The 72,089-nt window shown below is 33.9% G+C and overlaps 4 protein-coding genes across 6 annotated transcripts in view; 1 reads left to right on the forward strand and 3 right to left on the reverse strand.

Moving 5' to 3' along the window:
• Nucleotides 1–21,737: 21,737 nt before the first annotated feature.
• On the reverse strand, nt 21,738–43,625 carry LOC108214858 (uncharacterized). 3 transcript variants are annotated; one of them, XM_017387078.2, is made up of 12 exons: nt 43,311–43,452; nt 40,851–40,905; nt 32,829–32,993; nt 32,620–32,738; nt 26,333–26,407; nt 25,340–25,433; nt 25,150–25,209; nt 24,869–24,934; nt 24,682–24,780; nt 22,424–22,468; nt 22,202–22,304; nt 21,738–22,074 (listed from the first exon to the last, which is right to left on the reverse strand). In XM_017387078.2, the coding sequence occupies exons 3-12, from the start codon at nt 32,958–32,960 to the stop codon at nt 21,986–21,988; spliced, it is 882 nt and encodes a 293-aa protein (XP_017242567.1). In that variant the 5' UTR covers nt 32,961–32,993; nt 40,851–40,905; nt 43,311–43,452; the 3' UTR covers nt 21,738–21,985. The 3 variants fall into 3 exon arrangements, with proteins under 3 accessions (XP_017242567.1, XP_017242565.1, XP_063945356.1); XM_017387076.2 differs by lacking the exon at nt 40,851–40,905 and having other exon boundaries at nt 43,311–43,625; XM_064089286.1 differs by lacking the exons at nt 22,202–22,304; nt 40,851–40,905 and having other exon boundaries at nt 21,822–22,074; nt 43,311–43,575.
• A 5,158-nt stretch (nt 43,626–48,783) lies between these two features.
• Nucleotides 48,784–50,652, forward strand: LOC108210729 (cell wall / vacuolar inhibitor of fructosidase 2-like). Its single transcript, XM_017382119.2, has one exon. The coding sequence runs from the start codon at nt 49,850–49,852 to the stop codon at nt 50,417–50,419; it is 570 nt and encodes a 189-aa protein (XP_017237608.1). The 5' UTR covers nt 48,784–49,849; the 3' UTR covers nt 50,420–50,652.
• Nucleotides 50,653–52,332: 1,680 nt separating this feature from the next.
• Nucleotides 52,333–56,273, reverse strand: LOC108210728 (protein trichome berefringence-like 7). Its single transcript, XM_017382118.2, has 4 exons — nt 55,192–56,273; nt 53,956–54,114; nt 53,319–53,630; nt 52,333–52,663 (listed from the first exon to the last, which is right to left on the reverse strand). Exons 1-3 carry the CDS (start codon nt 56,007–56,009, stop codon nt 53,333–53,335), a joined length of 1,275 nt encoding a protein of 424 aa, XP_017237607.1. The 5' UTR covers nt 56,010–56,273; the 3' UTR covers nt 52,333–52,663; nt 53,319–53,332.
• A 13,874-nt stretch (nt 56,274–70,147) lies between these two features.
• Nucleotides 70,148–72,089, reverse strand: part of LOC108212637 (UDP-glucuronate:xylan alpha-glucuronosyltransferase 1-like) — a 2,135-nt gene continuing 193 nt past the window's right edge. Inside the window, exons 1-3 of the mRNA XM_017384358.1 lie at nt 72,044–72,089; nt 71,298–71,926; nt 70,148–71,178 (exon numbers count right to left, since the gene is read on the reverse strand). The exon at nt 72,044–72,089 is cut by the window's right edge and continues 193 nt beyond it. Of these exons, the coding sequence (XP_017239847.1) occupies nt 70,148–71,178; nt 71,298–71,926; nt 72,044–72,089 (1,706 nt within the window). The remainder of the gene's footprint in view (nt 71,179–71,297; nt 71,927–72,043) is intronic.

A 72,089-nucleotide genomic window follows, 5' to 3' on the forward strand; every position in this document is an offset into this window, starting at 1 on the left:
ATGTCCATCTTAAATTGTGAGAATATTGGGGGTGGCAGGGGCTCGAACCCGAGACCTCCTGCCAAACCTGAGCTCTGATACCATGTAGAGAACCATTCCCTCTAAAACCTTAAGGTGTTAGAGGAGGCCCCTTTATAGATATTATAGTTATATTCAACAATATGTATGTATGTATATAATTAGGATCTTCGTGGTAATAAATTATATTCCAATATAATTGCACAGAAAACCAAATAAGAACAAAATTCGACAAAGTACAGCCTTATATGGAATTGAAGAAGAAAGAATTCTGCTTTTTTTTAGGTAGGTCATCATCCACTAGTTCAGTTTCATCATAAAAATGTCCGTAAAGCTCAGTATTGCTCAAATGTGTGGTTTTTAAGGTATCCATGATCATATTTCCCTCTACACAAAAGAATAGTATCATTTATATTCGAGATGTGTTCCTCAAATTTTATTACAAATTAATTACAAAAAAAAATACCTTTACATGTTGTTCTCATTTCTCAGCCATGAAGTTAAATATATTAGTTGTGTGATTATTTGAATTTGTAGTATTTTATTGAATTTCTCCGGTCCCAAAATTAGAATTCTCGATATCATCATTTAGATTAATAATCCCGCTTCTTTTTAGCTAGGTCCGCAGTTCCATCAAAAAGATGGATGCATGCAAAGCTCACTATAGCTCAAATGTGTGATTTTTAAAGTCTCAGTGATCTTATTTCCTTTTTGACAAAAGAATAGTGTCAATTCTATTGGAGATCATGAGTTTTTTAAATTTTATTATGAACTAGTTATAAAAAAATATATCTTTACACATTGTTCCCATTCTTTATCCGTGAAGTTGAATGAACTAGTTATAAGATCATAATCATAATGATATTAGGTCTTTTATATTTGATGACACCAAGGGACATACCAGAATTTAAGTATTTGTAGTATGTTTTGCATCAACAAAGTTATGGGTTTTCTAAGTATTTCTCCCACTTTTAATCAAGAATGTAGTTTTAGGTTACTACCTAATCTCCCACTAGCAGTAATTTTTTGAATGCATACTTCAAAAAATATTTTGGTTAGTATTTCACAGCTCCAAATTTCGGTTTTCTTTTTGGAATTTACCTTAATTTGGATTTTTACTAGATTTGTCGGTGTCTATTAATAAGAAACATAAATTAGCACGAATACACTGTGTCATACAAAATAATGGTAGCTAACATGTCATGTGTATGTTCATTTTTTAGAATATTACTCTAACTATTTTCTTATACATTATTATTCTCTTTTGTGATACTAAACTCCACCGTATTTTATTTATTACGATTTCCAATATTTAAAAATATGTTACATATTACAAATTATAATTTTATAAATTATTATATGAAAATTGTAAATTATAATAACCTTGTTAATTCACTTGTAATTTTTTTAATATTTTCCAGACTTCTAATGAATTTTATTTAATTATACTGTATTTTATTGATTTTATTGTTAGATTTACATGCAAATAGCTTATGGAGGGTGGTAAGATGCGGAAAGTGAAGCCGCGACAGCGTTTATATTTTGATTAATTTAAATATTCAACAAATCTAGGTAGAACTAGTTGGTTGCTTGATTATTAATCGACAAATTAAAAAAATCTTCTCCTTGGATAATTTCATAGACTAAAGGGATGGATGTAAGCATTCAATATATATGTAATCGTTAATTTTATGCTTTCTACTCAATTATGCTTCTTCATCTACCACATCTTCCTCCTCCCAACAAGAACTATATATACCTCTCTAGTCTGTCAAAATCTTTACCTATGCTGCAAAATTCGCATAACTCCTTCAAGATCTCGGATGGTTACTCGTTGGTCTCCCATAGTCCCATCATTACACCAAATCTGGCCCATTACGACGGATATCTTACGATGGAAAAAGCGGAGCGCTAAACTTAAGACGGAACACAACCATTCGTCGTATGTTCTCGTCAATACTTACGACGTACCAACCGTCCGTCGTATGATTCGCTAGAATACAGGCGCGATCTAATAAATTATAATAAATTTCCAATATATAGTCTAAAGGTGGCCCGGTGATCAAGGGTTAATTTCCAATATATAGTTGGTTGAACCTTGGAAAACAGTCAAACAAAACTTTTGCTTAATTATGTAGTACTAAGTTTATGGCAGACTTTTGCTTAATTATGTAGTACTAAGTTTATGGCAGAATGTTTGGTACCGATAGATGGCCTTAAGATACTTTTGGCGCTAATGATTGGTCTTTTTGATATAAAAACTTTAGTATTTTATCTTATATATATTTTTTGCTGCAATTGATTTTGGATGGAGTTTTGGTTGTATGGTATTGGCAGGTTTATTTTGTATATAATTTTGTATGCCAGAATAATGGCTGGGAATTGGAAAAACAAAATATTTTATATTAAAATTGCAGTTATTTACGACGGAAAAATCTGTCACATCTTATGGTTGAGAATATGGTCATTGGGGTCCACATGATAAACATTCGACAAAATATTTCGTCGAAGATTACAGTCCTGTGGCTGAACTAACGACGGAATATTTCGTCATAAATTGTCGATGCTGATTAAGCAGTGGGTTCCACACTTAAAATACGACGAATTTGTCCGTCATATGTTGTGGTCTAATAAAATTAAGCAGTGCATTTACGACGTTTTCTCCATCGTAAATATGTAGGCCCCACGATGTAAATACGACGGATTTGTCCGTCATATATTATGGTCTAATAAAATTGAGCAGTGGGGTCCACATGGCTGACTTTACGACGGAAGTGATAACTTGTGACACAATTTAAACTACCGACCATTTTTTTAACTTCAGACGCCAGCAAAAACGATGGAAACTTTCCGTCGTAAATGGTACTAATTACGACGGAATAGGCGGAAAAAATCCGTCGTAAATGGCCAAAATTGGTGTAGTGCATGATCAAAGTAAAAGAAATATATAGAAATCCTCCTGTGATGCAACTTAACTCGGTTGGAGGTTTAGGGAAAATAAACTTTAATCATCACGTTACACGTACACCAGTTGAATCTGCAAGTAGGCATGAAAAATTTATAATGAACTAAATTTCTTGAATTCACAAGAAAATCTAAGAGAAAACTCTAATATTGTATTTGGTTGGCGTGAATGAATAGGTAAGGAATAGAATAAAAATTTGAACTATGTTATTAGCAAATTTGGGAAAGAATGCTTCATTCCCACGTCTATACTCAATTTCTTCAAAAATCTTATCATAACAATTTTACACTTCCTCAATGTTTTTCAAAACTCTCTTCCTACCTCTACTAACTTCATTTATTTTTTATCTTTCATTTTCATTCTCCCATCATATACAACAAAAGGGTTTCATAAACTATTATCCTTTAACCCATGCTAAGATGTTTCTACATGGTTTCAAAATCCTAATTTGAAAATAAATCAAAACCAAATAAAAATTATAGTTTGCCCAAAGTACCTTACAACTAAAAATCAGGTAGCCAAGCACCTTTAGTAAGAAGTTAAGCTCTTGAAACTTTTTGCTCCTGAAATTTTTGTCAAGGCCATCGATTTAGTAAAGACCCTTAACTCATACTCTATGCAATGCGAATCTTGTGTGGAACTCGACCAGCCTTCAATTCATTATCAGTCTCATTGTTGATATGCATCGGAAACCCTATCATTTAGTTAGTAGATTTATTTCCTATGATACACATAGTTGAGTGTTTTATCAGAAGCAATCACATTAGTTTTACTGCACCAAAATATATGCAAGGAACAAAATTAAAGTTGGTTATATTAACTGTCAAACAAAAAATAAGTTGGTATTAACTTTTACTTTATATGGATTTCAAACTGTTTCATGTGCGACTTGGATATTGACAAGGTGACTGTAGACAAAATTTTACCTCTGCTCCTAGATGCATAGAAGGAGGTAGAGAGATTGTTCCCCTAAAGTTCAATAGGCATTAAGAAAAGAACTAACCAGATTGATACATTGTGTAGTCTGTTGATGAAACCACGATCAAGAAAACAAGTGTACAATGATTGTAGCCAATTAAAAACCTTTTTAACCCCAATATTAAAAAGTTATATGTCGACCACTGTTTGATTGGATGTTCTACAAGTAAAATTTTGCAAAATTTTTTATTTTTAAAGTAGATTTTATAAAACTACTATTTTATTTGAAATTCTTCTAAATCACCTATGTTGAGCCAAACAAGTTTTGTAGAATTTTGCAATGTACTTGTTGGAAAACGTGTATGATTTAATAATTCAATGAAATTGTGGTTTTCATAATACATGCTCAGTAAAGTAATATATTTTATAACGGTTTTTCTATGGTGTGCCCATGGGCACATGCTAAGCGCGGAGATTTTTTTGCTTAAAACATTTTGATTGACTCCTACTTAATGATGGTGGACCCCCTGCAAATGCACCAACCACACCAATCAAAATGCTCCAAATGCAAAAAATTTCACGCTTAGCATGTGTCCATGGGCACACACTAGACAAACCCATTTTATAATATGTCTTGGGTAAAACAATATTCGGAGTAGTAATAATACTATTGTTAATAGGATTTGATGTTTTCTTTGAAATTTTTGAGTAGTAGCAAATACTTCAATATATATCAACAACATATTTATAAATTTTTGAGCTCTACATGGACATCTCTGGTGACTACATAGGTCAGTCACTCTGTAAGGATAGATGTATAACAATAGATAAATAAAGATACGTACACCTTATAATGAATAGTTCCCAAAATATCAAAATTTTAACAAATATGGTCTAAAAGGTTGGAAAATGGCCAAACTCTTACTTGGATTTGCATTTTCAAGGTGTGCAACAGGTGATAATAAGAGAACTTATTTTTAAATGTGCACATAAAAGATTCACATCGTGCACTCTGAAAATTACAGATATATATCTTAAATATTTGTCCTACCAAAAGAAGATGATAATTATACATGCATTATTAAAATGCATGTCCTCGCATTTTGGGTAATTATTTCTCAGAATACAATAACAAAGAGCAAACACCAACTACAAATATGTCGAGCTTAATGCATTATGTAACTAGAAGGAAAAAACTTGACCAGAAAACTGAATTCTACTATACTGCTTCGAAAAATGGATAAAATAGTTCAATAATCAGAAGAAGCGAACATAATTGTTAAGAAATATTGGGTGATGATTATGTAAATTGTTTGTTGCACACAATCAATACCAATATATAATGAGAAATAGAGTTTTAAGTTTAAACTGAAGAGATAACCATACTCAAAGAGAGTTCTAAGTTTTAAACTAAGGAGATAACCACACTCAAAGAAAAACTAAGAAGATAACCATAACATCTTTTCCCCAAAGTAATTCAATGTCGATAACAATAAGCTTCCTTCAAAACCTGAAATCAAAAGTCAAGCCTTCTGCATAGTCCAGCAGTTCCAAAAATCAGCTTCTTTTTGCTTGTCTTCTTCGAATTTCCTCCATTCCTCTCAGGAGCATCTGGACAGGTTTCAGCAACATCACTTAGCGGGTTCACAGAAGTAGGCGTCACACGTCCATCATCTGAAACTGAAATCCCCTTGACCTGATTTGACATCATTGCACCCAAAGAATCTTCATCTACCGCATCCACCATCCCGTTTTCTGATTTTCTTGTAGCATCACCTTCAGACAGTTCAGTTTCCATGCATTTCAGAGATGAACTTAAAATGCAAGCACTAGACCTGCATCTCTTCCAAAATGGAGCCGCCAAGAGTTTGTCTGGACCAGATGCAAGTGGGTCAAACAGCGCATCCTTTGGGGTGCAAGGACCACCTTCACTCAATATTTTCAGACCAGAATCATGCTCCCCAGTGTCAGAGCCAGAAACTTTCTGTGGTTCAGTAGGCAAAGAAGAGAGAACAAGAGGTGAATCTGTACTTTCAACCCTGGAGGGAGCACTGACAGGTAACAATGTTGCAGAATTCACAACATTCTCAGTCTCCATGTCACAGGGCTCCTCCAGTTGTTCATTGACAATTTTCTCATCATTCAGTTTCATGGTCGGTTCAGGTTCCATTTTCCTCAAGCCTGTTACACAAATCAAGAAATATATTGACAAAAATTTCAATCTTAAACCATGATATCTGATAAACAGCAATGTAATAAAAAGGAGTCCTGTCTCTTGAGATTAAACAAACTGGACATAAAAAATGCCCGACAAAAAGCTTTAGTAAATATGCATAAAATCAAGTGCAATAATAATATAAAAAAGGAATAGCCGCTAACTTTCACCCTCAGAACAGCAACTCAGTTAATAATAAATCTAACAAAGAGCAAAGCAATCAATCAAAACTATTACATAAAATCAAACAGGTGGACATAGATTTTTGAGAAAATGAGACCTAGGCTATGCATACACAAGCTAAAAATACCATAAAATCAAACAAGTGGACATAAATTTTTAGGAGAATGAAACCTAGTATAAGATATATGAAATGCATCCACAAGCTAAAAATAACGGTGAAATCGAAGATTAATATGAATACCAAGTACTTCTGCACTAAATTATAAGATAGTCGATCACCAACAAATATAAGTTGGGTAAGAAATTCACGAGGACATATACCGTTTCTCCAACAAACATAAAAAATTACTAAATCACCTTGTTGAAACCCCTATCACACAAAAAAAATTTTAAAATTAAAATCATATATTTGGTTAAGAGAAGAGAACAAATAATTAATTAAATACAAAAAGTTTTTAGATAAAAGAAAGAACAAATCATACATATAAACATATACCCTGTGGTTTCTCCAACAAAGAGAAAAATTACTAAATCACCTTGTTGAACCCCCAATCACACACACAAAAAAAAATCTTTAAAATTTAAATCATATATTTGGTTAACAGAAGAGAACAAATAATTGATTAAATACATAAAATTTCTAGATAAAAGAAAGAACAAATCATACATATAAACATATACCATGTGGTTTCTCCAACAAAGAGAAAAATTACTATATCACCTTGTTGAAACCCCAGTTCTACAAAAACAAAATCTTAAAAATTAAAATCATATATTTGGTTTACAGAAGAGAACAAATAATTGATTAAATACATAAAATTCTTAGATAAAAGAAAGAACAAGAAGAAGATTAACAAAATTCACCGATCTAATTAGACTGGCCCATTTCCATAAAAGATCAAAGATATCACACACATTGAAACAAGAAAAAAAAGGCGATGAATGCATACATATAGATATATAAAAACACAACCAAGATGGGAAATTCATACCAATGGTTGATAGATTCTTCGCTGAATTCTGGAGTATTAGCAGTGAAGTTTTGAGTTTTGAGCCTTATTTTTTTCTTAATTTTTTTTTTCGATTTTGGTGGTAAAATAGATGGATATGTCTTTAGAGTGGTGCGGTGTTTTAGTTTTTAGATTTATATTAATTGCATAACAATATTAATACTTCATACTGTTTTACTTAAAATTCAATTTTTTTTTATCATAAGAAACTCCGCCACATGATAAAAATCCAAAATACGTTAGATGATACAAGCTGGCATATCTCACTAGGCAATGATGCCTTAATAAATGCATTAGTATTTCTAATATTGTTATGTGGGACCTTCTAACGGATTAACATTTACACGTTTTAGTTTTTAGATTTATCTTAATTGCATAACAATATTAATACTTCATACTGTTTTACTTAAAATTCAAAATTTTTTTATCATAAGAAACTCCGCCACATGATAAAAATCCAAAATACATTAGATGGAATAGATGATACAAGCTGGCATATCTCACTAGGCAATGATGTCTTAATAAATGCATTAGTATTTCTAATATTGTTATGTGGGACCTTCTAAAGGATTTATTGATATCAAATAATCTAAATACATTCACACTTAAACCAAATAAATAATTCAAAATTTAGGTGTAGATTTGAAGGAATTATTAATAAGATCATGTCAATGAAAAAAGTTTGTGACAATAAGAGTAGTGCTATCTACCCCAAATTCGATCTATTTCCAATTTTTTTTTCCAAATAACTTGACAATTATATGATTAATTTTAATCGGCTGGTTGATGTGCAGCTCTCATTATTATTAGTGTGAGTTAAACAATTATACGTTGCTATTTGAGACAGTGACAATTTCTTCTTAAAAGACGGTTTGACTATGGGAACAATTTTTGGGGTACCTAGCACTTTATATATAATAATATAAGTTTGTTCTTTTTTTTTTTCTAAATATATAAGTTTAGTATCTAACATGTTTAACAATAATAAATATTTATTAAAACAACATGATTCTATGTAATATTAATCATGCAAAATATATATACATGATTCTATTCCAGATTCTGTTTTGGATTCTATATATTCTGGATTCTATAATATTTCATATTAATTATTTGGATGAGTTTGGATATTAGATTTCATATATTATGTTTAATTGGTGTTTAATTATGAAATTATCATTTTAACAAATTATTTTTTATGAAAAATAAAGTGGTGTGACAGTGTTCTTTGTTGTTATTTTAAAGTATCATGTGTGCAGTGCAACCTCTCTCCCTCTATATATACATCAATACATGAATTAAAATTAAATACAAACCAATATAATTAAATTAAGTAGAATGTGAAAATATTTTGGGTCGAAGATAGACCTCTAGATGGGCCTATATGGGGCATGGGTGGTGCCTGGTAGATTGGGGGTGGTGATTTCGTTTAGCAATGATTTTTCTTGATTTTTATGTTAGTTTGTATTTTAGTTGTTTGTATTTGATTAATTCCACACATATATAAAGTTTAATATATATATGTATATATATATATATATGTATGTATATATATATATATATATAAACCTCACATGCATATATATATTTCAACCTCACATGCATCCAAAAAGGAGTGATCGCAAAAATAAATCAGTATTATATTATATCCGACTGGATCATCTATTAAATAATAATAAGAATAATTTATGGTCTAAATATCTAGAAGGATATTGATACTTCTTATCTTTATAAGAAAATTAAATGTTTATGTGTGTGTGTGTGTATATATATATATATATATATATATATATATATATATATATATATATATATATTTGCTCACTACAATTGTTTCTTAAGACTAAACCCATCTTAAATTATTATTTTTGGATCAATTAAAAAGTTCTTCCTCTATAAATTGAATTTGAATCATAATTTTAATAATGAACAAAATATAAATCTATTTATGATGAAAATTTTGTCTTTATCGTCCAATTTTGACCAAATTCAAGCCAATAACGACGGGTAATTCGATAGTAGAAAGCTATGTTTCTTATGGTGATCTCTAAAATAAGTGATCAGAAAAGACATAATTTAAAAACTTGTGAAGTTGAGGTAAACCCCATAGCTTCATTTCTATATTTTGATGACATGTGAAAATTAATGGAGCTATCGTGAATTATGTAGAAACATACACCCCCAAACCACTAAAAATAATTTCCATATGAACAGCCTAAACACTCATAATTAAGGTCATTATCAATTTCTTACCCACAATGTCTAGTTGCACCAAATAATGGTCCAAGTTAAGTAATACAAGAAAAATCACCCATAAAGACAATGCACTAACTAGAAATCAAGTCATTCTTGTAAAAAGGCCAAATGTAGGTGATGCTTGTAGAAAAATGAGTTCAAAATAAAGATTCCCATATCACCTAACATGGGAACTATATCAGCATCAAAACATTTCTCACATCGGGGCTAGTAACAATTTCAGTGGATGTTTAGATAGTTTAGATAAGGAGTCTCTAAATTCTGAAGTTTAGAAAGTTTTAATATCAATTAGGTATGTTGTATTCAAAAATACTTCTCTCGAGTGCAACTGCTAATCAATTGATAGAATTCTCAATTAATGGAGATACTCATGATGTTGGCATTTTCCTGCAAGGAGTAGCAGAGACATTGTGAAAAATGTTACTATTAAACTTAACGTGCCACATTTTTAGTAACGGATCAATGGTATATATGACATTCATATTAAACTTCTTCTAGCAAGAAGAGATATTAAGCTTCACTAAGACTATGTTTAGGGTAACAGTTGAAAGTACTACAATTGAAGCGGTTGCCATTGCTGATCGGGTAATTAGATCTGATTGAAGAGGATTAGCGCTCATTACAGTTGAGTAAGAGCATATAGACATTTAATTATGAAGAACAAACCCTAGAGAGTCTTAGGCTCTAATACCATCTCAACCACGATGATGTATAGTAGGGAAAATAGATAAAAATTCTATTGATCATGAGCTTAGCTTCTACACTATGTAACTCATATTTATAGTAAATCCAAAGATATACATACGTCACATTTAGGAGAGCTCCCGTCCCCTATACCCAAAACGGCCCCAAAGTAGGAAAGTGGCTTAAATGGTGTGATAATATACATATATAGTTACTATAGATGAACCTAGCTATGATATCAAACACTTCAATAGTTAAATAATTGTCTCTCCAACTCAGCTCAGCTACACAAAGAGCCCTTTAAAATTGTTAAACAATTCATATATAAGATAAAATATACAATTTAAATAATAGGCATCTAATTACAATTTACAGTTTTGTCCATTTTGTATTTTCTCAATAATTAGAAAATCTGCATTTTCCTTTCAAATAAAAATGTTATGTTTTCTTGTCAAAAAAAGATGAAGTGTTTTTTCCCACGAACACCTAACTTCCACTAAAAAAAAGTCGACAAAACCGATCGGCGCCGATTATAGAAGCGGTCGATTTTAGATGAAACGACGTCGTTTTATGTAGCTGGCAAGACTTTGACAAAGTTAAAACCGACCATCTTTGGTGGTCGATTTTAGCCTCGAAATCGACCGTTTCACATCTTAACTTGGTTTTATCGCTCTTTTTGTAGTGTTCTTAGTGTGCTTTAATGAAAGAAATGGGGAGGAATTTTTACACTATTATTCACATTATTTTTAAATTATTTTAAACAAGCTAATCTAATAATAAATTTATACTTCTTACTCCTTAATTTACATGGCTAAGATTTATTTCTTAAAAAAAATATTTGGGAATCTCATCTCATGTGCCCTCCATGTTGACTATAAAGTTCGTTTGTGACTCCAAATTATATGGAAGTGTAACGTCATTTTCAACTGATAATAGTTTTGAGTAACAATTATTTATTAGTACATTTTCTGTCAATCTTATATTTTCTACTAATTATAAGATTGAAAAAAATCCATTTTTCTAGTTGGGAGTTATTGGATTTTATAAAATATTTTGTCGTCTCTCATTTGGTTGCGTATAAGCTGAAGAATTATAATTTTATTTGTATGTCAAGCGAAAATTTATGTTTAGTTACACAAGCATGATCAATGTTTGCCAACATGGACTCCCGGATAATATGTACCTAGAAACATGAGATGAGATGCGTGATAAAGTTTTTAAAAAACATTAATATTGAAAAATAAGATGTAGCCATAATTTATATAAAACAGTTTTGTAATAAATCTTAGCTATGAAAATTAAAGAGTAAGATGTGTAAACTTATTATTAGATTAATCTGTTTGAAACGATTTAGAAATAATGTGAACAATCATGTATAAATTCCCCATATTTCATTCGTTAAACAACACTAATTAAGAAGTTTAGGTCCTCCAAAATAAGAAAAACAACCCATTTTTTGATGAAAAAACACAACCTTCTTATTTGAAAGGAAAATGTAGGATTTCTGACCATAATTCTTGGGAAAATTATGATTACATGCCTCTTATTTAAATTATATATATGTTATATGTGTTAGTGTAGGTGCCCTAGAGGCAATACATTATTCTTTTAAACCTTTATGTCAGTATTTCATTCAATAAATGTATTTATTATGATCTAAATTACTGCGATATTTTGTTAGCATAATAAATGTCCTTAGAATCATGATACACATTATATAGTTTAAGTACATGACTTGAACTTGAGATTAAATAATATATCATATTCTTAAAGGTCTCTAGTTGAGTATTATTATATAGGACAATAATAATACACAGGTAGACTAGTATGTTGTTGACAAGATAACCACACCTCATTGGTTATAAGTATGGGGATATTAAAATCAATACATAGGTACATGTAAGAGTACATGGTACTGGACAGACCCACAGTGAGATTCTTCATGTTTGATAAAGTCATAAGAAAGACTCACATTGATAATGCTGTAAAGATCCTTTGACTTGAAATCATTATAATTCTATACGAGGATTAATATACTTTGACTACATTAAAAGTTACCTTTGACCGGGTGATGATAAGAGTGGACATCGGGTATATCATGAGTCGTATGAGAAATATGAATCATAGATAAAGGATTTAACCCTCCTATAAAGAGGAGAGATATTATTGGCCTCTTGATTGAGTAAGACTATAAAAGCATGGCCATGCTCAAATAATGATTTGTCTTGATAGTCTACTCATGGATCAAGTAAACCCGGATTAAAGAGGATGACTAAATACATGCCTCGAGTTTAATCTATAATATGTATGGTTAAAGGGATTATATTACATGAAAAACATTAGTCACGAAAGGTTTTATCTAATCACGATTTAATTATTATTTAATTGGGTAACAATGATGTATTACTAGATACCGCTCATTGTTTATAATTTTATTAGAGAATAAAATTATTGCCGATTAAATGATAGCCTATATGGTCACACAAATAGAGCACTTAATGGAATAGTTAATTTAAATTATTGATTTAAATTAACTGATGATTATTTGAATTTTATTATAATTAAGTGAGACTTAATTGAGATAATATAAATTCGAATTAAAGGGAATGTTTTTGCCCATAATAATTAAGTATGACTTAGTTATTAATTAAATAATAGAAATTCGTTTTTATTATTTAATCCTATACCTACTAGGGTTGGATTTTGCTGTTACGGGCCTTTCAATCCGTCATTATAAATAGATAATGATGGTGAAGGAGGTCATTACGTTTTAAGAAAAACCCTAGCAGCAAAGAGAGGCAGAGGCCGTTCCGATCGTCGAGAAGGAGGCTAGTATGTCCATTCCGTCGGTGCTCGTGTGGATACCATAGAGGTGTTTTCCAAGAGATAGACACAAAGCGTGATAGCTAGGATCTCCGTTGAGTTCGTGAAAGTCAAGCTTTTGAAAGATATGATTCGTTATCTCCATAATCTGCCCATAATTATACATGGATCCTGTTCTTGGGTTTCGAAAATTTTCATTTTATTTACGTATATCCGCTGCGTTTTATGCCTCGGAACCCAACAATATGTGAATTGGTTACCATTATTATAAGGTTATCAGGAGTTGGAGAGAGGAATATTAAGGGATTGAAGGGCTTGATACAAGGGGCTGAGGAGTTGGAGTGAGGGGTATCAAAGAATTAAAGGACTTGTTACGAGGACTGCATGCCGATATTATCACACTATCTTGACCACATTTCTTGGGGTTAAATTATTATCATGTAATGAGAATTTCGATAAAAAAAATACTTTATCTTAAAAAATTTCTATTCAAACACATTCACCTTAAATTATTTTACTTCACTAATACTAGATTTTTTTTTAATTTTAATACATTTAAAATAATTTTTATGAGATAACTAAACAGGGCAATCTCGTTCTCATAAATGTTGTGGACACAAACTTGCCTATAAACTATAATTCCACCTGTTCAAATAAACACGTAAGGTCGACTAATTGTAAGCATAGACAAAATACATGAAAAATAAACCCTGATTTATAGACAGGGCGTACATTAAAAGAAAAAAAAATAAGCATACACTGCATGTTTCTATCTAAAATATAGAAATGAGTTTCTATTCAATTTTTACTGAATTATTTTGTATGTATATTGTAGGGCAACGCTATTGACACGGGGGATGAAGATGACGTTGATAAAGCCGGAAGTGGTAATGAGAGCACGGACTCCGAAGACCGTGACATGAGTCATCCCTATGTTGTTTTCTCCAGTGGAGGTTCGGTTATTAAGGGTTGATATTAAGTTGTGTGAATTTAATTGAATTTGTGGGGATGTTTTTGGATGTTTTAGTCCTTGGGATGTTTTAGTCTTTTTTTTGTGTATGAAAATGAAAACTATGTTATTGTGAATTGATTATTTGCTTGGATTGGTATAAAAATTAAAATGTTTGTTAGGTATTGAATATTTTCATGCATGGACAGGTTTTTTGACCATTCTCGAATGGTATAAAATAACAGAAATATTGAAAACATCAGGTGCTTTAAAATATAAATATAAACTTACGACGAATATATATGTAGTAAGTTCCCGATTTCTCTATAATTTACGACGTATATTTTTAAATAGATTCAGCTGTAAGATAACTACCAACGAAAATTTCTGTCGCAAGAATGGAATCAAAAATATGAACATGTGGGTCCACGATTAACTTACGACATAAACTCCCGTCGTAAAATGGCCGGCTTACGATTGACATTCCGTCGTAAGTTTAACTTGTTAAGCCCCTATGAATCGATTAAAAATATGCTAATATCGTGGGCCCCGCCAGATTAACTTACGACGCTTGTTAATACTTGCTACGCTAGATCAAACTTACGACGCTCGAGGAAAATTGTGATGACTTTTCGAACTTACTACTTCAGCAATTACGACGGATATTATGCTTAATTTCCGTCGTAAATAGCCCAGTTTGTTGTAGTGGAGGGTGGCTTGAATGATATTTGAGGGTAAAAAAAACTTTAGCCTTTCAGTTTTTATTATTTTTTGTAAATTTGATTGAACATGCAATCTCTTGAAAAGAAAATTCAGTTGTATGTAAGTTTTGTCGGACCAATTCAAAAAAATTAAAGAAAATTTAACAATAACACATATTCTTAACGGCTAGCTAGAGGTGCTAAGTTTAATTGGACCCAACTAACACTGGCTAATGTGAGATTTTATCTTGGGCTCAGTTTATTTTTTTTTTCCATTTACATTGATGCCTGTTTATGTTGGAAAATAGTAAAACGTACAGTTGCCTACTAATATATTTACCAACAAATCAGGTCGGCAAGACCTGATGGGTTCCAAATGTCCAACAAAGAAGTGGTGACTACAGCAAAGCCTCCACAACTTAATCACATCACTAATCATTGTTCAAGTGTACTAGTGATTCAGTTTGCCTTCCAAAATTAACTAATTATGATTCAAAAAAGTCTCATTAAGCAACTGATGTCAAATTAACAGCAGTTCACGAGATCATGATACAATGCATTGGTGTTCGCTTCTTGTCAATAGTAACTACACCATAAAAGGCTTATAGCAACGCGGAGAAACTATTGCCCAAAGTGCTATATATGTTGCAATAGGTTCTATAGCAACAAAAGTGCCACATTTTGGCGTTGCATCTGACCGCGTTGCAATTGGTGGATTTAGCAACAAATATATCCCCATACAACAATAAAATTATTTTATTTAATGAGTGACATACTCCAGATCATCCTCATACTTTTGGAAGAGAAAGTGGCTGTCATGAGTGACATACTCCAGATCATCCTCATTGGAAGAGAAAGTGGCTGTCATGAGTGACATATTAGACAACCTTTCTCAGTCTGTTGAAGGTTTCTCCAAGATTCATGTTGCACTTGAATCTTTCTCCATACTTCTTCATGCTGCCAACTTACTTAAGGGTGAGAAAATTGATGGATCAGATAAGGGAAATGAAGTCCAAACTCCAAAGGAACCACAAGATGGAGCAAGTGAGAAAGAGTTAGGGGGAGCTAGTGCTAGTGCATCTGGTAAAGGAGAACTAGGAGCATCTGCTCAGGGGGAGAAAGATGAAGCAACTAAATGAGAGCTAAGGAAGGATGTCTCCGGTAGTCTAAAGGAACAAGAAGCATCTGTTCATGGGGACCCTAATACAGTTGAGATGATAATTGATGGAGAAAAGGTGATCGCTTCAGTAGCTCTTGCTGAATAGATGAAAAAGAGTGAAGCTGTAAGCGGAACAGTTTTACCTCCACTCACAATTAGGGAGCTTGCATCTGGAAGCTCTGCTTTGGACAGGAGATTCAGGCAGAGAGAAGAAGAAATTACTAAAGGCAAAGGAAAGAAAAATCTTGTTGAATATGCAGATATATTTCATGCCTATGAAGATGGTGAAGAATTCGATTTGGAGAAAGCTACTCATTATGGTGAATGATAGTTAGAGTGTTCTGCATCATCTGGATGAACAGTTTCAGAAGCTCATTCATGATGCTAAGGTTGGAATTGGCAACAGATCGTTAAACTGGTATGACAAAATCAGGGAACAAGTTGCAGACTTTTGTCTCAAAGTCAATGAAAAACACAGAAGGTTTGTATATGTCTACTTAAAGACTCAACATACATTGTATGTTACAATGGAATGTCTTCAATCTCAGCCAGCCATTGTTTTGTTTGATCTACTTTCTACTATGAAGAAGAAGGAGACTCCGTTCAATCAAATCTTGAGAATTAATCTCATGCATGTCATCAATGAGAAAGCTCCTGAAATTCACATGAATCCTTTCATTGTCTACTACAGGATGAAGTCTGAAAACTCAGACAATTTTGGTACTATGAACTTGAATGAGACAAGAATGGACTTTCCTGGCCTTAAGTACGTTCTGAAGCAAATTTTTTTTTCTCCCATCAATGCAGAAAGAATTGAAGCTGTGCAAAAACTTCATTCCATCATTATTCAAAGAGATAGCTCTCAGGACAGACATGTGAAAGGATGGATAAGAGAAGCCAATGCTGCTAGAGGTGAAACATGTGGAAGCCTAATCTACTTAGCTTTTGATGAAGTTATTCAGGAAGCTGTAGTAGTGGGTCAAGAAGCTGGTGAGGCAGTTATAAAAAATATAAGTGAATCAGAAGCTACTATCAATGCTTCTGTCGCTAAAACTACTCAATGAACCATAAGTTACTGTTAGTGAAACCGTTGTAAGCACAACAGAAGATGCTATCATAGAGCTTACTGTCAATGTCACCAATGATGAAAGAGTATGAAAGAGTATCTATGGAAACTGAAGGTGTTGTCATAGAAGCTATTATCAACGCATCTGTCAATGAAGCCGCTGTCATCGTTGGTGATACTACTGTCAATGAAGCTGCTTTAACAACTGGTGAAACTGAAAACAATGAACATGTTCTTATGGAGACTGACATTGCTGTCAATCAAGAAGCTCCTACGGATACAGAAGATAATGTTGAACATGTTGTCTCTACTGAAGCTATTCTAAAGGAAATTAAACACATTTTATTAGCTACTGTGTCAGGAATGCTGAAATAAACAGAAAGAAAGGATTAGTGAAATTCCTTGAGATAAGGGCAGCAAGGTGGATATCCCGGATGTGGTTAAGAACCAAAAATCCTGCTAAAGTCCGTATAAGGAATCTTCTCTCCAAACATAATATAACTCCGTTTCAAATGGCTGAGGAGAACAGCTTTGTTGGGATGAAGACACTTTTAATGGAAAGTGTTATTGAAGCTGGGATAAACTATGATGACGATGGAAATGCTGAATCATACAGGTTATTTCATCCTTCGGTTAGTGGTCGTGTGTGTCAAACTATCTTTTATAAGGATTTCAAGAATCACAGAGATGCTGATACTCGATCAATTTACTTCTTCGAGCTCGAAAGATTAATTGATATTCTGCAGGACGATCATACTGTCTCCAGTATGACAATGAAACCAATTCTTTATTATTGTGATATTAGAAGAAAACAGTATGAGGAGGTATATGGAGATTGGAGATTTCATGATGACTCAAATTATCTCAAGTCCTAAAGAAGAAAATAAAGTTGTTGAAGCACCAGAAAAAGTCATTGATTTGACTACTGATGATGAAGATGAGCAACCTCGTCATCCCCCATAGAAAAATCCACCTGAAACTCAAAGGTATCAACATAGAGGAAGGAAATATTAAATCTCTACAGAGAAGTGAATAGAGATCACTAAAGGAGACCATATTACATTTCTCGAGTTCTGGATAATCTTGTAAGATACAAGGACATTGATCAAGAAATTCATATCAAAAGTCTATCGAAATTGAAGACTATTATTTTGAAATAAATGTATATTAGAGTGATTAGGTCTTTAAACATCTTGGAAGCTCGGTTTGTTGAAGAATGTGAAGCTGTTCTGGCAAGCAGAGAAAATGAAGATCCAAAGCTGTATGAGAAAAGAAGAGAAACCTTGTATGATGTTCCTAGAAAGAAATTCCGAAAGAGCAGAAATGAAAAGGAATTCAGATGCTGTAATAGTGGACAAATACTATGGTTTAATATTGATGGAGCAAGACAATTCAGTTCTCTTGCTCTTATGCTAAGAATTGAAGAAATTGAAGACTTTGTAGAAACTCCAGAAGAAGATGCTTTGGTTGCTGATCTCAATCTCTTGGTGGATGAACTAAAGGAAAGAGAACAGAAAGCTAAAGAAGAAATGAGAGCTCGAAAATGAGCTAAGTACAAATTTTTTCTATCTGCTTATTCTAAAGAAGCATATTTCAATATCTACTATGTCATTTGTTCGATCAATTGCAATATCTCATGATCAAATGATTCAGTACCCCATTACATTTTTCAGAAGAAAAGTTTGAACTGTTCTTATCTATGTGAGTTAAGTTGACAACATGAAGACTATTAACATTTCTTTCACAATAATAGTCTATTGAAATTGAAGACTATTATTGTGAAAGAAATGTGTATTAGATTGATTGGGTCTTTTAACATCTCGGAAGCTCGGTTTTTTGAAGAATGTGAAGCTGTTCTAGCAAGCAGAGAAAATGGAGATCCAAAGCTGGATGAGAAGAGATGAGAAACCTTGTATGGTGTTCCCAGAAAGAAATTCTGAAAGGATAGAAATGAAATGGAATTCATATGTTGTAACAGTGGACACATACTATGGTTTAATATTGATGGAGCAAGACAATTCGGTTCTCATGCTCTTATGCTAAGAATTGAAGAAATTGAAGACTTTTTGGAAACTCCAGAAGAAGATGCTTTGGTTGCTGATCTCAATCTCTTGGTGGATGAACTGAAGGAAAGAGAACAGAAAGCTAAGGAAGAAAGGAGAGCTCTAAAATGAGCTAAGTACAAATTTTTCCTATCGCTTATTCTAAAGAAGCATATTTCAATATCTATTGTGTTATTTGTTCGATCAATTGCAATATCTCATGATCAAATGATTCAATACCCCTTAACATTTTTCAGAAGAAAAGTTTTAACTATTCTGATCTATGTGAGTTAAGTTGGCAACATGATTAGATTGTAAATTTGTTGTTATTATCCATTAAAACAAAGTAGGGGAGATTGTTGGGATTTATGGGTGATAGACTGCAGTCAACTTAACATTTATGTACTTAGATTTATCTAAGTAGAACATACTGTCACAGCCAGAGTATGTCTTTGTAGTGTCTTTTTCATTAATGTCAAATGTAATACAAGTACGCTCGGAAGAAGATCAATTCATATTGTTCATGCCTCAAGACGTAAAAAAGAATGGCAGGACTGGTGTCTCCATGTCACTGTCATCAGAGATCTAGGATTAGATTTGATTTCCCATCAAGTCAACCCTTTGGCAGATAAATATGTTCAACATTTTAGGGATGCTGCAAAAAGGTTGTTTTGTAGCAAACCTACCAAGCCTATAGTTGAAGCTCAAGGATACACAAAAGTCGTAGATAGCTACCTGGAAAGAAGACAAGTTACTATTCACTCAGATCTCTTAAGCTTGAAATGCAATGTTCCTAGGTTGCTTTTTATACAATACTGTTTGATTAGCATTTTAGGAAAGTCACATGGGCAGCAATCTACAAGTAGGCGCAAAAGTAAAAGACTACTTGTAGATTTGCAGAAATTGTGGTGACCAAGTTATGTAAAACTCTGATAAGTACATGGCTTAATGACCTTTTAGCCCTCGAAGTTTGGATGGATTTTCCGATGCGGCCTCGATGTTTAAAGTCGTTCAATTCAACCCTTAAAGTTTCACTATTGTACCTTTTAACCCTTTTTTCAAATAATGGTATATAACGGAGGGTAAACTTCACAATTCATATTCAGGGTAAAGTTTGGGCGTACCTTTGAACCCACTAAAGTATACATCTCGATCCTTTTAACCCCGAAAAAATACATTAAAATACATTAAATGTTCCTTTTAACCCTCGATGTTTAATGCCCCTTCTAACCCTCATGTGTGAAATGTCACCTTTGTCCACCCCGTTATATATCGGTATACGCCATAAGGGCTAAAAGGTACATTCGAAAAACTTGGAGGGTTGAATCGAACGACTTTAACCATCGAGGCCGCGTCGGAACATCCATCCAAACCTCGAGGGCTAAAAGGTCATTAAACCTAAGTATATAGGAAACATAACACAAGCTGAACAGAGTATCAAACAAGGAGAACACCAAAAAAGTAAAACACAAGTGTATTCCTTGAGAGAACTGAAGCTCGAATTTTTTTTTCTTGAGGTTGTAGCAAAACAACAAAATAAATTAACCATTTATTTTGTAAAGTTAAACTACTGCGTTCTTAACTTGTTTGCATCACTCTCTACCGATAAACATAAATCTTGTATTAGTTGTTGAATTAAGATTTAAAAATATCATTGCATTCAACCCCCTTCTGTAATACATCCAAGGACCAACAGAGATGGCGCGCGACAGTGGCTGAGGTGAAGGCGGTGGCGGAGGTGGTGGTGGAGGTGGAAGTGAAGGTGGAGGAAGAGATGTAGAATTTAGTGATATTCACTGTGGAATCTAGTGATATTTCATGTGGATTTTTAGTTCGTTGAATAAGAGTATTTGAGACCAAATAGACTAGATGATAACCCTTCATTCTATTCTAATCCAACACTTCTAATTTGTTGAGCACTTTTAAATTTAGTATTTTTTATTTTAATAGAGTATGATTGTTTTTCTTATCCGACATAGATGTGCATGAATTAGGCAGCAATTATGATCCTTTTAGTTTTTTTTTTTTGAAAAGTAGTTATTTATTTAATCCTACATTGATCTTCAAATTATTCTTTAACAAGCATATAATTTACAAACACAATACTTAGATTTATCATAAATGTGCAAGACAAAATGACACATTGATATGTCACAATTTATTCTTTCACAAGTATATAATTTACAGACACAATGCTTAGATCTATCATAAATGTTCCGAGGAAAATAACACGTAGATATATCATAAAATATGCGGGAGAAATTATTATGCAGGATAAGAATATTGCAAATTATAACAATATTTTTGAATTAAAAACCAAAAATCATGTCGATTGTATGTATAAATTAGTTTTTAGAAATTATATTAAGTCCTTTAATCTATCCATTGATTGCTACTTTTAAGCTCCTACTTCTTGTAAATAAACAGCCATGAGAAGTATTAGATATGCTATTTTCTCACTCATCTACTATTTTGCTCTCTCAATTCTTAATATTTTAAAACTATATGAAAATAATCATTTTATATAATATAAAAACTAATCTTTTATATAATATGAAAATTAATCACACTCATTATTTTCTTCCACTTTTCAGAATCTATTGATATATCCCACCATTTTATCCACTTTTCTTAATTTTTTTTAAAAATAATTTATACATTTTTCATAATTCCAACCCCAATGTGAAGAGATGAACAATCAGTTGTTTAGAAATGAACAATCAATTATATAATATATACCCAACAAGATACAGTGAATATCAAACTAATTTTAATGATAGCTTATCAACATTACAAGAACATGCATAAACTAAATTACTGAAAGCAAAAAAAAAAAAGGAAAAAGAAAGGCATAAAACTTTTACACATTCTATGGACCAGGCAGTATGATAATCATATTACACCAACTCATTCCTATCGAACGTGTATTCGGTTTTTTAAAGAGGTCAGTTTATATATGTATTGCCCTTGCAGAGGAGGCACTGAAAACAAACAAACTATGTTTCAAGGTTAAGCAGCCGAGAAATTCTCTCTATTTCTTTGATTATTAGCTCTTTTTCCTCTTCAAATTGATCATCATCAGAACCTGTAACATGAGTTTTAGTTAGCAACACGGCATGGATGCATACTCTATGGGGCCCAGTGGACATCCAGAATCTAACCCAACATCTAGCTACACATGATACCTAGAGACATGGCAACATATTACATACCTTTACCCGCAGATAGATTGTGAAGTAACTCGAGCAATTTTTCATGGTTCTTAGCCAATATTAATTTTATCTCTTGCGGCTTGTTAGGGTTTGCCACAAAAACCTAGCAAGTGATACAAGAACCACGTGGTTCTTTATTATATAAACCAATAGGAATTCTATAATTGGTGAAACACAAGTATGTTAAGTATTTGTAAAAAAATGGCAAACAAGTAATAATACCTTGAAAACATGGAAAGCGGAAATCTGAATGTTTTTGCTCGAGTCCTGTAAAGGTTTTCAAAAATGAAAGGATTAGTTTAAAAGGCTGCAACTATGTTGCAAGGGTCCATTAACATTTATTAAGACATGTACACTTTGAATACGAATAACAACTCTCCTATAGTAATCTGCATTCTAAGAATAGATATTTCCACTGAAAATTCTCGAAGGTAATGACTTGGTTGGCTAAAATGTCAAATTCAGCTAAGCATTTAGAGAGCATGCAGTTCAAGAGGGTGACAACATGGCTAGCTTAGGGGTCGTTTGGTTGGAGAGGGGTATGGGGTTGGAATGAGGAATCGGGTTAAGCAGGTATGGGTTTGAGGTATCATTTCAGATATCAGGTGTTTGGTTGAGTAGTGAAATGAATATGGTTGAATTATAATATTTATGAGTTATTAATTGTAATTAATATAAAATATCATTAAATTCATATTTATATATATTTTTGAGTCATTAATTTCATTTTTTAATGATTTACATGAAATGATATAAATAGTAATGAAAATAAAAGAAAAAAATTTGATTCCTGAAACTCATGTTTCATACCCACCTCCCCCTTGGGTATGAAAATCTCATACCTTGTGGGTTGAGGAATGGGTTTGATGAAAGAAATTTTTTAACCAAACACCACGTATGGGTTTGGAATGAACAAAACTCATACCTGATATCAGGGAAGCTCGAACCAAACGACCACTTAGAAGGTTAGCTTAAGAACATCTCGAAAGGGCGTTCAATATCTTACTATATTATATTGCTTAGTCTTAGCTAGCTTGGAAAATGTATAATTTTGTTTGATAATACTATATGACCCTCTATTCAATTATCTTATTATTAAAGGAAAATAGTAAGATTTTAAAGATTATAAAGTAACACGGAGATGCAATAAATAAAAAGAGAAAAAGAATCAGAAATAGCTAGCCAAATACACTATCCAAATTTAATTACCGAGAAAAGCTAGCTAGACAATACGGAGACCAATTTCACCAACTTAACATGTTGCCTATCTCCAGCAGCATCTTAGCACATTCCTTAAATATAATATAAATTATTGGATCCTAGTGACTTAAGATAATAATAGCTATTCTCACCTCCAACAATATTCCTTATATTCATTCCTTATATACTATAATTATTAAAAGTTACCATTATTACAATAGGTGAAGAGAGAGAACATGTTTGTTTTCAAAATTTATTATAAAATAAGATTTAGGAGAGGAGAGAGGTTAGCTAAAGATAAGGCATGGCTAATGGATCTTAGTGATTTAGGGAATCACTAGGATACTATTGGAGTGGATTATTTTCCCATATTCCTCATAATTTGGTTTAAGACTCCAAATAGGGAAGCTATTGAAGTTGCTCTAAATAACTAGCAATTTCGAACTTTTAGCTAGTTGTGTCATCTCCTTGTGGTAACTAATTATTCGGCTAAAATATTGACTAAATTCGTGTTTTGCTTAGCTATATCACTCTTTGATTATTTTATTACTAAATACATAAAATAGAGGAAAGAGAAAGAAAGAAAGAAGTAAGAAACAATGTTATAACTACACAAATGTCACTAACAAAAATATTCTAGCTCACTTGTTTAATTAGCCATGTCAAATTCTTAAAGTGCATACTCTTTATATGGCTAACTAAAATGCCATGTCATCACCTTAGATGCTCTTAGTCTTAAAGACGCTACAGGTATCCTCACTAGTCGAATTCTGCCGGCTATTTGAATTATTTGTTACTTTCTTTGTTCTCTTTGTTTTTCTTTTTTTCTTCTTTTTATTTTTTGAGTTTATTTACTTCTAAGAAGTAAAAACATTGAAATAGAGAGTGCAAAACATGGATTTAGCCTGCTAAGATTTGACTAGCCAATATTTAGCTTTCATTGGAGACTCCTTAAATCTAACAAACCTAGTTGTGCCATTTTTGTCATGAACTCAATTAAACAAAATTTAAATGAATTAACAAGGACTAAATTAGAAGAGATCAGTAATTTTATATTATTTTGTCAGTCGGCAACATTCACATAACCAGTATCCAACCAGGCGGTAGGGTTCTCACATGCTTAGATGGAAGACTGTAATTATACCTTACAAATACAACCCTTACTACATCTAGTAGAGGTAGAACAAATCAACTTTGCCACCTAAGCACTGGTGTTAAATTTTATATTCAATTCAATAACTCTAGTATTTTTCTATCTATGCATAGCACAAGGTTAATACCTTCAATAAAGTCATCATAACTTTCAAGTGTCGTACTTCAGCAATGTAGCGCTTCATAACATGGGGATTTGGAAGCTCCAAAAGAAATTCCGAGAGAAGCTATACCTCATGAAATCACCACTTTCATGCATCTAAATAGATTATAGGACTAAAGTCTATCAATATGCAAAGTACATTCAAAACCAACCTTTAAAGACTGTCTTCTTGTCACATAATTTCTTGAGGTCAGTAGTGTCTCATAGCGCTCAAAGAACTGGAATAGAAAGAATTACAAACTAATTGAGCCACAGAAAGCGGAATACTATTGTCAACACTAAAAGTAGATAATATTGAGGTGTCACCTTCTTGAAGATCAGACTAATATTCAAAGGTTAAAAGACTTAGAGTTTGCACCATAGCTATTTCGGCATATAAATGCAGAAAAGCTTAAATAAAATCTTAAAATTATACTGAGAACAAAATTAAAACCTCGTCATAATGAGTCGTTAGGAATTCAGCAACTACTGTTTCATGTTTGGTAAGAAGATCCTGTGGAACACCCATATAACGATTAACAAGAAAAATATTTAGATATTCACCAATAATCAAATAAAATATGGCCCTTTTCCTTTCAATGAGTAAATATGAAGATTTGCGAAAACATAAATTTACCAGCTACCTTGAAGGTAGAAAAAGCATCAGAAGCAACATCAAAGTTAGGTAGCTCCACATATTTGAAAAAAATCTCAAAGCTTGGAGACTCCAATACATACCTGAAAGGTTGATGTTAGTAAAAGATATAACACCGACTAGCTTTCCAAATCAAAGAATTGGGTGTACAAGGCGGAATCTGTAATAATAACCTCTGTATGTATAGAGCACTTAAAAGATGAAAGTACCAGAACTTGCAAATTATTTGGTTGGCCTTGCGGTGCACAAAAACTTTGAAAAACTACTAATTAAAAATCTAAGAATTTAAGCATAACACTACAAGAGCTTTTACTTTTATTTTTTCGTTCTCATAATATTTGATGGTTGTCCTTGACTGGACTACTCTAATGTAATTACTCACTGATAAAATGGTCTCAGAAACTGTTTATTAAAATAAAAGATTATTATCTTCATTATTTGGTATAAGTGTTTGCTCTCTGTGGTTCAGAAGCCAAGTGGATTCTTTGCAGTTTTTGGAATTTTATCTATCTTTTTCTGAATCTAGTAACTTCACCATTAATTCCGTGCTTTTATTGGTCTTACATTGTGCACAGTTATGGAGTAGTGTGGATGGACAGCTACAAAGTGCATTCTTATATACGGATTTTTAATATGGTTTAAATTGCGGCACACTATGACTCTTCCCTGGGTTTATGATAACTGGAATGTAGCCTTATCCTAAGTTATATTTACAGTAGAAACTGTAGAGTTGATTTAATAGATTGGTTTGTCTCCCCCGTTCCTCTGTTGCCTAAATAAGGTGGATTCTTGAGTTTCTTACAGATAGTAACAAAATGGCTACTACATAATCATTTTGCTTTCTTCACATCATTGTAAATTTACTACATATTTTAATGCACAATAACAAGAGATCTCAAAAATAGTACCAGAATCAACTTAAGTAACAATATAATGACTAGTAGGTAAAGCAAATAATTATGTTACAAGAATAACCTCATACTTTGCTAGAGTTGGTACTCTGATGCATTCACGCAGCATACTCCCACAAGTTAACGCAATATCCTTGTTATCGTAACTGCAGGATATAACAATGTGTTGCATTCACCCGAAGTCACTAATTAGAGTACAGAGAAATACTAAAGTAAAATAAAATGTAGACGTGTTTGTCCTGAATTCATGTAAGACTATTTTAGAGATTTCTAATGCATGTATTGAATATAATATTTATACAGAGGCTCATGATCAAATAGAAACCACTCTTAAAATAAAAACTAGAAACCAGTTTCCCTACCACTATTTATAACTACGGGTATCACTAATTCATACTGCACTAATCACTGTTTTTATACAGTATGTAAACAGCGATTTTTATTATCAAAATTGAGAAAATCTACTTATCTAAACTATTGATAATCGATTATAGATGATCAATTTCATCCGTCGGAAAGTTCTTGGCGGTAGGAAGCCGCAAGAGAAGTTGTATGATGATGGGAAGTGGTCGTTAGTTTTGTAAGTTATGATGGAAAGTGTATATGCTTATTGGTGATGATAGACAATGGTGGCAAGTCATAGAAACGTCTGGTAATGGTGGTAAGAGATCCATTATTACGATTTGGGTGAAGATGATGGTCATATACGTTGCATATATGTGTGTATATATATATATATATATTTATATTCGTGAGATATGCTATATATAAATTAATGATATGTTATGTACAAATTAGTGATTTCTGTAGTTAAAAACAGTGATAAAAAACTGAGCTAATTTGGTTTCTATTGGAGTAGGACTCTTTATATATATATATATAGAGAGAGAGAGAGAGAGTCTTACTCCAATACAAACCTCCTTATTATACAAACTAAAAACCCACCTCAAATATCACTAAATTCTAAAGCACATATCACTAATATCTACACCTCCCTCTCCATCTTCCCCGCCATCTCCATCTTCACCTCCACCTCCATCTCCGCCTCCGGCGCCACCCCTTCACCTCACCCGCCGCCTTTCAATTGCAACACCAGTTGTCATCCACAGCTCCAGTGATACTCCGCCGCCTGAAATCACAGCCTCATCATGTTGTCTCCTTCCTCCGCCATCTCAGCCGCCCGTGTCTCCCTCCTCCGCCATCTCAGCCACCTCCATCGCCCGCCTCCTCTACCGCCCCTCCTCTTTCGTGCCCCGCCCACTCCATGCTCCCGCCCTTCCATATCCACCACCTCCACTATCTCCACCATCATTACTATTAGCAGAATGGCTAACAAGCACTGATTAGAAGGTTTCAATAATTTCTGGAGATTTTCACCTATTTTTGCAACACAAATTACTAATTTTTAAAAGTGATAATCACTAATTTGTAGGGCACAAACCACTAATTTGCAAAGCGAAAATCACTAACTTATACAATAGTGACCACCGATTTATGTAATTAAATAAGCAACTGTGCTGATTAGGTATTCACTAAATGAAATAACAATCATGGCTCTAATGACGTCAAAATTCAAGACATAGCGGCATATGAAGAAAGCAATTAAGTATAAGAAAGTCGTGGTAGTTATGATAATGTAAAGATGGGTGAAGGTCATCGAACAAATATCTGAGGAAAGGGGAAAGGTGGGTGATGACGCAGTGGCAATGGTGGATGATGGAATGCAGCGACTACGGCAAGGAAGGGATGTTATGATTAGGGGTGAACATAATCGACCCGAACCGCGAAACCCGACCCAAACTAACCCTCTTTCGAACCGATTAAACCGAACTGTTCAAAACCGATAATTAAATGGGTTCATTTTCGAAAAACCCAAATAAATTGGGTTGGGTCAGGGTTTAACATATTATAACCCTTAACCAACCCAACCCAACCCGTTTATATACAAAACAAATAAATTAATTTCTATCACATGATCTTTATGTTTAAATATAGTGATGTTACAATATAGTGCATGCAGATTCCTATTTACAGTCTCATTTGATTGTATTTCAGTATTTTAATTTGTTTTGCTAAGTAATATGACCATAATATGTGGAATGATATTGATCTTAGGAAATATAAATAAGAAATGATAATATAAATTTTGACAAATCTCTAAAATTTTGACATGATAATATAAAATTTTGACATGATAATTTTGACCCAAACCAACCCGAACCAATTCAACCCAATATAAAAAGAGTAAGGTTAGGTTAGACATATATTTTTGGATTAACGGGTTGGATTTTTGAAAACCGAACTAATTGGGTTGGGTCATTTTATTGGCTCTAACCCGACCGACCCAACCCGTGTTCACCCCTAGTTATGATAAAAGGTTGCGGGTGGTGATGATGAGTAGCAGGAGAGATGAGAAAAAGAAAGAGACGGAGATATGAAAGAAGAGGGACGTGGATGATATATACGTACATGTCTGTATGTATATGTAGCCAGAGAAAGAGAACTGGTGGGTGTATTGGTAAATATTTGGTTTGTAGTTTTTATTTTAAGGGTAGTTTGTACTTGATCATGAGCCTATATATATACATATATATATATATATAGGTTCATGATCAAACAGAAACCAATTTTAAAATAAAAACTAAAAACCACTATTAAAACTCCTTAAATTACTAAAGGCACTCACTTACACTTAATTATAACCCAGCAGTAACCCCCCACCCAGATCTGCCCCCGTTCTTTCTCCTCCTTCCACCTTCTCTTTTTCATCAACCCCACTTCATCTCCCTCTTCTCCTTCCACCTCCACTACCACATCTATGCCCACACGCTCCTACCAACACTGTCACCCATGTCATTGTTTCCGATTTCACCATCATCACCACCACCTCTGCCACCTGCTCCTGATATGTTTACAAAAATCGATGATATTCTGATATATCATTTAGTGATATCAGCTATACATTTTAGTGATATTCGCTTTAGAAATTAGTGATATCCGCTGTAGAAATTAGTGATATTCGTAAAAATCTCCAGAACTTGATTCAAACCTCCAGATCTGTTTTTGTTTGTTGATTCTGGTGGTGATGGCGGTGGTGGAGAATAAGGTGGTGGAGATGGAGGGGGCTAGGGCATGGAGGATGCGGGGGGGGGGGGGGGGGGGGGTTGAGATGGTGGAGGTGGAGGTCGAGATGGAGTTATGGCGGAGGTAGGGCCTGAGATAGCGCGCGGAGGTGAAGGTGTTGGTGGTAGAAGTGTCGAGGTGGAGGTGATGATGGCAAAAGTCGAGATGAAGGTGGTGGAAGAGGTGGAGGTGGGTGGACAGTGGTAGAGACGGTGGAGGAGGAATGGGGGGATGGTGGACGTGAACAAGGTGACAGTGGGCGACAAATGTGGAGGGAGCGGCAAAAATGGTGTTGCCGGAAGTGGAGGCTTAGCCGGAGAAGATGGAGGTGGAGGTGGGGTTATTAAAAGATTTAGTGATATTGTGTTTAGAATTTTGTGATATTGCAGCTGGGTTTTTAGTTTGTAAAATAAGAGGGTTTGTATTAGAGTAGTACTCTCTCTCTCTCTCTCTATATATATATATATATACATACATATATATATATATAATACTCAATTCACGAGCACGATTGGATAGCCCAAGTGGTGGGCATGCTTATTAAGTCGACAAGTCGAGCCTCGGCACCCGGATGCCTTGGAATCGACTAGTCGACAAGTCGCCCGACTAGTCGAAATAAGTCGACAAGTCGTGATATACATACATAATATATATATATATATATATGGCCTATATATATATATATATACAAAACAGAGCAAGTGCAGAACAAAACAACAGCCCCCACTGATCATTTACAAACGATCAGAATAAAAAAAAAGGTTAATATTTTTTTTATTAAATATGAATACAAAATAATTAAAAAATAATTATTAAAATATTTTTAATTTAAAAAGGCAGATAGATAAAATCAATATTTTAAGTAAAACAAAATTAAGATGGAATTTTTAAAAATAAAAGATGAAAAAAATAATTATAAATATGATTTAAATTAAATTAATATTAAAAAATATTCACTAAAACGTTTTTAATTAAATAAAACTGAATACAATAAATAATTATTAAAAGTTATTAAGTAAAATAAAAGTAGAATGTAATTTTTAAAATTAAAGTAAATAAATAAAATAGAACTGGATAAAAAGTAAATATTAAAACGTTTTAAATAAAAGTTTTTTAATAAAACTAAAATTTAGAATTAATTTTTAAAAATAAAACAGAAAACAATTAAAAACCAAATAGTATATGTTTAAGAGTAGTGGCTGAGGACTGTCCACGTGCACGCTACCAAACCAAGACCCCAGTGTATATGCACACCCCCAGTATATATACACAAGACTGTGTATATACATAACTAGCTTATAACCCGTGCAATGCACGGCCGGTTATAATATTTGCTATTTTATCGTATATATTTTAACTTAAACTAATATTATTGTGAGGATAAAATTATGATAGAATAATATGATTAAATATTTTTTTTATTTAACAGATGATAAATTCTTTTAATATTTCGTTATTGATAATTAATAATATAGTATGGAACATATTATAAGTTAAAAGAGATGCGTAAAACCAAATACCGACCCATCATACTAACCTAATTTTTAATGTTTTGATTTAATAGATAATAAAAAATATATTATAACATGTTTTAAATTAAAGAAGTTCGTGGGTCGAATACCAATTGGATCACCTAACTCGATTGACCGACCGACTGACAGAACTTTTCATGTTTTAGATATAACAGTATAATAGTATATTATAGATTTATAATATTTCTTTTAAAGTGAGTCCATTAGAGTATTTAAAAATAATGTTAATGTATTTTGGTTGAAAAATATCACAGGTTATTTATTAATAATTATATATAATAATATTATATTTTTATATACATGTAGCCCGTGTTAATTGTAGAAGATCCATTTTTTAGCTAGAATATATGAAAAAGATAATGTGTTTTAGTTAAAAAGGTAATAATTACTATGTTTTTCGATGTTATTTTAAATGATGGAGTTTTTTTAGTTGAAAAATATAAAAAAAAAAGATAACATATTTTGGTTGAAAAGAATAATTGGTATATAGATAGGCCTGTATTTTGGCCTAAGTACCGATGACTTTAGTGATTTGGAAGATCCAAAACCAAAAAAGAGGTTTTTAGTAAAGTCAAATAGGTCTTATATTTGTTTTATGTTTTGATCTTATATTTGTTTTATGTTCTGGTTTGTTTATATTTTGTTTGAATCCCACTAATTTTGTTTGAAACCCGCTAATTATAAAAGTCCGTATAAAAGCCCACGTATGGACCGATCAAATTTTTAATGTTTCGACTTTAATAGTATAGTATTTTTTAAGGTTTGAATTTAATTCTGGTATAGTCAAATAGGTCTTATATTTGTTTTATGTTTTGATTTGTTTATAGTTTGTTTGAAGCCCGCTAATTTTGTTTAAAGCCCGCTAGTTATAAAAGTCCATATAAAAGCCCGCGTACCGACCGACCAAACTTTTAATATTTCGGTTTTAATAATATTGTATATAGATAGTATAGATGAGTCGCGAAATAAAAAAGAAAAGGAGAGGAAAAAGAGAGAAAGAGAGGAGAGGGCAGAGAGAGGAGAGATGTAGGAGAAGAGAGAGTGGAGAGATTGTCTGTGCCTCCGCCCCCGCTCCAGATAAGTTTGAAGATAGCCGAAACAAACAAACATCCAGTGTAAGTATTGCTTTAAAAACCCTAACCGGGTTGGGTAAAATCCCTCGATACCGGGTCGGGTCGGGTTTAACCCATGGACGACTTTTTTAACAAGTCGCTGCTCGACTAATTCAATCCACCGACTTTCCGACTAGTCGGCGACTAGTCGTCGACTCAATAAGCATGGTGGTGGGTTTATCCTTTGTTATCCTGGGTCACCCGAGTTCAACTCTGGCTCACCTCGAGAAGTATTAGAACGGATACTCATTTGCAAGGCACATAAGCCTAAATTGTCAAAAAAAAAAAAATCTCAATTAACTATCAATACCTTTTATTTTCTATTTCTATACTCGAACAATGCGATATTCATAAATATTGAACATATTAAACTTTAGCTTACCTTAATAATTGAATGCGCAAAAACTTTTTGGGACAAATGAATCAGAAAATGTGGTTAAAATAAGTGGGACAGGGAGTATATATTATTAAATATGCATGCATGGGCAAATACTCTAGTCGCATAAAGCATACAAGGCAATGAGACAAGACACAGACAAATTGTATCAACAAACATAAAGAGACCAAAAGAATAAAATTATAAAACCTCACCCGACAACCAGGAAGTCTAGAAATTCTAAATGGTTCTCTATGTACTGCACGCAGCAGAAAGTGGAGCCGACCTGTTGCCTCATTAATATGGTCCAACAGTGAACTAAATCTTTTCTTGCCTGTATTAAAGCTTATTATAAATCTTTGTATGCAAAGTAATATCTTATTAGCATAACATAATAGATAATACTATGATTATCATGATCTACCTCCCATTTTAATAAAGGTAACTTGTCCATGAGAAGAGTCAACCCATCCTCCTTGCATATTTCAAGTGTCAACTGAGTAATCTGATCTGGGTTTGGTTCAACTTCCCCATCTCCAGAAAGCATAACTCTCATAATTGCAAAATTCTTTTCCACCTCTTCAAGGGCCTGGACCAAATGAAGAGTGCAAAGGTCAATAATTACAGGGAACAATTTACAATGACAGAATGCAATTATGTGACTTGTATATATATGAAACATCTTAATAACTCATTGACTAAGATGATCCTGAGAAATCAGAAAGATTAATCTGTTATCTGTATATATTTTATGTTACTTATCTAGGAATAAAGTCAATTGTGATATATTTATGAAGTTTAGTTATATCCAATTTTAGAAGCATTCTAAGCTGGTAGCAGTATATTAATATACTGAAATCATTTATTCATGATAGTCGATTAGTATTAAGAAACAACTACAGATATTAATTAGCATAGTTTCCATATTATTAGTTTTAGTTTAAAAATCTCCTTAAAAATATAAGATGTTATATATTATTGTTTCTAGACTTTATTCATTTATTAGATTGGATATTACCTCTTTTATATAGGTTGTAGTCCATAAGTTTTTTACCCTTTTACATATGGTAAATTCTTGTGTTGCTAATGACTCATTAGAAAGAAATTTAATGTCTTTAGTTCAACACACATTAACACTTTCGTTGATTTTTTCGAAGAACTTAAGGACAATTTTTTTGTTCAAAGGAGAGGACTACGACATGGAGCAAAGAATAAGAATAATGCGTATTGTTTTATGTTGCCTTTTAGGAATAGATTTATCCGTAGGAAAGGAGTTAAAACAAATAAAAGATGGATTGATGTGGATTAACAACAGAAAGCTCACACCCTAAGGTGATCCACCCTCAGAAGAACCACTACTCCAGTACTTCTCCACCACAGAAGAAAACAGTTTGTATAAATATCAGAAGAGAGAAACAATTCTCTATTCAATTAAATCAATCAAAGTCTCCTCACAATGATATCTTACATCTCATTATATAGGAATAAATACCTAACTTAACAATTCTACTACTAGAATCTAGAATATTTCTAATTATCAATTTATCTAATAAATTACAATCAAATCCAGTAGTTATAACATAAAATAAATACAATTTAATAATTTAACTCCTCGTTCCACATCAATTTAACTGCAACCTGCTTTTGTGTTTAATAATTATATAAGCAGCGACTCTTCACAGGGTAGGGTCATCTGTCAGGAACTGGAGGGTTCCTGAGTGAGTTTTCTGAATGTTTTCCTAGTTTTCTAAAGGTTTAAGCGCAGAAATGATATAGAATAAACAGATAAATATGGCAGAGTACAGGTAGAAATCAGATTAGGGCAGAATTTAACAGAGAAAGATTAAGAACATGGTTGTATAGAGATGCAGAGATATCTTCAAAAGAAGATTAAAGTTTCTAGAGAGAAACTGTAAAAAAAGGTAGAGAAGCGTTGGTGGAACAAAATTCCCTTCTCTGTCAGTTCGTCAAGCATATTGAAAATACAAATAAATCTTGCTATATATAGGCTATCAGACTAACTAGCTCATTAAATGACACATATACCCTTATTATTCTGTTACCCATTACTACTGTAATACTACTGTAAACTACTGCTAATCGGTTCCTAACATTTCTTTACCCTAGAATATTAATCATGTCCTCATGGTTGACGTTGCACTTCCCAGCTTTTTTCCATCTGAATAGATCAGCTGCTACTTTTTTTTTTCTTTTTCCTTTCATGTACAGCTCTTGCATAACCATGGCTGAAGATCTGATTTTGCAATAGTCACCAACAAATTATCCTCGTACAAACAACTTAAAATATCCTGCTGGGTCAAAAATTGTGATTGTTTTGTAGCTTACTGGAATTCCAGCAGGAAGTTGCGGCTGAGTGCTTCCAACTGCGTTGCCATATAATTTTAATGAAACCACATCTTGACTTTCCGGAATTATGCAAGGATCGCACTGCACCCTTGGTCCATCCAACTCTATTCAACAAGTTTTCTGAAACTTGAAGCTTTGGCTTTAGCTCTTGTGGTTGGTCCAAACCCTCTTTAAAGCGAATATCATCTCAATAGATGTTCTTCTTAACTCAGACACACCTAGGTTCTCGTCATGTATCTTCTTTGGCACATATGTAAGCAATGCAGTAAAACCAGATGCAAAAGATTTCTTAGCTTCATTGGCACAGTCCAATCCCTTAGCACCTATAGAGTTGTCTGCTATAAAGTTCTGCTTGTGCTGAGAAGAATCCTCATGACCCAGAATTGTCAAGATCAGTTCCAGCTTCCTTCCAGTCCGTAATGTCTAGATTTCAGAGCATTGCTCAGAGTCTTGTGGTCAATCATCCACATGAGCTCCTTCTTTGGATTTAGAAATTCAACTTGAGATTTTGTAGGGACTCATGTCGATGGTCTCTGATTGCCATGTTCTTTCTTTGTTTTCCGCTTACAAGGATTCACAAATACTTCCACTCTTTTCTTAGCTTCCATATCCCTCAGTATACTCATTGTCTCTGAACAGCCAGATCAAATAACTCCTCTAATTTCTAAAATCTCTTATTAGATTTCTCCCTTTAACCTAAGTTTCTTGGACTCGGCTACAGAGTGTTGTACGGGACACGGATCGAAGGGTCGGATTCGGCAATTTTCAAAATTTTAGGACAGGGGGACACCGCCCAAGATTTGGACACAGATATCGCAAATATTTTTAATAAATAATTATATTAATATTCATAGCAAAATTAACCTTAAACAATTGCAAAAGTTCTATAAACTGTCAATGCAAAATAAAATGAGTCTTATGCTAAAACATTCAGAATAAAAATTTAAAATATTCAAAGATCTTCAAAATACAATTCATGATTTTTATGTATCTTACTATCTTTTGTCTTCAAATGTATAAGTTCAAACTCTGGATCATTCAATAATAACTCTACAATTTCCAACAAACTATCACCATCAACATTGTCGCCTCTTAATCTCCAATGTAAAAAGAGAAAATAAAATATAGCGAAAATCAAGAAAAAAAGATTGCAAGTAAATAGAAATACTTACATAAAAAATAAGGCAAATATAAATATATTACCAACATCCCAATATTTAGATGGACCTTATGTGTATTCTTTTTCCTTTCATGAGAGCAATTTAACAATATTGGGTATGTAAACAAAACTCTTAGTTCTCTCATTAGCTAGTCTATTTTTCTTCACACTTTGAATAGTGCCATAACTGCTCCAATTGCGGTTCACAATTGGTTGTGAAAGCAATCTAAATGTTAGACCTTGCAACAATGATGTAAATGAACCATAATTTACCCACCATGATATAAGGTCTTCTTCCGATCATGATGCAATAATATATGGCTTTCCAAAATATTCAAGGTCACAAGCAAATGAAACAAACTCCTAAAACACCCTTTTAAGGTCATCGGGGTTATTAAAAAGTTTTTTAAAACATAGATCCCTATTCAGAGACACATCTTCATCCTCATTTGGTAATCCATGACAAACACCGCGATTCCCTCCTCCCACCCACTCCTTACTATAATATTTTGGGACAAGAGAGTGTGCTCAACAATGAAGTGGTGTATAACTTTTATTCCAATTTTCTTCCAAAACCTTCTGCATAACATTAAAAAAAAAAAAAACTTGATTTACCAGTTAACAAGTCCTCATTCTCATGCTCAAAAATATGACCTCTCATATCTTCAATCATAATATCCCACATCATAAACAAAATATAAAACACTAGAATCTCTGTCTGCAACTCGCAAGAATATCACCTAAGGTTCAGTAAGTTCCAAAATATAATCAACTTCGTCACACCAAGTATCACTAACTAATGTCCTTAATTTCTCAAGATTTCAATTCATTCGCATTCTTTATATTACCTTTATTTTTTTCCAATCAGGGACCATCACAGTTTTTTCCAAGGCATCTCTAACTCTAGTAATTCTTGACAACGTCACAATATGAAAAGCAAATCTTTTTTTGGCAACTTTTAGTAACCTTACATCCGAGTAACGAGTAAAAATCATCAAGGGTAAGCTATGATTTAATATGAATTATGTAATATCACGGGATTGGGTTACTACTTTGTTTATCCATACACAATGATCATAATGAGCAAATGATGGACTAGGTTCACATATGTATTTATTGCCAGCTCAAATAATGAACTGCACATGGAGTCTAAAAAAATTTGAAATCCTTACTTTCAATCAAAGCACCGGCTGCCTTATAATTTGAAGTATTATTAGTGATTATTTGCATCACATTTTAGAATCACCAATCCCGTCATCAACCTCGAGAAATACCTTTGCAACATACTCGGCACCGTTAGTAGCATGATTAGAATCAAAAGCTTTCTTTAGTAATAGATTTCACTATAGATTTAAAGATGCGAGTATGTTGCAAAGCTATATCTAGAGGTTGTCGAGAAGATTGATGATTCTAATGTGGTGCAAATAATCATCGATAATGCTTCAAATTATAAGGCAGCAAGTGTTTTAATTAAAAGTATCCCGAAATTTTTTGTACTCCATGTGTAGTTCATTATTCGAATTTGGCAATAAAATACATTTTTGAACCTAGTCCACTTGGACATCTCCAACCATGATACAAAAATCCAAATTTAAGACAATTTTGCCCCAAACCACTCCAACCATGGACTAAAAAGTGATCAAATTTTGGATCAGTGAATAGTATTTGTCCAACTTTGGATCACTACTATTCACTGATCCAATTCTTTTTAAAATTAAAATATTGTGACTTATTATTTGATGATCTTGTTAATGTTACTCCCTCCGTCCCGTTGGATTGTAAACATCACTTTTTGGCATGCTTTTTAAGACCTTAAAACATTATGTAACTATATTTTATAATAGTCTCAAAATACGTGCAAACAGTGAACGTTAACAATCCCATGGGACGGAGGGAGTATTTAAGATAGATTAATTAAGATTAGAATATAATTAAAACGATTTATAAATTAAAATTGCAAAAAAAACATAAATTTCAGAATACATGAACATTAAAAAACATGAAACAAAATAATACAACATAGACAATTCAACAATTATACAACTTTAAATAAAAATTAAATTATTGATTTAATCGTCGGCTAAATCAGTTCCCTCCGAGATAATCCAGCTTGAACTTCAAAATGCACTAATTGAGCATTTGTGGGAAAAATATACTAATTCCGAGAATTAGTATTTTTATGCAATATTTTAATGCTTTTAATTTATTTTTATGTACGGTTTTATCTTTTTTGAATTATTTTGTAACATTTTATCTTTGTCTAGTTGTTGATTTTATTAGAGCTTATTGCACTTTGTAACCCCAGACTTTGGCTCATTAGCAAATCAGACCCCCCCACTTTGAAACGTGGTAGTTTGTAACCCTAAGTTTAAATTAGCTTCCAGCTTGTAACCTTGGCCCATACATCCGTTAAAAACCGCCGTTAACTTTAACTGTTTGAGAGGTAAAAGTGTGTATATTAGTTTCTAACAGCTACTTTACCCCCTGTGACCCCTCAAAGTTTATGTATTATATTTTGAAATTATATCTGAACACACAACGATGTAATAAAATTTAAAATAAGTTCTAAAAGATTTATTTTTTTAAATAAGTTACATCGTATATGTAAAAATAAATAAATTTTCAAATTCCAAATCTAAATACATATTTTAAAATTTATTTTTAATTTTTTTACATCATTTTGTGTGTTCAGAAATAATTTTAAAATATGATACATAAACTTTGAGGGGTCACAGGGGGTAAAGTAGCTGTTAGAAACTAATATGCACAGTGTTATCTCTCAAACAGTTAAAGTTAAAGGCTATTTTTAACGGATGTGTGGGCCAGGGTTACAAACTGAAAGTTAATTTAAACTTGGGGTTACAAACTACCACGTTTCAAAGTGTGGGGTCTGATTTGCTAATGAGCCAAAGTCTGGGGTTACAAAGTGCAATAAGCTCATTTTATTATTATAATTAAAGATGAAATTAGTTAATCTTTTTAAAATATCTAAAATCAAAGTATATGAATATAATAATGATGAATGAATTTTGATCTATATTTGGATCATATGATTGGAATAGGATTTGGATATCGCCCTAGATTTGGATCATTTGGTGATCCAGATTTGGGTCTATGGTTGGAGCTAGCCTTATGATCATTGTGTATGGATAAATGAAGTAGTAACTCAAGCCCGTAATATTACATATTTCATATTAAATAATAGCTTCCCCATGACGACTTTTACTCACTACTCGGATGTAAGGTTACCAAAAGTTGTTGAAACAAGATTTGCTTCTCATATTGCGATGTTGTCAAGAATTAGGAGAGTTAGAGATGTCTTGGAAAAAAATTATAATGAACCCTGATTGGAAAAAAATAAAGGTAATACGAGGAATGCAAATGAATAAAAAACTAGAAAAATTAAGAACACGTTAGTTAGTGATACTTGGTGGGACAAAGTTAATTATGTTTTGAAATTTACTGAACCTTTGGTGATATTCTTGCGAGTTGCAGATAGAGATTCTAGTGATTTACATTTTGTTTATGATATGTAAGATACTATGATTGAAGATGTGAGTGGTCATATTTTTGAGCATGAGAATGAGGACTTGTTAACTGGTAAATTAGTTTTTTTTCTAGAGCATGAGAATGAGGACTTGTTAACTGGTAAATCAGGTTTTTTTTTGAAGTTATTCAAGAGGTTTTGGAAGATATGTGAAATAAAAGTAATACACCACTTCATTGTTTCGCACTCTAGTCCCAAAATATTATAGTCAGGAGTGGTTAGGAAGAGTCATGGTGTAGAATGAGGATGAAGAGGTGTCTTCGAATAGGAATCTATGTTTTAAAAGACTTTTTAATAACCCAAATGACCTCGAAAGGGTGTTTAAAGAGTTTAGTTCATTTGCTTGTGACCTTGAATATTTTGGAAAGCCGTACATTAATGCATCACGATTGAAGAAGACCCTATATCATGGTGGGCAAATTATGGTTCATTTACACCATTTTTGCAAGGTCTAACATTTAGATTTCTTTCACAACCAGCCTCATCATCAGGTTGTGAACGCAATTGAAACACTTATGACACCAAAGTAGACTAGCGAATGAGAGAACCGAGAGTTTGGTTTACATACACAATAACGTTAAATTGCTCTCAAGAAACAAAAAGGTATACACATAAGGTCCACCAAAACATTGGGATGTTGGTATGATCAATATATATTTATATTTCCCTCATTTCTTATGTTAGTATTTTTATTTACTTGCAATCTATATTTTTATATTCACTATCTTTTTTTTCTTTTTACATAAGAGGAGAAAATGTTGATCTTGATAGCTTGTTTGTTGGAAATTGCAAAATTATCATTGAATGATCCAGAGTTTGAACTTATCACATTTGAAGACTAAAGACTAAAGGACCATAAAAATCATGGATTATATTTAGGAGATCTTTGAATATTTTAAATTTTGATATGAATGTTTTAGCATAAGACTCATTTTGTTTTACATTGGCAATGTATGGAACTTTTGCAATTGTTTAAGGTTAATATTGTTATGAATATAAATATAATTATTTATTAAAAATATTTGTCGTGTCCAAATTTTGGACGGCGTCTCCATGTCCTAAAATTTTAAAAATGCCGAATCCGACTCTTCGACTCGTGTCCAGTCAGACCCTCTGTACCCGAGTCCAAGTAACTCATGATTCAACAATACCAACTCACTAATCGGTAGAGCAATTCAACAGAGCAACAGAACAATTCAACTAGAAGAAACAAAGTGCTAAGTACTCCAACGCAAGTAAACTCGATAGATCTAGTATTTGTGATTTTTCTCACTGATATCATTTGGAAGTACTGAGTCTATGTAAACGAGAGCAAACAAATATAAACTTCAACAAACAATAGAATGAACTAGTTGAGAACAGAAATCAAAAACCTGATGTGCGCTCCTCTGATTATCACTTCACTTCACAATCAAACCAGTTCACAGCCTTAACAACACCAATAATTTCACCATAAGCGATTCAATCAACACAATAACAACCTTACAACTGTTGTGTTTACACAAATCAACCAGAATTTAGCACAATTGCTGAGTCAACTCGGTAAACTAGTAAAACAAGTCTACAACCACAGTTTTTGTAATTTTCTGCGAATTAGCACTAAATCTACAGAATAACACTTATAACAAGTTGAATCTACACCAAACTTCAGCGAAACAGCAACTTTTACTAGCTACAACTACATATCTAATCAAGAGAGATCAGAACGAAGCACCTAAACTAAAATTGATGTATCTTAACAATTACAGTTGCAATTACGAAGTTCCATAGATCGTTCGACTCGTCTTAGTGTGCACTACATAGTAGAAGCAGTGGTTGATCGATATAGAGTTCTCTGATACCAATTTGCAGGAACTGGAGATTTCTGAGTGAATTTCCGGAATGTTTTTCTAGTTTTCTATAGGTTTGAGTGCAGAAATAGATATAACAGATAGACATGGCAGAGAGCAGATAGAAATCAAAGAGATTAGGGCAGAATTTATTAGAGAAAAAGAGTAAGAACATTATTGTTGTAGAGAGATGCAGAGGTGTCTTGTTAAAAAAGATAGACGTTTCTAGAGAGAGAAACTGTAGAGAGAAGGCAGATTGGTGGAACAAAGTCCATTTTCTGTTATTTCACCAAGAATGAAAATACAAACAAGTCTTTCTACATATAGGCTATTAGACTAACCAGCACAGTAGATGAAACATATACCCTTACTATTTCTGTTACCCAGTACTAAAGTAATACTACTGTAAACTACTACTAATCTAGCTCCTAACATCATCTAGTTCGTCGACTTGCTATTTGATGGGAAGTCAACTGGTTAACTAGTTTGATCGATTTTCGACTTGAATTCAAATTTAATTTCTGCTATTTTCATTATATTCTGCATTAGTTTATTTTATGATTTCAGCATTCAGCATTGTGCATGTTATGAATCTAAACAATGCATTCTTCATGTCATAAATCCGCAGACTGCATTCTGCAATCTAAGTTATGTTTTCTGTAAATTTACAAAGTCTTGTTTCCAATTTTTAGTTTCTGCACCAAGTTAAATACTCCATGTCCCAAATTAGTAGCGCACGTATTTTAAGGTGCAAAAGAAAACATAGCTCCGCTACTTATTTTTTTGAATTTTCTTTTTCTAAATAAAAATATAAGTAATAAACTTTAATTTAGAAAATGAAAATTCAAAAATAATTTATGTAGCTATATTTTCTATGCATCTTAAAATACGTGCAAATGTCAAAGTGACTACTAATTTGGGACAGAGGGAGTAGTTGCTACTGAAGGATGTAACTATTGAAGTAATAACTTCAATAGGTTTTCATTATTTCATACTGAAACAGAATGTCACAACAATGTGGTACCAAATATCTATACAACTATATACTTATAATTTATCTAAGTTAATTTGTCTATTAGTTGGCGACTAGTAATAATTAGATTACTGTGAAAATTATAGGTTAAGAACTTGTTTCTTTATTGTTGATTGTTACTGAGAAACAATATGTACTAGGATAAAATCCTTGCTATATTCATTAATTTATAATTGCTAGTTGCATATATATTTAGTTATGTATTGAATTAAGAAATTACTTTTTCACAGGTTGTAAATTCACAAATTTATCTCCCTGGTGCAGTTACACTTCGTTCTTGAATTTAGTTTTAGAGAGGAAGGGGGAAAATGTGATTATTTAATTTCCCCGTTTTTTCCCCAGAATTTAAAGCAAAGAGAACAAAAGAATGCAAGTTAAAATATTAAATAAATTTCTTACCAAAATTTTCTTCTTGAAAATGGGAAGTTTAGGAGAGAAAGACAAGTCACAATAAAATATGCAGAGATCCTTTTACATATCCTTCTTTTATTCTCTTTAAAAACTTGGGAATATGAGAAATAATTTATTTTCCTTTCTTTTCCCTAAATTTCAATGCTCTTTTCACTTTCTTCATCTAAAACACTCGGGAACACTCTAGGAACACACAGTCAAAAAAAACTTGTGTAGTGATTTATCTCCAATTCAATTACCGCGGTCATATCATTTTACTAGTGTTTATCCAAGATTCCTGCTATTATCCCGACACAAGGGCTCCATATCAGTACATCATAAGTCCGGTCCCCCAACAAGTAGCGAAATCTAATTCCATCCCCCAACATTGCCAGAGGCACTAAACTGGCTCGAAAGACAACGGTAGCACAAGATTTTCAAATTACACAGCTTACATTCCGAAATTAAATCATATTCATAGCAACAATCAAATTAAATCAGAGAACCTAGTAAAAAAAAGATAAAGTATAACGAAAGCTAGGGTTTAACAGAAGAGCTTATAGATCTGAGATTGTATGTACCTTTTTGAGGGCATTGACTTCAACAATAGTCTTGGTGTCAAGAGCATTTAAACTATCTCTAATTGCTTTCGCCAGCTCTTGTGGAGTTTTAGGTTTTGATGGCTTGAAGAAAAATGACATGTTTAAATACAGGATCGATCGATCAAATGATCAATGCTCTGTGTCTTGCGCGTACATGGGCTGGGGATGATTCACAACACTAATTAACTTTGGATCTTTGCTCACTCCTTTCACTAATTAGCGTATCAAAATGTTTTTATGTTCATATAATGGGAGCTGGTATTAATATCTTCGGACTCCCATCTAATTCCATACGTCATTATTTGTCACCAACTTTGATTCTTATACTCCCCCTGTATAAATACGTTCACTGTTTTCAAAGTATTTTAAAACTTCAATAAAATATAATTTCATAATATTTTTTTAAAATTTTTCTTTTTTAACAAAAGTATCAAATTTTTGTTAAGAGAATAAAAAGTTAAAAAAATATTGTGAAACTATGCTTTAAAAAGTCTTAAAAAGCGTATTAAAAACTAATGTATACAATTCATTACGAAGGAGGAGTATAAAATATTGTTATTCCCTCCGTTCCACCGGATTCTTTACGTTTCCATTTCTGGACATCACACTCATTTTTTTATATTACAAAACTTTCCATAAGCTTTTATCATATAAAACTGAATCACACCCACTACTTTCTTCTACTTTTTCAAATCTATCATTAATTACGAATGGGTTTTGCCACTTTATCCATTTTCCTTACTCTTACTTATTACTTTATAGTACTACTTTATATATTTTTCTTAGTCTCCGTACCCAATACCATTGTAAAAATTCATTGTGATGGAGGGAGTATATAACTTATTTTAAGTTTTTTTTTCTGGAAAAAATTTAGTAGTTAAATTTTTATTCAGAAAAAAAATTAAAAAATAAGTTATATAATTATATTTTAAATAAGCATTATAGTGTGTGTCTCTCCCTTGCGTATGGAAGAAGTATTAATAATTTTGGGCCGTTTTTCATAATTTTGAAAAATATACTCTCATTCATCATTCTCTTATTTTAGTCGTGCACAATCTTATATTTATATGAAGGAGGGTCTCGGCATGCTGACCTAGCGCTCCTCAGAACTCTTTTCTATTCTTCCGGAATTTCTAGGATTTCATTATTGTTTAAATGTTTTAAAATTTTGAAATTCCAGAGATCAAAAGGTCTCCAAAATTTTGAAATTCCAGAAATTGAAAGGTCTCCCTGTTATTTACTTTGTGAGAATCTTAGTAGTTTCACGCTACTCCTTCTCAATCTTCTTCTCTTAAATATAAAGGAGGGTCTCGGCATGCTGTCGTGGCACTCCTCAAAACTCTTATTATATTCTTCCTGAATTTCTAGGATTTCACTATTGTTTAAATGTTTTAAAATTTTTAAATTCCAGAGATCAATCAAAAGGTCTCCCAAATTTTGAGATTCCAGAAATTGAAAGGTCTCTCCATTTCATGCTTTGTGAGAACCTTAGTAGTTTCACGCTACTCCTTCTCAATCTTCTCTTATTGTTCAGGTGTTTTACGACGATTTCCCTATTTTTTTCGTATTATTGTGTATTTGGATTAAATTGTGTTTAACTATGATTTCGACCCGAATGGGTCACTGCAAATGTTTGTTGTTATCGATTCTTTGTGTTTCTTTGCTTGAATTATGTTTAATTATGCCTTTATCATAAACGGGTCACTGCTAATTTTGCTGTTATTCGTTCTTTGTGTTTTTTGCTTGAAATTTAGTTGGTTGGGATTACTGGGTGGCTGCTAATTTTTGTTACAATTCAATCTTGATGTCGTTGCTAATATTTGTTATAATTCATTCTTGATGTCGTTATTGCAGTTTTCAATTACTTGCTAAAAGCCAGTGGGAGCCTTTAGCCCCTAAGATAGAAGCTCATGCATCTTTTCTTCGTTCTTTTTGTTTGTGTATGTATGTATATATAATTGTGTATGTATATGTGTTTTCGTTTATATTTTTGGGATAGGTTTATATGTTTTGATTTGTAGTATTCGTGTTCAGGTTTTGGAATGCTACATTGTTCAGGTGTCGGATGAACTTTAATTATTTGATGAAACATTGGATCTTGTGATGAATTATTTAACCAGACTTTTTCCCTTATGCAGGCTGATATTAGTGCTAGATGGCCATCTTTTACAGCTCAAGTTTGTTTTCAAATTCTATGGTGTTTTTTATATTCTATTTATCTGTTATTTGGTCTCATTTGGGCTTCGTTATAAATTTTATATATCATCAGGTGCATTCTCTGATAATCCATCTCTTTATAGCTCTAATAATTGGACGATGACTTGCAGATTATTAAGAAATTGCGATCTGCCATTCAGATCCTTTGTATGTTAATTATCTCATGGACTAATGGGCAGGGATGTGGCTACAAATAGTTTCAAAGAGGTATTCAGTTTTTCATGAAGTTCTTTTTGTTTTTGGCTCAACAGGTTAGCTATGTTTTTCTTTGTTTAATTTGATTTATGTAGTTTGTAATGCGATGCTTGGATGTGGCAAGAAAAGACCGTCCTAGAATGATGAGAATGTGGTTCTTAGGATTTGTGACAAGTTGAGTCTCGAGAACAACAAAGTCAACCGAAAAGATAAAATTACTGATTTTTATCAACACGTCTTCAATATTTCCCTTAGGCATTTTAATGGAACGATCGGCAAGTTCAAGGGTTATATTGGTGGTCTTGAGATCCCCTAAACCTAGGACTTGCTAGACCGAGAAAGGAAGAAGATTCACACTCGCTCCTAAATCAAATAAAGCCTTATCTACAAATTTATCGCCCATGACACAACAAATCGTAGGGCAACCGGGGTCCTTATATTTCTGATAGAATATATTTATATATATATTCTATATGATTTTATTATTGTATTTAATTATATTATACACTGATTTGGATTTTATTTAATAGATTTTTATTGTTTTATTGTAGGAAATAAAGAATTCCAAGTTGAGAAGGATTTGAAGATAAATTAGTTATTTTGGAGCTAATTTCTATTAAAATTCGGATTTATTGGGTTCTACCCGATTTCTGCACTGTTTGGACCATATCTTGAGTTCCGGATGTCGGATTTGGACGTTCTTACAGCCCACACGAAGCTTATAAAATTTCCTTTAATTCAGAAGTGGTCCAAAAAGCAAAGTCCAATCAGAAAAGCCCATAAACTTCTGTGCAAAGTCAGCTATGAATTTTGAGACAAAATCCTACTTAGTTTTGGAGTTTTATGGATATATTAGTTTTAAACATTAAAAGACTTTTTATTATTAGACATATGATAGTTTTTATCATTATATACTATTAGTGTAGGTTAGGGTTAGAAAAGAACTGAAAGGAGAGGCCATGACTAACTGCTGAATTGCTATATGCTTATCGTCTGAACTTTGCTGCTATTAGAGACTTGGACTTATCAACAATCAATCGACAACCACCATATCCACTACCTCCACTCAATCCTGAAGTTCCTGAAAATTCAAACGAACCAGTTGTCACTTACAATCCAACCTCCATTATATTCAAGAAGAAGAAAGATTCTGAGGCCACTGCTATACCACTTACAGATATTGAAAAATTCTCATCTAAGAGAATTGCTCGTGTAGTTGGGGCTGTTAAGTGGTCAGTGGTCAAGGAAGATAAAAGTGTGCTCAAAGAACTGATTGATCTTCTGGAAATAAGGAAAACTATAGAGACTGTTCACAACACTTCAAGAGTTCGTGCTCATCCATCAAGGGTCATCATGAAAATTGAAGGGATGGAGCTTAATATCACTTTTAAGAAATTGAAGAAAATGGTCCATCTACAGACTTTAGAGAAGATGAAGAAAAATCTAGAGCAACCACCACCTGAAAATACATTGGAGCAAGTGGCACTAAGTACCATAACAGCCAGGATTGAAGAAATTGAGAATAAGCTCATTCAGAAAAGAGAAGAAGATGCTGCTAAGAGAAGATCTGAGCAGAACCTAATTAATGCAAGAGCCAAGAAAGCAAGGAAAGATTAGTTCAGGCTACAGGAACAATGGCTACTTGTATTTACTTTTGAATTCTGGAAATTGTAAGATATAATCCAGACTGTACTTAGTATTATTTCCTGTTTAAATTAGTGTGCTTTTTCATTGTGTCAGTTGAGTTATCCTCTTAAAAGATTTTCTTGTCGAACTCTAACAATCAAATAAGGGGAGATTGTAAAGCATAATGTAACGTAAATGTAATTACGATAACTCAACACAACAAAAGAGAGGAAACAATACGTAAGTATAATACAGGAATCTACAGGTTGGAGATTCGATATGAACAGACAAAGACAATCAAGATATCTGAGACGAACATTTGTCCACTGAAAGAAGTTCATTTATATGTTCAAGCCTCAGTGAAGAATAAAGCACAATCAGTTTTTGCTATCAAGATTGCCTGAAGATCAAGTATCAAAGACCAGAAGATTCCAGTATATTTATTTTGATTATTTATAATCAAATTTATCGAAGCAACATCTAACCCGGAATGGCTGATCAAGTATATTATCAAGCAAAAGGATTCAAGGAATTATTTCAGTTCGAGTCGTTCGTGAACCAGACCAGTGCACAGGACGTCAGGACATACGAAAGTATTCAGTGGATTCGATCAACGAATTAATTGATCAAGTCAATCGAGCTGTCCCAGGATATATTGCCAAAGAATTTAATTAACATGTATATGTATATATATTAATTAATTGTGAATTACTTGGATATAAATAATTCAAGTAATTAATTAAACACAATTAATTATATATATATATATATATATATATATATATATATATATATATATATATACACTTAATTCTTAGTGCAAAGAATGGGAGGACTGAAATTTGTCTAAGTCACAACAAGTACCAGTGTTGTGAGGCGCAAGTTTTGACCAAAGTCAAAACTTGTTCTTTCACTTAGAATAATTTTCTAAGTCCCTACACTCTAATACTCTGTAAGTATGGCGCAAAGTTTGACCAGACTTTAGCGCAACCTTTGACTATTGTCAGTCAAAGCGCAAGTCTGATCTATACTTAGAAAAATTCTAAGTCCTGGAACTCTTGAACACCTGAGGCGCAACATTGGACGAGGGGCGCAAGTTTTGACCAAGGTGGGTCAAGCGCAAGTATTGACCAGTTTTTTCACTTAAAAAAATTTCAAGTTAATCTCTATTCATTCTACAGCGCAACCTTTGACCAAATGAAGCGCATCATTTGACCAGCTGTTCCCTTGGCGCAACTTTAAGTATTTTGGAGTTAGTTTTTATTTTGGACAATTCATTTTAACTACAGTTAAAATTAATTCGTTCAGGACGAACTCAAGTCGTCCAGGACGAACTCGTTAACCATGGTTAGATGTTGGAAGCCTATAAATAGAGCTTTGTGTTTTCATTTGAAAACAACTACACACTTTGTAAGTGCACACACTATACACATTCTCGAGAGCAAAGTTAGAATATCGATTTAATCGAGAATTTGTAATAAAGTGATTGTAGTCTCTGCGGCCGACACTTGTGTTGGAATTTGTAGCACCCGAGGATTATTTCTAATATAAGAATATTCCCCGACTTGCTGGAGTTGTTTATTTACGATTGATTTAAACTGGACTGAAACAGAATTATTCCGCAATTAAATTAAATCGAAGAAATTGGTATAGACGTATTTAACCCCCCATTCTACGTCTGATTGGACCTAACAATATCACAATGATAATTATCTTGATCTTGTTGTATTTGATTAATTACGATAAAAGGCGAACTGAATCAGAACTATTCATGTAATAGAATTAAAAATGACAAATTATGTAAAGATGTATTCAACCCCATCTACGTCTACTTGGTACTAACAATTTTATTTCCGGTCATAAAATTCTATCGATTAAATTTCCGGAACCATAGCCGCATGACCTTTGGTTAGTCAATAGACTATTCAAATGAGAATTCTTTTTTTTTTTATTTTAAATCTGCGGGTTTTTTTTTCGTTTTGGAAATTTTTCCTCCATGCTTTTTGGTTAGATAAAAGACTTTCGTGTATGAAAGAAATTCTTTTTTTGTACATTGTATCTCATTAAAATTTATTGATTTGGGAATTATATGGCAAAAAAAATGATATTCTAGTGAGGGAACCTATTAACCCATAAAAATGATATTCCGGGAGCGAGGGGACGTGTTACCCCACAAAAATACTCATGTATACATTATAAGTGTTTCCATCAAGAAATCAAAAATGGAAGGAGAGTGATTATGATGTAGTGAATAATCTAAAGTAATTATTTTGAATGTCGCGGAGACTATCATTATCAGCAACACATATAGAGAGAACACAGAGTCTCATCCGGCAACTGGGACATGGGGGACTGTATATATAAAGCAAGTGTGGGAAAAAGAGAGTCTCCCTCTCATTTGGTTTATATTCTACAGTAGCTTATCTCACTTTACTCCTCTCTAGCACTTGCTTTCAACTTCCTCTCCATCCAATATTCCCATGGGTAAATTTGTTTACTTGATGCTACTTCTTGTTCTCCCTGCTTCACTCACTGAATTGTTTCAACAACCCTTCTGCTTTGTGAATGGAGATACTGATTTCATCCAAAAAACATGCAGAACCACCAGGTACTATGACCTCTGCCTATCCTCCCTCGAATCTGACTCCGCCAGCCTGCTAGCTGATACGAGAGGTTTAGCAGTTATCATGGTTAGGATCGGAGTGGTGAATGCGACTTCCACAAATTCTTACTTGACCTCCCAACTATCCCCTCCAAAAAATACCAATACCTGTAGGAATGCTGCATTAAAGAAAAGGGTCCTCAAGGGATGTGCAGACAAGTATTCTTATGCTGGTGATGCACTGAAATATGCACTTGAAAATCTGAAAGACGAGTTATACGATTATGCGAATATGAATGTGATGGCCGCGGCTGATTATCCAGGTGTTTGTCGCAATGCATTTGAGCGATACCCGACTCTGGTCTATCCTGACCAACTGGCACTGAGAGAGAATAGTTTCAAGCAAATTTGTCAAGTGGTTCTGGGAATTATTGATGCTCTTGGTTAGTGATTAAATCTTCCTTCATTCATCTATTTAGTGTTGTAATCATGAAAACAATGTTTCATTTCTGCCGCTGATCCAATCTAATCATGTTGAACATGTATGTCAAAAGTTGAACACAGTATAGAGATTTGATGCTTAATATACATCCTTGTGTATTATGGTCAAGCATTGTGTATCTTTATTGTTGTCAAACCCCGCCTTTTGTTCCATATAGTATGTATATGCTGACATCAAGAGCCTGTTTTGGGAAGGGTTAAAGATCCGTTTGTAATAAACCATAAACAGATTTAAAATAAAAAATAAGCACTTAAAATCGACAGTTAACTTTTTGAAGAATTTATAATAAAAATTCTATTAAATTTATTTTTATTATAATTTTAGTTACTCGTATATCACCTATGATATAATATAAAAATTATCCAAACAAATAATTTAAACTGTATTATACGGTAATCACCTTAAATAAAATAATTCTATGACATGAGTGATTATCTGAGTTTTAAGTTATTTTCGACTTTAAGTTAAAAAAATATTTGTTGTGTAATAAGTCTGAAGTCGGCGTAAAATTAGAAATAAACCAAAAACTGATTTAAAGCTAGAAGTTAATTTGAGATAATTTTTTCAGTTTCATAAATTTTTTAAAACTGTTTTTTATAAAATTACTCATAAGACATAAGTTATCCATAAATCACTTTTATTTTAATTATTATATTTTTAATAACTCATAAGTCATTAATAACTCATATATAGCATAGAATACTTTAACCCCCAACCAGAACAAGAACAGAGGACTACTAGTTTCTACACCAGAGTCCATGTATTGCAATATCATTTTAATTATACCAAACTACTTAAGATTTTTAATACAGAATTGAAATAAATTGATTCTCAGCTGCCAGTGAACTGCATGGAACTAAAAGCATTTGTATTTTGTTTATAATAAGAAAAATGCACTGGCTGAATATCTTATACAAGTTTAACCTGCCAAAAAGTGTAATTTTCAAAAACTGAAACTGAATATATATTACAAATACAATAGAGTAAGCTGAAACATAAACCAACTTATAATTGAAATCTTTGGAAATAAAAACTTTTAAAGCAAATCCAAGAATGACTTAAATTGATGTGCTAAATCAAAATTTAAGACATTTTAAGCAAATGAGTGCTCACGCAATGTCCTAGTGATGCCTTAAAACACTAGGACACAAATGCCTTATTTTTTAGGCACAACTCGCATTCATAAACTATTTCTATCAATAAAAAATTAACTTTCTCCCATTTCAACACATATCTCTCCTTTTCATTTCCCTCCAACAATAATTCAAATATATTACTATTTTAATAATAAGTCACTTTGTCGGAGTTGAAATATTAAAATGATGTCCTAAATCACTAGGACACTATTTTTCATTATATATATAAGGCACTTGCCAAGACATTGTTGGACTTGCTTTTACCATAAATCCACGTCATTGTATTCTTCTATAAAGTCTGTCAACAAAACATTCTGACAGATTTAAAGTTTTTACCATAAAACTGTATTATTAATGGTCAGATGTGTTTTTTTCGGACAAGAACCCCATTTTAATACAAATACAACTGTAGGCTACAAAATTTCAACTAAAGTGGTTTTTCTTAGAGCACTTCAGAGGTTGCATTCATTCTCTGTTTTCAATGCATGTTTACTAGGATCGGGTTTAATATGTGTTAACATACCTGCATATACTTTCAAGTTTATTAAATTGAGCCTCAGGCCAAACAATTTGGGGGCTGTCATATTTTGAACAGGAAATCACACTTCTTATTTTAGTATCTAAACCATAAGCTACAGGTTTTGACGGTTATATGCTGATAAGGTAGACAACTATACTAATATACATACTTTTGGCATAAAAAAAATCAAAGACTTGCTCGTATGATGCTTTAACTTTCTTTATCTTTTGCTTTTCTTTTTGTAACATCCTTTGTTTGAAGCCTTATCACAACAAACTTGATCAATGAACAAAAAAATTGTTACAGAGGTTATGTTCTGGCTTACCTGTTATACAAACAAAAGGCCTCAAAGAATGAAAAAGTATCAACTCTGACATGCAGTTGCTCTGCTCAGTGCTCAATGGTGACTGTACATTTCCCTTCAAAATTGTTTTTTTATATCTTAAGATCGAAGCATTCTTTATCTGCTTCAGGAGAACTGTATATCACTCGATCCAAATGAATAATTGTAACAAGATTCCTATGTTGGCAGTCCTGCACCACGTAAAAGAGACACAATCAAACTGTCAGCTCCATTCAGTCATATTTTTGTCATACTACTGCATATTACTCTTTGTTATGTAAGATATGTTTATGTGTTGTTTTTCTAGATGGTCCACTAGCAAGGAAGAAGAAAGAAAGCTGTAATATATCCTATTGCATTAACTATCATGATGACGCTTTTAGTGTAGTGTCGAGGGGTGAAAGTATAGAAGACATTTTCTTTCAACTTCATTGCAAATACTATTACAGGAAGATTTAATCTTGTTGCTGATAGCTTGTTATCCTAAGAAATATTCAAAATAATACAGAATAGAATATACACATTTCTGCTGCACCATTACAAGATATTACAGCTGACCTTTAGAAGTTATGTAATAGAGTATATAACATGGGGACATGTATAGGCATGGATACATTAACACGTTTTAAGGAGAATAGGATACAACATGATCTGATAACATTCATAAATCCAATATATATTTTGAAAAACCCTATCCATAATCATGCCATGTGATCAAGGAAGCTAACAAATTTGGATGATGCAATTAATTATTAAGTCTCACATGATTAGGCTTCTGACTTTCTGTTCATAAGTATAACTTTACTTTGGCATCAGACAATATAATTAAAAATGACGATAGCTAACCTTGATGTATCATTTCAAAGGAACGTCACCCCATGATTAGCAAACAGGTACGAGAGGACAATTTCATTCCACACATCAGGCACTCCTGGCAGACACCAATGGCTACAATCTGATAGAGATGAATTATCACTCCAGTAACCCACATGTGCATCACTCCGTAATGCTGACATTGGTGTGATGTGTAGAACAGTTACAGGAACTTTCATATCCCTCACTACATCCATTACGGTGTCAGAAAATTCACTTTGGTCCTTCCCTCCAGGTTCTGAGAGAGGATGATGTGTCACATTGCACAATCTCATAGTTAGATTTCTGATGCAAATGACAAAAATTGAATTATCAGTCATGTTGACAGGATCGCATCAAACTGGCAAATAGAAACCATTGACTAGGTTGCAATGAAGATATTTGTGGAATTTTCTGTAGCAACTAAACTCAACCAAGGAACTTATATAACAAAACAATGTCATAAATTGTTCAAATTAGAGATGATGAATACTATAATTTCAGGTGCAATATATGAACTTTGGAGTCAGAAAAAGAGACCAGAATTTTATGACATATATTAAGCTTAGTATTTACACTCTTCTTTGTAAATTGCAACTTTAAGACCAAACAAAAACTTTTGAGAAGGTACCTCCAATGAGATGGCTCAAAGGTTCGGAAGAATACGCGGGTTTTATTAGGGCTGATATGGGCGTTGACCCATGAGGCCCAAGTGTGTAGTGCTGTACTGTAGGCTCTATCAATTGACATTCCAAGTTTCAGTGAACTATGAACCTGGAAATAACATCCCCTGTCAAAAACAGTAGATCCCTTTCAACAGACGATAAAAATTAATACTGTAGCCCAATTCTGACCAGGCCACCATAAGAAAGAAAAAGAACACATATATCAACTGTTCCTTTCTTTTGCATTTACCAAGTACTTTTTCATTTCAAATATGATAAAGGTAGATGACTCTAATTCTAGAGATATCAGCTTCCATATAACTTATAGTATGCAACCCAAAAATTAAATCATATAAAGACCATACCACCTTTGAAGTCTGAACCAACAGAATTGCCTACATGACAACATACAATGGGTCTAAAATTCATTATTAAGAGCAGAAGTATCATTACAAGATTCTGTCTTGTGGTAGACTTAATGACCTAGGCGGTGTTAAGAGTATTAAGAACCTGCATTTTATAGCAAAATAAACAATCTACCCAATCAAATTGTACCGGACTAGCTATCAAAGGCATGCAAACATCCAGTTACAATGAACTGGAAAAAGTAATTGGAGAAGTTTAAATAAACTTCTAGTTGGCCACATCATTTCCTAAATTTAGGAAAACGCTAGAAGTTAAAGCCAGGATAAAAGAAAGGGTAAAGATTATTACATTGGTCTCTGGATACATAACTCAAAGTTAATGCCAGGATATTACGGCAAAGTAAAAGTTACAAATAAAACACTCTGGATATTTACTATTCGCTTATACAGTAATACTAAAATACTAATAGCTAATCAGATGTAGGTATCTGCACACATGCCATATACAGCAAAACCTTGTCCAGTACTATGTTGATAATCTAATTATCACTGTATACATCCCCCCAACAAGGAGTATCTCATTGCCTAAAATGGTCTTCAAACAGGTTCTCCATACCATAAAATTCCACTGCAACTTAACCAATCATTATGTTTATACATTTTATTCTTTTTGCTATAACTATTTAATAAAAATGTCTGCATGCATAACAGATTATGATGTATGTCTATATAAACAGTATAAGAATCAAATGGTGCATAATTAGGATGGGCTTAGTTCTCCAAACCTGATGATGCAGAAGTAATTGAAAGGAAGGACAAGATGGAAATGATACTTACGTGCCAAAGAGCTTTCCTGGCACCCACCACTGACCGGAATTGAATATGAGGACATCTGAGTCAATCCATTCATTGCTAATCTCGTCCATCTTATCCAATTTTAGGGCGGACCTTACCCTCTTTGGTCCCCGTTTTATGCCCCAGTTATGTTGCACCAGAAAGACTGATCTGTAAAATTCTATAGTGAAATTAAAAGAACTGAATCTGACACCTAAAAATCTAATTTGTTTCGTAATGTTGTTCCCATTGACTTCATAAACACTTCCTTTATCCTCCACCCCAGTCATAAGCAAACAAATCAAAGATTCCCACTGCGTTCTACTCATAGAATCACCAACAAAAACAATCCTCTTGCTTCGAAGCAATTCTAAGACACTCCGCACATTTAGTCTGGGAATTTCACAGCTCTTAGGTTTCCACCTCCACTTCAAATAATTTTCATCCCTCCGGCCATTAGCCAAACAATTGAATCCCTGTTCTACAAAAGGGCATTCCGACGCATTGTACAAAGGGTATGTATCATCAACAACCCACCCCCCATCAAACACATTACAACTATCGGGGAAACCATGCCTTACATAAACACCATATCCAAGAAAAAGCTGAGTAAGGTTAGGCAATACAGAGAAATAAACCGCGACAGCTGCCGAAAACGAAACCAATGAACCAATCACAACAAGTAGGAAAAACCATCTTGAAATTAAGCTTGGGCGAGTAAATCTTGGACTAGCAAAACTATCATTAATCTTACAAGCTCTGGGACTGCTAGGATTCGAAACCCCCCTAAATGAAATACTTGTGCCAAAACTCTTCATCATTTAATCACTCATTCTGCTCAAATTTCTTAGAAAAACAATATCAAGAATGCATCAAATCAAGACATATTTCAAGAATGAAAAGCATCCAATTCAACAAGCAGACCACAACAACAAGTCAAATGGGTATGAAATTTAGAGTTACCGGAACATAAACACCAATTGGATTTCTGAGATTTAGGCAGTTGGGTAAGAGCAAGTTTTAGATTTCAAGATCGGAGGAGTTGGTTTAATGCTTTCCTCGCTAGACAACACAAAATATATACTAAAAATAATTCATTTTTGAGATCAACAACTTTTATTTAATATAAAATAATTTAGCTAAATATCAGATTAAGGGTATACATGCTCTAAGCGGGATATACTGGATACGTTTGGTTTGTTTCAGATTAATTATTACAAACATTTTTTTCCAATGATTCTAGATATTCTAATATCACATGAATTCAAATAGACTGCGGAATATCCTAACTAATAATTAAAAATAATTAATATATATTATAGAAATTTTGTAAAAAAATAATTGCAATGGAATACTCGATAAATTTAACCAAGCTCGTGAGACCATTTCCAACCCGATAAAATCCTTAGCTAAAATCTACGTGACATATCGAAAATAAAATTTTTAAATGATATGTATAAATTTCACCATCCCGATGATATGAAACTATTGTTTATAATTATAATCAACCTTGATGTAGGTTATATTTGATTAATCTTTAGAGATTCTATAACAAGACTTCACATCATCTATTATCATATAATTTAATTAATATATTATATATATAATAATTTGAAATAATAATAACATATTATTTTAGAATATAGTCAATCAATAATCTCTTATTCAACGAATTTTACATAATGTCTTACACGCCTAATTTAGCTAATCAATTTTAGTCATTACTCCCTCCGTCCCCCTCATTTCTTTACAGTTACTATTTTGAGCCGTCCCCCTCATTTCTTTACATTACCCAAAATAGCAACCTTTTAATATTATAAAATTCATGTTTTTCTCTCTCTGTCCCCACTACTCTTTTCATTACCAGTTAATCAAGTTTTATTAACTTAATTAAACTTTTACCTTTTTCACACTTAACTCCTAACAGCCTAGACCAAAAACACTCTCCAGCACATTCCTGAAGCTCGCACATTAGGATCTTCTCCGTCTTTGATTGATTGTAGAACAACTTTCCATATCTTAGAAATTGTCATCCGGCTCACACCAAATTCAGAGGCAATTTTGCGGATAGTTCCTTTCTTTAGCTTGCTGTTGTTGTAGTTTAATGATAGCTGATGAGCAATTTTTTTCTTCTCTAAATCTGTCAATCTTTTTACTTTTTCAGTGTTCATTATAGGGGCAGCAACTGAAGTGTTAAGAAAGGTACCAGAATCAAAGTTGCTTGGATATTCATTTAAATCTGGAATCATGCTTGGATATTCGTTTAAATCTGGAATGGCAGAATCATACGTGCTTGGATCTTCATTTAAGTCTGGAATGTTGGGTACTGCTGTCATTGCTGACTGAGATAAAATTGTGCTTTTTGATTGTAATTTTGAGAATCTCCTGTGTAAAGTTGTTTATGTACTGTACTATGTAGACAGATTTGGTAAATCCATTTGTATTTAGGCGGGCTGCATTATTTTGTTTCCCCCCATAAAGTTACAGTAATCTTTACTTAAGCATGTGTTGATCTGTTGACTTGCAGCATTAAAAAACTCAAATATAAGCTTCATTGGTCTCCGTGTCCCTCTCAAGTGTAAACTACTGAGATGGACAGAGGGAGTACTATTGTTCCCCAAATTTTAAGGATAAATTAAGGCACACGATTCTGTAGAATACCTAATAAGAGCTCTGTAATCCAAATAAGGTTCTACCGTGGTCGAAGATTGAGATTCAGAGGAGGCCATTTTGATACTCTCCTCACATTTGCAATTGGTGTCCATGGATTATAAAATAGGCTAGAAGTTATTTAGAGAAACTACCTAAGATCTTCTTAATCATATCTCAACTATCAAAGAGGATCATATATGAACATCGCATAAGTTTCAAGAGATTCGAGATATTAGTGACAACTGCCTCGAGAGCAATATTCTACTCGAACATGGAGTAGTTCATATCTTCTAGGAATAGTACATAAATAATTGCTTTTAATCAAAAAATAAACATCATATATTCGCGATATATATTGACGGAGAGTTTCAAATATATTCAAACGTCTACATACGAGGTTCAATTCTACTAGCACTTAATCGAAAATTCCTAAAACCACTTTAGATCGATACAAATGACTACATGTCAGTGTTCACATGATCATAAACAATCAAAGACGTGGCATCTCTCCTATTTCCTAAGCTCACGACTCATTAGAACTACACCGGACTTGATTCCCCTGTATATATAAGGGATATGTATCAAGGGTCGCGCTCAAGAGAGAACCAGTCCTTAAAATAGAACCATAGAACCACTAAGGTTCTGCTGCAGAACCCTAAATTTTAAATAGATTTTTAGGATCTAAATCTAAATACGTGTTTTTTTCATATTTTTTCATCGTTGTGTGTGTTCAAAAATAATTTTAAAATCTGATACATAGATATTGACATTTTTTGCATGTGAAGTTCTGCTGCAGAACCCTAACTCATACTTAAGTTCTACTGCAGAACCCTGCTTTATAAGGTAAGGGTTCTATGGTTCTCTCTTTAATGGTTCTCTCTGGAACATGACCCTATGTATCAAATAAGGAATATGTAGTTCATTTATCCAAATCAATTTTTAAGTGAGGTCGAGAACGTTCTTAAACTATGAGAAAAATACATTCTCGACGATCTAAGATGATTGTGCATAAATTTTATATCGTCATAATCCGACAAAAATATGACAAATTTAGTCCGAACACATTTTACGCAAATCCGCATGTATCGTTCAATCTCAACTGTTAGCCAGGATGGGTAGTTGAGATTAAACAGTTTCAAGACGTATTTTTCTAGAGTGTTAATCAAATTACTTCCCAATAAACACCATTGGAGATCTTATGAACACTAGAGATGGTTTGATGTTGGCTATATTTAACCAAACTCCAGAGACCTAAAACAAAATTCCACATCATCTATTATCATATTAAAATAATATATTTTATTTATAATAACTTAAAATAATAACAATGACGATAATAATAATATATTATTGTTATTATTATTAAAATATAACCAATCATTATAATCGACATACCATCAAAATAAAATGTTTTACGGGTTCATCAATTTTATATAATATCTAACATAATTTTAGACAATATTTGCATGCATGTCAAGTTTAGCCAATCATTTTTAGTTGATATCATCTCTCAACTGACATAATTTTGTTGATAGAAATTTTGTGTGTACACTCCGTCCGTCCGTGAGCTTATTTGACTTTTACGGAGACTAAAAAAAAAGTAGTAAAACATACTTCTTCCGTCTCATTTCAACTGTTTTTGACTTTTTTACATATATTTTAGTTAGTTAAAAAATCACATTTAAATATAATTATTCTTTATAGAAATTATATCAAAAAAAGTTTATAATCTAAACTTTTATTTGATATAAGAATTTAAAATTTTTTATTTAGTGTAGAATTTTTTTTAGACCTCAATATAGGTGTCAAAAAGTCAAACATCAGTTAAAATGGTAATAGATTTGAGATAGTGGAGGAAGATTGTGGGTATAATAGTGTTTGTTAAATGAAAAAAAGTATAAAATGAGAAAGTAATGGGTGCAATAAAGAAAAATAGTATTATACTCCTGAGTGACCGATAACGAAGTTAAGAAGATGTGAAAGCGACTTTCTCTCTATAATAAAATTGACCTTTTCCTTTAAAAGAACGGGATACTATGTTATTTTTTTGGGGACTAACAAAAAAAGGTCACATAAAGTTGGGAGGAGGGAGTATAATATTTCTGCATCCCTTTTTCCGGTTTTGACTATCGTCCTGCATCAAGTCATCAACTCCTGTCTTAACCAGAAAAGGCTAAGCAAGCACAGGGCTGAGGAAACACGAGACAGTTTAGGGAAAAAACATAAAGATGTGCTATTACGATCAGGCAACTAAAATAAGGGGGACCACGCATTCGTTTGGTTACTATTGCTGAATCATATGGGTCAAATTTGGGAGCTCATAAAACCGAACTAAAACGATCCAAGGAAACAAATATGTCAGGGAATTTATGGTAACTAGCTTATAACACGAGCTATGCACATTTGATTAATAATATTTGTATTTTTGTCGTCTATATTTTAAATTTAATTGAAATACAAACTGATCATGCTGATCGAATTTTTAAATATTCTGACTTAATTGATAATAAAAAAGATTTATTAGAACATATTATATATTAAGGAGACCTGTAGAATAATAATGACCGGCTGATAGGACTCGACCGACCGATTAAATTATTAATATTTCAGTTTTAATATAATAATAATAATAATAATAATATAGTATAGTATAATATAATATAAATAGATTGTGTAGATTTGTGATATTACTTTTAAAGTGATAACATGGAATAACTAAAAATAATATTAATATATTTAGTTGAAATATCATCGGTTAGTATATTAATAATGGATTGCACTCCACATAGAACACTTTAAAAAAGAACAACCAGAACACTATCATAACACTTCATTTTTCACAAAGAATGATTTGTTAAGATTATAATTACACAATTAAACACCATTTAAACTTAATATATGAAATTTAACATCCAAATTCACATTATTATTATGAAATATTATAGGAACCAGAATTAAAATCCAGAATAAAATCATGTTATTTTTAACCCAAAAATATTGTTTAATATGACAGATACTATTATTATTCATAATAAAAATAAAATGTTAATCAGCTTAAAATTTGAAAATAATTCAAGTTTTAGATGAGATTCTATATTTGATTCTAAAGTGTTCTAGTGTTCTTCTTATTTTACGAGTGTTCTTTTTTGAGTAATGACCTATTAATATATAATAATATATCTTTTTTATATGTATGTTGCATGTGTTATTTTTAGAAAATCGATTTCTTAGTTAGGAATCTGAAAAAGATAAAGTGTTTTAGTTAAAAAGAATTGTTGTTATGTTGTCCAATGTTATTTTTAGAAAATTGAGTTATTTTAGTTAGAAAATATAAAAACGATAATAATTTTAATTAAAAAGGATAATTGATTGTATAAGTAGGATCATAATTCGGTCCAAGTATCCCCCGACAAAATTTTTAATATTTCGATTTTAACAGTATGGTACAGATTTCTTTGTTTGATAGACATTTTTCTTTTCTACAAGTTAAAATTTGGTCGACACTATAAAATTGGATGTATTATCGACTAAAAACCTGTAACAAAAATTGATATATTTATTAATATATTAACTGTTGATGGAGGAATTTGATAAATCAACAAAGATGAGGTTCATTGCCGGAATCAAGATCTATGACGGTGGTTTTGGCTGTCGAAGTACGGTGGTTGTGTGTTTGGGGGTGGTTGAGATTAGGGTTTCGAGTTGGTTCCACTTGTTTTAAACTCGTGATCCCCCAATGTGCCTATGTACCCCTATATTTATAGGGGATCAAGCCATACGTAGTTCTATTGAACCAAAACTCCTATTTTGATCAGGACTAGGCCTTTTGGGGATAAGACCAACCCTGAGGTAGTGACTTATCTCTTAGACATCCAACGCCTTCTAGCTAGAATTATCCCTAAGGCCAAATACCTGATTCCTAGTCCAAGTACATCACGGATACGGCATCATCCCAACTACGGGAGATAACACTAACCGCACTTTTCGTAATATGGAGGAGTTGTCCGATAGAGCCGTGACCATTCCTTGATGTGTAAGGACGCGCCCTTACCTCTCAGCGAAGGTTCTCACCAAGAAGTAAGGCAATTAAGGAGGCAGGATACACGATCGTCTCAATCTCCCGATGAGGGCAACTTACTAGAATACAGGATCTAGACATGTGATCCCTCTTCATTCACCCTGGAGGTCCTTCAAGAATCGTGATTACCTCAAGCCCCCACACGAGGGTTAACTCGGCAGATAGCAGGATTGTGGATTGTAGATCATGCCGGATGAGCCCGGGTACTCGCTGGATGAGCCCGAGAACTATCAGATGAGCTTGATAACTACTAGATGAGCTTTATAACTACCAGATGAGCCCGGTAACTTGTCTTCATATCCCTCAGAAGGGTTGTCCAATAAGACATGGTAAGTCTTCGTATCCCCCGGAGGGGTTGATCTTCATGTATTATTGAATGAGCGCACCCCTTCCCATAGAAAGGGTCTTCAATATTTCATCCAGCTATGCTAGTATATTTGCACAAGGGATGCGCCTTCAGAGGACACATCCCTCCGTGAGATGAACACAGGAGGGCGCACACTCGCTTAAGGAGACATCTACCTGGATAGTTCGATTCATCCGAGTACCTTTGTTTCCAACTCTGTCATAGGTGCACATTCACTCCTTATCTGAGTACATAGGGTGAGCCCCTCCGAGGTACGAGCCTTTCCAGGGCCGAGCCCTCCGAGGGCCGGCCGAGCCCTTCCAGGGCCGCTCTCTTCCACGGCCGAGCCCTTCCTAGGCAGAGCCTCCGAGGGCCGAGCCCTCCAAAGGCCGAGCCCTTCCAGGGGCGCGCCCTTTCCAGGGCTGAGCCCTTCGCGGGATGAGATAAATTTATATTCGTCTGGATCAACTAGGTACGTACCCGGCCCAACAAGGGCCAAGACAAATTTGGCTCTAACAAGTACTCCCCAAATTTTCTTGATATTGAAGATATCAGTGGAATTTTTATACCGTACCACACATATTTTTTTGAGGGCGCGTCCATGCATAGAGACGCGACGTAAGCTGTTTTCATTCCTCGACATTTCAAGGTGCAGGCTTTGCATATGCCTTGCAAGTATATAATGTCGGTGTCTTTGAACATTTAGCCAAATGGCGCGCATTTCGGCTACTTTCGGTGGATGTTTTCACCTTTTATTTTTGTGATATGCATTGCTTTTTTCTATTACTTCCCTAGTGGCTAAGCATGAGGCTGGCGCGCCATCATGATATGTTCATATGTTATGAACAATCTATGTGTAGACACAAAGGAGGGGGCGGCCTATCAGTCGTTGATAGTTGCGCAGCTTCGCTTATTCCTTCCAATGGACATATTAAACCATAATATTCGCGCCAATGAACTTCAATAACATAAGGGCGCACGAAGGTTCGTGGCTGTTTTTCAACCTTAGTATGCCCATGATGTCTTGGAATATGCGGTGCGACTTACCGAATGGCGCGGCCATGTTATGACCTTTTTTTTTAATGAATTGCGTAAGCAGAAGGCGCATGAATAGCATAAGCAGAGGGCGCAACCTTACTTTTTCATGTGTGAATCACCATATTATGTAAGAAAATGTTGAGGACTACTCCCCAGTCCATACATCATCCCTTGTGGGGCATCACGAATCTCATCGTGGTTTAAATAACTCAGGTGCATCGCACGGTCCCCGAGCTTATATCTCAATGGGGAATCAATAGTATAAAGTGTTATCCAGAGCATATCACGGATGCGCAAGTATAGTGTCCAGAGCGTATCATGAACATGTATATAATCATAGTATCCAGAGTAGGTGGTGGATGACATCCAGAGCGTATCATGGATGGTTTAAATTTATAGTATCCAGAGCTCATCATGGATAGTTAGGTAACCCTTTGAAAGGTATTGAGTGTATCGCGATCAAGGACTTTGCGGGTATCATGCTACATCCCTGAAGAACGAAGGGCGCGTCCTAATTAAATTAGACAGCTCTTCTAGGACGTTGGACTTGACCTCATGATGCGCCCTATCAGGGGGCGGTGGGCCCTCCTAAAAATATCAGTCCCGTAAACATGACTTTGGAACTTGGGGTGCGACGTCATTAGGAGAAGGTACGTGTTTCAAGTATCTTTGTTCTTCACATTATTTTTGTCCTGAAGGCGCGAACAATTGGTTGAGCCGACGCATGCACCCTGAAAGGCCGGGAGGCTCGTCCTAAAAGTATGATGGATGTGATTGTGCGCCTTCGAGTAGGGCATGTTACTTAAATAACAATTCATGATTCTCGGTCATGGTGTTCCTCAAGAACCTTAGAGAACCTTCATATCACTCTCAATTGGCCCCTCCTCATCCATTTCCTCAAATGCTAAAATGCCCTCCGTTGGCACGAAATGGTGCGGCCCAAGAAGGGATGTGACCTCCTCAAGACTATTGAGCTTCTTCTTGCGTATATTTGTCTTCACACAAAATTATATTAAGCAATTATTGCATCAAACATACCTGAGGGCGCGCCCTGCCAGAGGGAGGTGCGCAATTTGTTCTCTAGCAGTGCTCATTTTCAGAGGAATGTGCGCCTATTCGTAGTTATACGAATCATCATGTGGGAGTGTGCATCACCATTACACCCAAAGCTCTTCCTTTGATTCCTTTAGTTTTTACAATATTGAGGGGCGCGCCCTAAGAAGGTAACCGATAGAGAGACAACCATCTATCTCGAGAATACTAGTTGGATGTGGCGCGCCCCTTTCTTCCATGAGAGACGAGCTCATCATTTTTCTTTTCTGTAAGAGCTTAGGTAGACACAGGAATACATAATATAAATTTTTGCACCTGAGGACGCGCCCTGTTAGAGGAAGACGCGACTACTCCTCACAGCGAAGAGGTGCATGCCTTATAAAAGGAGTCGAACACCACATTACCTGAAAGTGCGGCCGGTCAGGGGAAGGCGCGCACTCCAACATGCTAGCACTCCAACCGGAGAGCGCTCCAAAGGGCGCGCCCTTCAACACGCGCGCACTACGACGGGCTAGCACTCCAACGCGCTAGCACTACGACGGGCGAGCACTCCAGTGGGCTAGCATTCCAACGGGCTAGCACTCCAGCAGGCGCGCACCCTTTATAATTTTTCAAGTTATGCTCTGTTTGAATAAATCACCCCTTACAACTTTCCCTTTCATATCATCTCGTGTGGTCGGACCCTCAGGGTGAGCTGCTCAGGAACCTTGGAGCATTTTCCTAGGGGAGGGCGCGCCACGTCAGCAAATTTTTGACGCTTTCAAGGAGGAAACTCCTTCTTGTAAAGGCTGGAGGCGCGCCCTGTTAGGGGGAGGCGCACCCTTTGTAACTTCTCAAGCTAGGCCCCATTTGAATGACATCTCGTAACTTTCGCCAATGTATTCCTTCAGAAATCCTTATCATGAATCTCTGAGGCTTCCAAGGGTGCAGACTCTTTCCTGTAAAAGAATAAAACACATTTGCCAATAATGGAATATGTAAATGTGCAAAAATGTTACCTGGGGTCGCGTCCTGTCAGGGTGAAGCGCGCCTCTCAACAACATCTAGTCTCCGAAAATCGCATCCTTCGATGACTCCCCATTACAGAAACCCCTGCTCGCGAATTAGGTTACTACTAGAATTTCATTGACGATCCTCCTCCTTCGAACTCCCGATGGAGATATCATCCTTTACTAGAGAGGTGAATGAAGGTCTCATCTTCTCTTGTTTTCTTGCCATCGCCCGGCCGAAAAACGCTCCACCTCTATGTGCAAATCTCCGTCGTGCGACATCTCTTTCTCCTAAGATGAAGATCTTGAATAGCCACTCCTTCTAGCACCAATTTATTGACGGAGGAACTTAGTAAATAAAAAAATATGAGGTTCATGGCCGGAAGCAAGATTTATGAAGGTGGTTTTGGCTATCGGAGTGCGGTGGTTGTGTGTTGGGGGTGGCTGAGATTAGGGTTTCGAGTTGGTTCCACGTCCTCTAAACTCGTGATCCCCCAATGTGCCTACGTACCCCTGTATTTATAGGGGATCAGGCCATACGTAGTTCTATTGAGCCAAAACTCCTAGTTTGATCAGGACTAGGCCTCTTTGGGATAAGACCAACCCTGAGGTGCTGACTTATCTCTTAGACGTCCAACGCCTTCAGCGTCCTACTCCAGTTAGAATTAGCCTCGGGGCCAAATACCTGACTCCTAGTCCAAGTACTCTTTTTGTATCATGGAGGAGGAGTCCGGTAGAGCCGTGACCATTCCTTGAGGTGTAAGGACGCGCCCTTACCTTCCAGCGAAGGTTCTCACCAAGAGGTAAGGCAATTAAGGAGCGAGGATACACGATCGTCTCAATCCCTCGATGAGGGCAACTCACTAAAAAACAGGATCTAGACATATGATCGCTCTTCATGTCACCCCGGAGGGCCTTCAAGAATCTTGATCACCTCAAGCCCCCACACGAGGGTTAACTCGGCAGATAGCAGGATTGAGGATTGTAGATCACGCCGGATGAGCCCGGGTACTTGCCGGATGAGCCCGGGAAGTATCATATGAGCCTGATAACTACCTGATGAGACCGGTAACTTGTATTCATATCCCCCGGAAGGGTTGTCTATAAGACATGGTAAGTCTTCGTATCCCCTGGAGGGGTTGTCTTCAATATCACCCGGAGGGGTTGATCTTCGTGCATTATTGAATGAGCACACCCCTTCCCATAGAAAGGGTCTTCTATATTTCATCTAGCTATGCTGGTATATTTGCACAAGGGATGCGCCCTCAAAGGACACGTCCTTCCGTGAGAGGAACATAAGAGAGCACACCCTCGCTTAAGGAGACAACTACCTGGATAGTTTGATTCATCCACATACCTTTGTTTCCAACTCTGTTGTAGGTGCACATTCACTCCTTATCTGAGTACATAGGGCGAGCCCCTCTAGGGACGCGCCCTTCCACAGCCGAGCCCTCCGAGGGCGAGCCCTGCCAGGGCGACGCCCTTCCACATAGGCCGAGCCCTCCGAGGGCGACGCCCTTCCACATAGGTCGAGCGCTTGAAAGGATGCGCCATTTGACATAGGCGGAGCCCTCCGAGGGCGGAGCCCTCCGTGGGACGAGCTAAATTTATATTCGTCTAGATCAGCTAGGTACGTACCAGACCCAACAAGGGCCAAGCCAAATTTGGCTATAACATTAACATAATATATTTTTATACTAATTTGAAATGATAATGAAATGTTATTTTTATAATGAATTTTCTAGTATGTGCCCATGAATGTATGCTAAATAATAAGGGGCCGTTTGCGTGAGTTTAAAATAAGTGCTTTAGGTGACCAAACACCCCCTAAATTAGAAAACTTTATGAGTTTAGCTTGTTTTGATTGACTTTTATATTTTAATAATGGTGTACCCCGTGCATATACAAAACTATTTCAATCAAAATGGATGTATACAGTTTATTGCTTAGCATGTGCCAATGACACAATAAAAAAAGAGTTTTTATAATATACTCTCTCTGTTTAAATTTACATGTCACTTTTTAAAAAATTAAGCATATTAAGAAATTATAGTTGTTTAATTTGTTCGTCTATCCTTGATAATTGTACTAAATTAAATTGTGTTATCAGCATATACTAGTCAAATATTGAAATTATATTCAAAAAGTATTTTAAGAAAGATCATTCAAACCATTGCTTAGAAAATAAAAAGAGACAAGTATTTTACGACAAATTTTTCCTCTGATCTGGACATGTAAAATAGGACGGAGGGAGTATTTAACTACTATTGTCGGTCCTTTAGGCGTTTAACGCCTAACATATAGAAACTTTTACATAATTAATATTTACATTATTTTATGAATAATTTCAATCAATATTGTTAGACATATTCTTAAAAAATAAATTTTCTCAAAATTTCAAAATTTCGATAAATTTGAGATATCATGTTTTAAATTTTGACAATTTTTCAGACAAATGTTTGATACATATATACGAGGGATTAGTCATATATATTATTATTAATAATAAATTAGATAAAAGTTCATTTGCTAATTTAAGAGAACTACATTGATTAATTAGTGTCATCATGTAACTTAGAAAAATAAAGTCATTTCACTTAAAAGTATACATATAATACAACCTCATAACTTTAGAGGAATGTATTCAATATGAGTTTTAATTAAATAATAATTATTTAGGACTTTCATGGGTTATAGGTTATTCTGGTGGTACACGAAGTTGAACAAATTTAAAATAAGACATCGCAAATGATTTGGAGTTTGTTTTTTTTCTTTGTCTTTTCTGATAAAGAATGATTTAGAGTTTTTAAAATTCAAACACAATCAAGAGTTAAAATGGATAGACGACTGACGCCTCTCCCTCTCCATCACTCTCCCCCTCTCCCTCCCTCTCTTTATCTCTCTCAATATCTCTCACACACACACATGAATGAACGGAAGGATGAGCAAACCTTTAAGTCAGGGAGGTCTTTTGAGGAAGGTTTGAACACTTTCTTGATAGAAGAGAACCACCCAGGCTCTTTCTTTCCCATTGTTTCAGCCAAGTATGTTGATCAAAACTATGTCACATACAGACAACAGTTTATCATCCTCGCAATATTGCTCCCATCTCTCGGGATTTGCTTCAGACACGGCTGCTGCAGTGTGGAGTTCTTCATATGTTTGCTCTTAATAATGTTGGATATGTTCAGGGGATAATCTACTCTCTCTATGCGTTCGTGTTCGTCAATCGGGATGTATACTGGGGAAATTACTATATTATTGCCTAGTGTGTTTTACTCATCTTATTTAATATTGCAATCACTTCTTCGATTTGTATTTACTCTAGTTACTCTACATGTATTGAATTATTGTATGACGATCGGCGATTCCTCATTATCAAAAGAAAAGAGGGTGCCCAGGGTCGGTGACACGTGCTATTGAACGTGACCGGAAGCGTGGGTCTCGGAAGGGGAATGGTCCATCCGCAGCAGTGGTGGTGGTCGAAGATAATGGCGGTGACGGCGGTTATTTCAGGGGTTAGAATGGGATTTGTGAGTCAGTTGCACAAAGGAAGCATTAATTGTGCCTTAATTGAGGACGTTAATTGTTCCTTGATTGAGGATGTTGATTGTGCCTTAATTAAGGGCGTTAATGTTTTGGTAAATGTGCCTTAATTGAGGGCTTAATCGTCTCAATTATGAATTATCATGATTGTGGGAATATTTTGACCAATATCTTTTTCTTTTTAATTAATTATCATTTATTGCGTGTGTTTTAAATTGTTTCTATATTATTTTTACTTTAGTGTTCGCTATATTGTTTCCATATTATCTTTTTTTATTATAATAATATATATAATCTGTTATATATATTGACTTATATTCTTCTTATTTCCCTTGTTTATATTTTCAGGATGTTTGGAATTAGACGGAATTTTCTTCTCGGACATTAAAATTTTATTGTCAAAATTTCCTCGGTCATCTTGCATGTACGACGGTTATATGATAAGCTTTCTTGAATGAAAGAATTATCACGGTGAATTGCCGAATCATATCTGTTGAGATTCATTCTCATTATAAAAATGAAAATTAAAAATTAAAAAATAAAATTCAAACACAATCTCCATACACAATTTTTTTAGTCCAATACGGTAAGTTTTTAATCTTAGACCATGGCCAATGCAAGAGGCCGGTTCCAGTTTTTCTTTATCGGATTAATAAGCAAAAATTGGGCTTACAGATAGTTGAAATCAAAAAATTTATTATACACTAATAAGCAACAAAAATTGTGATAATTACATTGTGTTTGGTTTGGGTGAATGAATATGGAAGGAATGGAATAAAATTTGAACTATTTTATGGACACAACATATGCATACATAAAAGGCGAACCTTGATGACTCTAAAACATGTTTATGAAGACGAAGATGGCGCAACTATAAGTTTGAAGGAAGCTCTGCATTATTTATCATATACATGGCAACAAAAAATGCAAGAAAACTGGAACCTCTTATATATTATATTATTTTCTCGTCATTGGATATTCATCTGTCTGCCATGATCATCACATCTTTTTAATATATCCAGCATTTTTTCGCGCTAAATGAGGAAAATGATAATTTTTCCATTCATCATTTGTTAGCTAAATTACTGAAATGAGCATTTTATTCGTTTGACGGAAAAAACGCTGAACATATTAAAAAAGAATATTATAATCTTCACCACTGAATATTAAAAAATGAAATCTTATATAACAGGTCCAGCATGTACATGCAAGCTGTACCCAAATTGTATATAAAGTGAAGAAAATGGAAAGCGATGGTCACAAGGGAGAAGCTAATGCTTTTTTGATGGCTGGTGGGGAAGGAGTAAGGAATTTGTGGTCTGTCCAATTTGTCTCTCCCCAGTGCTGCAATATGTTTTTCCAAGAACAAAAGTTGTCGATGCATTTGTTTAGACGTGGATCATGGACTTCAATTTTCCAATGTCCATCAATGAAGTTTTCCTTCTCAGCTTGCCTTCTGTGCCACTCCAATTGTGCCTTCTGCCTAGTTTGTAACAAACAAAACTGCTGTAACTGCTCTGGCATTGCATCGTGCACTTTCCACCACCTTAAATGAGCAACATCGCTAGCAAACTCGCGTAAAAGATCCCAATTCCAATTACAATCATAGTCTCGGAAGCACAACCATGGTTTCTGTCCTAGATAATGGATTACATAAACAATAGGAGGGTCAGCACCAAAAAGTTTTGATTTCTTTTGCTTTGTTTTTTCATCATCACCAATCCATATATGCTTCAAGAAATTAATGTGCTTTGGAATTCGATGCCACCATGTAAAAACTTCATTCAAGTAGCCTTGGTCACCACCATTGTAGGACTCAAACTCATTGATGTGATCCATTAGAAGTTGAAATGTGCAATTAGATGGTTGCAGCACCATGACACCCGAGTTGAAAAGTGTGCCATTATTTCCTGTTGCCGAAATCTCTGGCATTCTAAATAAGAAGTCAATGTTTTTTAGTATAAGTAGGTCAGCGTCGATAAAGATGATTTTGTCATAATCTGTAAGTTGCCATAATCGAAACTTGCTGTAATTCCATTCATTATAGGCATCTTTCTCAGCTTTTGGATTTCTTATTCTCTGCATTCTTCGAACTTTCCAACCTGCTACCTCTAGTCCACTTATGTGGTACTCATTTATACTTTCATCCACAAGTATCACAAGGTCTCGAGTTGACCCTGACATTCGGATGCTTTGGGCCACAGCTATTGCCCCACAGACATAAACTTCAGCAGAATGCAGGATTGTTGCATATGCTTCTCTTTTTACATTTTGCGAGTGACCTTCATCTGGATAAGATACGTTCAGTGGTTAAGGACTATTCAAAATATTCAAAAATTCAACACTTTAAATATAAATTCTAAGAACTAGATTGATATTAATATCTATTTATTATAACTACTCTGACCTCTATGTTCGAGCGCAAGTGAAAGTTCACATGAGCCAACTGGGAGTTGGACCTTCTCCCTCAAAACATTCAAGTCTGGCTTAAAGATCCAGATGTTGCCTTTTCGTGAAACGAGTTCCTTGCATGAAAATAGATTTGGCAAGGGAAAACACTTGGTGATAAAAAGTAATTGCACCTGGTAGTAGCCTTTGGCAGAGGTAGCTAGACCAGCAGCTGCAAGCTGCAAGTGCAATCTAGCCATGTCTCTCAACCAATTACCCTCATTTCTACAAGGAAGCTTGACAGCAATAAGATCAAGTCTTATTCTAGGAACTTCAAGTTTTGGGAAAGAAGGGCAACTCGGAACTTCATGTTCTTGTTCTTCGTCAATCCACTCAGGGTATAAAGAATCCCAAGTTATATTCTCTACTACATAGTCTAAATGCAGGTTAATATGTTTGGCCTTAGGGAGAACTTGTTGCCAGATATTCTTTTCAGTACTATTAAAGTTTAATATCCCAACTCCTTGAATTTCATTCTTGTTAGATATTTCCGTTATGGCGCTTGATATATCATTCCAATTGACAACCTCATGAGACAGATATCTAGGATCAGATCCACCCCATATTAACCTTTTCACAAAATTTGGCCTGCATTATACAATTTATACATGATCAATAAATAAGCCTTTTCCCTTTATAAATGAAGAGGGTGATGTCTAAGAATGTAAAGAAATTGAGTTACATTGTGTGCCAACAAGTAGTCACCTTGAAATAGAATCTGATATTTGTTCAGGATGGCACACTGCAGGTG

This window comes from Daucus carota, chromosome 3, assembly GCF_001625215.2.
Source record: "Daucus carota subsp. sativus chromosome 3, DH1 v3.0, whole genome shotgun sequence".
NCBI classification, from domain to species: Eukaryota; Viridiplantae; Streptophyta; class Magnoliopsida; order Apiales; family Apiaceae; genus Daucus; species Daucus carota.

What these genes read in the sequence shown, in the direction of transcription:
- LOC108214858 (XM_017387076.2), bottom strand. Translation starts at nt 43,430, where the DNA reads ATGTCATTTTTCTTCAAGCCATCAAAACCTAAAACTCCACAAGAGCTG. An exon ending in AAGTCAATGCCCTCAAAAAG is followed by an intron (nt 32,994 to 43,310) that starts GTACATACAATC and finishes CATTTGGTCCAG; the next exon opens with GCCCTTGAAGAGGTGGAAAA. An exon ending in ATGCTTTTTCTACCTTCAAG is followed by an intron (nt 25,210 to 25,339) that starts GTAGCTGGTAAA and finishes GGTGTTCCACAG; the next exon opens with GATCTTCTTACCAAACATGA.
- LOC108210729 (XM_017382119.2), top strand. Translation starts at nt 49,850, where the DNA reads ATGGGTAAATTTGTTTACTTGATGCTACTTCTTGTTCTCCCTGCTTCA.
- LOC108210728 (XM_017382118.2), bottom strand. Translation starts at nt 56,009, where the DNA reads ATGATGAAGAGTTTTGGCACAAGTATTTCATTTAGGGGGGTTTCGAAT. An exon ending in CCAGGAAAGCTCTTTGGCAC is followed by an intron (nt 54,115 to 55,191) that starts GTAAGTATCATT and finishes TGTTTTTGACAG; the next exon opens with GGGATGTTATTTCCAGGTTC. An exon ending in TTTGAGCCATCTCATTGGAG is followed by an intron (nt 53,631 to 53,955) that starts GTACCTTCTCAA and finishes CATTTGCATCAG; the next exon opens with AAATCTAACTATGAGATTGT.